The sequence below is a fragment of the Pygocentrus nattereri genome, chromosome 15, assembly GCF_015220715.1.
Source record: "Pygocentrus nattereri isolate fPygNat1 chromosome 15, fPygNat1.pri, whole genome shotgun sequence".
Classification (NCBI taxonomy): domain Eukaryota; kingdom Metazoa; phylum Chordata; class Actinopteri; order Characiformes; family Serrasalmidae; genus Pygocentrus; species Pygocentrus nattereri.
Window position 1 is genome coordinate 6,114,871 of NC_051225.1, and position 72,089 is coordinate 6,186,959.

General features: G+C 40.5%; 4 protein-coding genes across 9 annotated transcripts in view; 1 reads left to right on the forward strand and 3 right to left on the reverse strand.

Annotated features, from left to right (window-relative positions):
* The window catches only part of ankmy1 (ankyrin repeat and MYND domain containing 1), a 33,150-nt gene extending 32,426 nt beyond the window's left edge, over positions 1–724 (reverse strand). For 2 of the 3 annotated variants that reach the window (XM_017693334.2, XM_017693333.2), the window contains exon 1: positions 1–724. This exon is cut by the window's left edge and continues 359 nt beyond it. The gene's annotated coding sequence lies outside the window, so the exon portion shown is untranslated. The other variant, XM_017693332.2, reaches the window with a different exon arrangement.
* Positions 725–2,149: 1,425 nt separating this feature from the next.
* hsh2d (hematopoietic SH2 domain containing) lies at positions 2,150–13,445 on the reverse strand. Its single transcript, XM_017693335.2, has 7 exons — positions 13,315–13,445; positions 12,349–12,486; positions 9,496–9,585; positions 8,928–9,093; positions 7,431–7,688; positions 4,400–4,938; positions 2,150–3,369 (listed from the first exon to the last, which is right to left on the reverse strand). Exons 2-6 carry the CDS (start codon positions 12,471–12,473, stop codon positions 4,447–4,449), a joined length of 1,131 nt encoding a protein of 376 aa, XP_017548824.1. The 5' UTR covers positions 12,474–12,486; positions 13,315–13,445; the 3' UTR covers positions 2,150–3,369; positions 4,400–4,446.
* Positions 13,446–15,774: 2,329 nt separating this feature from the next.
* On the reverse strand, positions 15,775–41,900 carry tpm4a (tropomyosin 4a). 4 transcript variants are annotated; one of them, XM_017693338.2, is made up of 9 exons: positions 41,544–41,900; positions 38,463–38,588; positions 24,397–24,530; positions 22,365–22,482; positions 21,480–21,550; positions 21,067–21,142; positions 20,328–20,390; positions 20,151–20,220; positions 15,775–16,690 (listed from the first exon to the last, which is right to left on the reverse strand). In XM_017693338.2, the coding sequence occupies exons 1-9, from the start codon at positions 41,655–41,657 to the stop codon at positions 16,608–16,610; spliced, it is 855 nt and encodes a 284-aa protein (XP_017548827.1). In that variant the 5' UTR covers positions 41,658–41,900; the 3' UTR covers positions 15,775–16,607. The 4 variants fall into 4 exon arrangements, with proteins under 4 accessions (XP_017548827.1, XP_017548829.1, XP_017548826.1 ...); XM_017693337.2 differs by lacking the exon at positions 15,775–16,690 and adding an exon at positions 18,297–18,504 and having other exon boundaries at positions 41,544–41,898; XM_017693340.2 differs by lacking the exons at positions 38,463–38,588; positions 41,544–41,900 and adding an exon at positions 31,533–31,954.
* Positions 41,901–64,665: 22,765 nt separating this feature from the next.
* Positions 64,666–72,089, forward strand: part of lpl (lipoprotein lipase) — a 7,587-nt gene continuing 163 nt past the window's right edge. The window contains exons 1-10 of the mRNA XM_017693341.2: positions 64,666–64,895; positions 65,748–65,935; positions 66,052–66,231; positions 66,574–66,685; positions 66,876–67,109; positions 67,735–67,977; positions 68,594–68,714; positions 69,046–69,225; positions 69,419–69,526; positions 69,615–72,089. The exon at positions 69,615–72,089 is cut by the window's right edge and continues 163 nt beyond it. Of these exons, the coding sequence (XP_017548830.1) occupies positions 64,790–64,895; positions 65,748–65,935; positions 66,052–66,231; positions 66,574–66,685; positions 66,876–67,109; positions 67,735–67,977; positions 68,594–68,714; positions 69,046–69,225; positions 69,419–69,526; positions 69,615–69,666 (1,524 nt within the window). The 5' untranslated portion in view covers positions 64,666–64,789 and the 3' untranslated portion in view covers positions 69,667–72,089. The remainder of the gene's footprint in view (positions 64,896–65,747; positions 65,936–66,051; positions 66,232–66,573; positions 66,686–66,875; positions 67,110–67,734; positions 67,978–68,593; positions 68,715–69,045; positions 69,226–69,418; positions 69,527–69,614) is intronic.

Here is a 72,089-nt window from a genome sequence, read left to right on the forward strand (position 1 = left end):
AACGCGCTCTATAAGCGCTCGAGGCAGTTTGGTTACTTTGACAACGGCAGTTTTAATTAGTTCGCATTTAAAAAATAAAAACTTTAGCTTTTACCAAAACGTCCCAAAACACTGTGAGTGAAGAGCGCTGAGAATCGACCTGCTGCTCTTACAGGCGGCTATTTCCACTCAGACGGCCCGCTGTAATGAACTTGGTCGGAGTGCCTGTGCTGTGCGAGCCCAGTGGAGCCCAGAGGAGCCCAGAGGAACCCACCGTCACCGGGGAGCTGCGGACTCCACCGGAGAAAAGCGAACAGACCGAGTCATAACTCCAAAAAGACATTCGATACGCCCAGCCCAGCGTGTTTACATCGCCCTTTCTGTTCCCAAGTTACAGAGGGCATGCAGCTTAGCAACAGGGGCGTCCCGGGGTGTCTCGGTCTCTCGGTGTCTCTCTCTCTCTCTCTCTCTCTCTGGCTCCTAGTTGTTCAGTAACTCTGAGCTACTTATTCGGGTGAGCTACTCTCTCCACTGATCTGAGTAATTAGTAACTAGTCATTTTTCCCTTGTTTGTGCTGCACTGCCTGTTTCCAATGTATAGTTCCTCACTTTTGCACTTATTTTTGGCCAAAATGATCCAGAAAGAGAAAAACAGTGCCTAACTATCTTCCTGTGATAGCTGCTAGATATGACAGGAAGTTCCGCTGCGGTTCTGACGGCTTGTCAGAGCCGGTCTATAAGCACTCTGGCCTCCTCCGGTTTCCCCGTTATATCAACAACACGACCGCTAAACGCCAGATGGCGCCCGCGAGAGAGCCCTCATTGAATGGGAGCTAAATGGCTAAAAACAAAAGGTTAAAATAGTTTCTAATCATTTGCCCTGAACTTTCCTTTAACTTTAGAAAGCAGAAGGTTGTTTGTTTTACTAAAAAGCAAAGAAAACTTGCCTTCGTTTCGTTTTTTCCAACAGGAAACAGGTTTTTAGCAGCAGGACACTAGCATTACTGCTACTGAGTGCTAACTGGTTGGCGAGTGGAGCGGCTCATCTATTGTTTTGCTCAAATGCTCCACATTAACCTCTTCTTATAAACCTTGTCTCCAAAATGTTAACTTTACAGGAGAAGCAAAAAACCTACCTTACGTTTAATGCAAGTCAATGGAACCAGAATTTTATTCAAGTCATTTTGGGCCGTTTCTTTTAGTCCTTTCATCATGAAATTTACACACAATGTAAAGGACAACAGAATATATATTTATATACATACACACACACACACACATACAAAGTATATTCTCTATATATGCTCACTCACGTGGTGCAGCAGTAGCACTGTCACCCATAAAAGCAGCGGTTCGAACCCCGGGTGCTTCTTCAGTGGTGGTAGCTGCTGTGTTTGGGGGCAGTCATGGCCTGGAGGTTGGGGATCCAGCCTCATGACCGGAAGGTTGCCAGTTCGATCCCCAGAGCCGACAGCACATGACTGAGGTGTCCTTGAGCAAGACACCTAACTCTCAACTGCTCCCCGGGTGCTGCGGATTGGGCTGCCCACCACTCCGGGCAAGTGTGCTCACTGCCCCCTTGTGTGTGTGTGTGTGTGTGTGCTCACTAGAGTGTATGTGGTGTTTCACTTCACGGATGGGTTAAATGCAGAGGTGAAATTTCCCTGTTGTGGGACTAATAAGGGTCAATTACAATAACAACTCTCCTGAAGACTATATGTAGCCAAGTTTAAATATGTTATATTTTGATCATTTGTTGGTTTCTTCAGTCTTGACAAGGTTCATCAATCACATGTACATGCAAAACAGATAGAGAAAACATTTTTTAGGTGATTAACTGGTGAAAAACTGAGATCTAAACTCAATAACAGACTGTGTTGCCCATAGTTTAGCCTGTAGCATGATGGGTCTGTAATTCTCAGTGTTATTTGGCACAAATGACAAATATAGAAAAAGGGTCAGCGAGACAAAACCCTTAATGAGTCATTTGATAGCCATGGCGAGGCTTCCAGCTGAAAGAGCAACCCATGATCTTCTGTAACACAGCACCTCTACTTAAGCGCAGTTAATTAAGAGTGAATGATGGATGGATGCGTTGTTCTCATGCAGTCTGATGTTTTTGTTCACTTTCTGAGAAATCATTCCCCTAATCACTCACACACAGCCTGGATATAAATCACTGGTCACTTTATTAGAAATCCAGGAACTTCAGCAACACTGCTGTGCCTAGTACACCCATACCAGTGTCAGGCGACACCACTACAATGTCACTGCCCTGCTGAGAGTCCAGCTTTTGCTAGTAGCTGCTTTCAGACAGTCTAAGCTGGTCTACTTGGTTGACAAGCTGGACATCCAGCTGGAGTAGATGAAAACATACCCCTTGCTGGTTAAGCTGGTAGATCAACTTAGCTACATGGGCAGGCCAGCATAGGATGTTTTCATTTGAGTTTGATGGTTTCACTGGTCAACCAGAATAACCAGCTTGACCAAGCTGGTTATCCAGCATGTCTAACTTGACCATGCTGTCAACCAGCTTGGTCAAACTGGTCATGCTGATCGACCAGCTTGGTTCAAGATGGTCAACTAGCTAAACTATCAAATTCAAATGAAAACATACCCTATGCTGTTGATCAGGCCAAGCTGTTTTTTCAGCAAGGTGCTGGGTCAAGAATGGTCCACTACCAAATAATATCTGGTCCTATAGTCAGAGACTGACCACTGATTAATGAAGTAGAGGGAGGATGATTTGTGTAGCAACAGAAGGCCACAGTCTATAACTGTACACCTATAAAATTGACCTACAAAGTAGGTGGAGCTCAGAAAGTGAGTGGAAATACAAGCATCTAATACACTGGATGGTGTATGTATAACCTGTAAATATGAATCCTGCTTGTTTATTTGGTTCCCTCTCACCCACCATGTAAGCCATACAGCACATAAATGCAAGTCTGTGGTTACTATAGTTTATCACAGTGAATTATCAAACAGTCATCAGTTAAGTCCCTGTCAGTCAGGTTTCACTGCATTCCAGACAGATTATCACAGTGACCTCTGACATTCAAATTTTTTTCCATACATGGTAAACATTTTTGGTCACAGTACTGCATGTGGCTCTACACAGCTGTGGGCTAAATGTAACCCTTGTCATAGGCACAATTACTGTGCAACAAATAATTTCCTCCATGAAGTGACAGCATTGAGATTAAACATAAATAGACAGAATGGATAAAGGTTGTGCAGTGCAGTTATTATCTCACAATGGAGTATAAGCACAGAATACACAGAAACAGAATAAAATAATGTGCATAGCAACTGGTATCAGTCATATGTCCTCTGGCTGTGCTGAGAGTTTTTTCAGAGGTGTGACAGTCCCATCTGACAGTCCCATCCCTACAGTTAAAAAAATAGTAAAAACAGTCACTTTATGTTTTCCTACAGACAACAATAGCTGAATTCCAAATTCCCTCTGCTATAATGAGGGAAAACACCTTGTGTTTGCAATATGGAAAGCACAGGCACATGGCTATGGAAATCACATCACCTTCTGCAGTCCAATGTTGATGGGGCTGTGAGGAGGTACATTCGACAATCCCAATATTTTGTTTTAACCAGAAAATATTGCGCTAAGGTACATGTTTTCTTGATTTTCTAAGCGAAAATAAGTGAATAATCCTCTACAGAGAACACATTTCTCCAAATTTGAAAACAACTTTCCTGTTTATTTTCAGAATTTAACATTTAGCCTAAAAAATATAACAAATTGTGCAGTTATGACACATTTTGTGGTTTATATTTTTAAAAAAATGTGAAACTCATTGTGCACTAAAAGCAAAAACAAAGCCATATATAAGTTTGTTCTCGTTAAGTGTATTCTCTGCAGAGGAACATATTTATATGCACACACAGTCAGATCTGCCTTCACTTAAGCCCAGGCTGAATGTGGCCAAGAACCACCTACTTTGACAGGACAGGGCCGTCTAATTGACATGTAAAATACGCTGCTGTCGGGACAAAACCTTCTATCTCCATTTTTTGTTGTTTTGCAGTTCATGTAATTTGAAAGTGCCTGTTGCCCTTTACATTGTATGTAAACTTCATGCTGAATGGAAAAAAGTCTTGTAAAGTTATATTTTTGGGGATACAAGCTTTTGTTCCAACAACAGCGGTATATATACATATGGATATGCAACAGTCTGTCAGCGCATGAGCATGCGCAACTGCTATTACAGTAAACAACAATTTGCCAACAGCGTTACTGGCTAACCTGAAAAACATGAATATCGCGAATACAATAACAGTCTATGAGCACAGCAAAGCAAGAGAAGCACAGGAAACACACCCACACACACACACACACTGTATTAAGTGTAATATTCATTATATCATTTATATATTATATATAACTGTATATTTCACTTACAGTACAGCCTCATTGTGTTTCTCACTGACATTCAGTGCAGATATATTTCAGTTATATCCTGGAGCAAAAGGAGGTGGGTTGAGGTATTCTACTGGTAAAGCCCAATCTGCAGAATTGGCCCCAGCCTCCACAGAGGGTTCATTTTCAGCTTTTCGTTCATGGCTGTCTCCACCGAGCTCCTGGTGGTTGGGTGCTGTGGATGCAGGCTCCTTTGCGATTACATTTTGGTGGATTTCGATGTACGTATGCTCTTCGGAGTGGTGCTTCTTCTTCTGGAATATCTTCTTACACTGCGCCAGGCTTATACGTCCAGACTTTGCCTCTGCTTGGCTCTTCTGGTTGTTGTCTTTGTCGTCAGACTGTGGTGAAGGTAGTGGTCTTTCCACGTACGCTGCTGGTAACCCTTTCTTTTTGTCTGCTCCAGCTGTGCTTTGGGTCAGACTGTGCGGCGAGCTGCTTCTAGGGGGCGTCTGCGGTGGTGGTGGTGGTGGTGGTGTGTCCAGAAGCTTTGTTCTGGGCTTTGGAACAGGAGGAGAGGCCTGAAAATATATAAATGACACTTTGAAACTGTGTCATTGTATATCAGGACATAATTTAACATTTAAACTGTCAAATTCAAAATCAGTTCACTTGGATACAGCAAACGTAAAGTTCCATCTATCCCGACAGCTGTAAAATTCTATGATTTTCCTTTTATGATTTAAAGTATGGGAAATTGTAGGGGTGTTCTGATTTTTGATGAGATAGAGGGGGAGGGCAGAGTCATAGGGCTACATAGCCCTCTAAACCAATGTTTTTCAGTAGCACACTCCAAACAGAGTGTTATGAGAAAAAAAGAAAGACCGGCAAGATTTTGGTCCTTTTCTTCATAATAAGCATAAAAAAATCACTAGAAGTATGCTGATGTCTCGGTAGCTAGCTAGCAAATTTTCCCATTCCACCTTAAGCGGTCTTTTTCCTTTCACTCCACTACATTTTGAGAAATCTGTCGTTCCTTTTGGTTTCTGTGTGTATAAAAACGTAACATGTCAAAACAAAAGAAGCGCAAAGCCAGAGCACCAATCAGGGCCCAGCGGTCACTGTGCTCTGAGCTTGTTTTGACCTGTCATACCGACCCAGTGCAGCACGTGGTTCAACGTCAGTGCAGCAGCGTAAAACCTTGGGAGCACATACGTCGACCTACATGATGAACTAACCTAACTTTGTGTAAATAGACCACAATATAGAAATATGTCCACATATGCAGTCGTGACTGACGTGTTTCTTTTTTTCTGAATTCATACAAACACCAGTTCATTTTATAGTAAATTAGTTTCTGTTAGTTTATGTTTATGAACAGATGCCTACAGATCAACACAGTAAAGGAAAACTTATTTGTGAACCTGAGTTTAAAGTAATGTTCAAAGTAATCTTAAACTGAAACTTTGCTTGTGTGTAAAAAGTGATTTCAGAGCCACTCGGTTCTCCCTGATGGAAACTGTTTACCTTCAGTGTTTTGTGCTTCTGATCATTTTAATAGACGTCAGCGTCACTAATTAATGACGTTCTATTAAAAGACTGGTTTACCAAGAGAGACGCTGGAGGACTTTCACCTGAAATGAGTTCATGAAGCCAGTCTGGTTATAAAAATGATAACGGGACCAGATCAGAGCCAGAATTACTCTTTTAGTACTTTTACTTTATACTTAAGTACATTTGAAGGCAAATACTTTAGTACTTTTACTCAAGTGGAGGTCTAAAGGGAGGAACTTCTACTTTTACTGGAGTAATATTTTACCTTGGGTGTCTCTACTTTAACTCAAGGACATGATTTGAGTACTTCGTCCAGCTCTGGAAGCTGTATCAGCAGGTATCTATAATAGATGCTGTACTTAGCAATTCAAATGTTACAGAGTTTAAGCATTTTTAAGTGTTTTAATGGCTAAGGCTAACAGCTTTGTCCACCATTTCGTAGGGTTTGAAAAAGGGAAATCATGTCAGCTTGCAATGATTTCTAGGCAAGTTGACACTGATGTTCACTTGATCCCTTGATCTAACAAACTTCACTTGGACTAATGTAGTAATGGCACGACCCTTAAGATAGCATAACGGCAAGGCGAAGTCAACAAGAGCTTGTTAAAAACAGTATTAAAACAGGCAGCTAGCGTAATCGCTAATACTTGAAACTGTGAATGTGAAAAAGTATTTGAGTTGAAAAGTTTTATTTGCTGTCATGCCTGGGGAATTGTCTATAGTCATCATCAAGCTCATACATACACACACTCACCGGCCACTTTATTAGGTACACCTGTTCAGTTGCTTGTTAACACAAATCACATATAGCTAATCAGCCAATCACGTGGCTGCAACCCAGTGCATTTAGGCATGTAGAGGTGGTCAAGACAACTTGCTGAAGTGCAGACCGAGCATCAGAACGGGGAAGAAAGGGGATTTAAGGGGCTTTGAACGTCGTGTGGTTGTTGGTGCCAGACGGGCTGGTCTGAGTATTTCAGAAACTGCTGATCTGCTGGGATTTTCACACACAACCATCTCTAGGGTTTACAGAGAACGGTCCAAAAAAGAGGAAATATCCAGTGAGTGGCAGTTGTTGGACGAAAATGCCTTGTTGCTGTGAGAGGTCAGAGGAGAACGGGCAGACTGGTTCCAGATGATAGAAAGACAACAGGAACTCAAATAACCAACCAAAATCTCTGAGGAACGTTTCCAACACCTTGTTGAAAGTCTGCCACGAAGAATTAAGGCAGTTCTGAAGGCAAAAGGGGGTCCAGCATTTTACTAGCAAGGTGTACCTAATAAAGTGGCTGGTGAGTGTACATAGATACACACATATGTACCCAATAGGTACATTTACCCACTTAAAGGCCTTTTACTGTGCTTTTTTCAGCTTTTTTCATTCCATTCTTGCATTTTACATGTCAAACTGAGTCAAACTGAGAAACCTGCAGTATGATCAAAGTTTCAGAGTCTGAGGAACTGAATGATAGGTTTAAGGATACAGTCATTCTAAATTACTCATGTGTTGGCAGCTCACCGTTTTCTGTAGGCTCAGAGCAGAAAGCTCAGCGTCCAGGCAGGGATAAAGCCTTGGAGCATGTCCTGGAGCAGTGGTCAAGCTCTGGTTTGGAAATGGGGGACATGCTGGCAGGGCAGGACATGGGTCTTCGGGGACATTTGGCTGAGGCCTCGGGCCGGCCTGTGGAGGCGTGCTTGGCTGGACATCAGCCCCTGAGGGACAGATGTTCCTTTTGGGAAAAAACAGCTCAGCATAGTCTGTGTTGTCCTTGGAGGCCTGTGAATGAGTTGGTTCATGGTGTTGGTTAAAATAGAAGCACAGTGCAGGGGCCACATTTACTGAATACAAAAGCTGTTGTGATGTCACAAAATGCAGCTATGTAACAGCGTCAGATTGCTGGATAAACTTGGAAAAATAAGTTGTATAAAAAATGAAAGCACATATGTAACTACTATGTATGTTTTACACTGTTATGGGATAAAAGTGTAGAATGATTTTTTTCCCTATTTGAAAACACTGGCTGCTCTTTACATTACATGGACATTTCATAACCAATGGATCAGTAGAAATGGTCCCAAATTCCAGCAAGTCACCATTTTAGAGATACATCAGTGATGGTCTCATAAGCCAGATTCCTGACTCTTTTCTGTCATTTATTATTTTTTGTCCATTTTTTTTACGAGAACTGGGCCGGTCAGATGGTGAACAGGCTAATCAACTCCTCTATTAATATCTTACATGTTTCAAATGTCTGTGTATTAGTCAGATCTGCCTTCACTTCAAGCCCAGGCTGAATCTCAAGTGGTCAAGAACCACCTACTTTGACAGGAAAGGGCTGCCTGACTGACATGCAAAAGAATACGCTGCTGTCTCCATTTTTGACGTTTTTCAGTTCCTGACATAATTTGTTTTTCATCTTCTGACATAAAACACCTGTTGCCCTTTACATTGTATGCAAATTTAATAAAAAATGGACCAAAAAAAAGGGCCAAAAATGGCTTGGAAAAAAGTCAATTGACTTACATTAAAAGTTAGTTTGGAGATATGATGTTTTCTTCCAACAGTAGTGAATGCCTATTTTACTACCTACTAAATCCTTCAAAGAAAACTGTGGAGACTCTACAACAACTCTTGCTCCAACTGCTTGAAAACATGTCTCCCATTAGGCAAATTACAACCAATGCACGGAAGTGCACACACACGGATGTTCAGATAGTCAATCAGAACACAGCAGGCGAAATCTCGATAGTCGTGGATGGCTTAATGTACACGGAGCCGACAAGAACAGTTTTACATAACATTCACTGAAAAATACAAAGGAGTGACTGAATAATAAGTTTTAAGATTAATAACTGACAACCAGCCTACAGGTCAAAAGGTTAATTCACTCAGACAGAGTCTGCAATGTACATGCAACACACTGACATTGAACCAGATGTAATAGAATAGCATTCTGTCTCCTAACTCTGACTCTGACTGAGAGAAACAGTAAGACTCTGGGCTGAAGAGCCGCACCTGGCCACAGGCTATAGTGAGCACCTCGCTGTAGGGCAGAATGGGGGCTCTTCGGTGGAGCGCCACCAAGTCGTGGAGAGAACGATGTTGTGTCTTCTCACCTACAATCACATACTGGTTACCTGGCAGCATGTCGATCATGAAGTGTCTGCAGCGGTCCTCAGCTCTGGGCATGCAACCAAACACATTTGGGGGGATTAGTAGGCCTCAGTTCTTTCATTCCTTCATTTGTTCACTGAAATGTTATTAATTTGTGCAAGTATTTTGTAAGAAAGTGTATCGCTGCTCTCAGAAGAAAACCTTGTATCTTTAAAATGATCCATTTACAGGAGAAGGAAAAAACATACTTTGCTTTCAATGTAGGTCAATGGAACCAGACTTTTTTATAAGTCATATTGGGCCATTTCTTTTGATCCATTCATCGTGAAATGGGCATACAGTGTAAAGGGCACCAGGCCTTTCAAAGTATGTCAAAAACTGGAAAACAAAATTGGACATACGAGGTTTTGTGCCAACAGCAGCGATATGACAGCACAATAAAGCATAATACATTACATTACTGACTCACTTGTAAGACAGGGTGTATCCTATTCTGCTCTCACTCACTCGGATCAGGAAGTAGCCCGGTGGCTTGATCATCAGCATTTCCTCTGCCTCCCTGCAAAACATTTAAATCAGCTGAGATGAACTTTCCAAATGCATATCAGCACAGAGATAAACTTGATAGAGTTACACTTTCAGCCTATTGAATTATAGAACACAATATGTAAAGCCATGTTACGAATCTTAGTGGTTTTTCATCCTGACCTCAGATTTGACCCACCATATCAGCTCTGTAGACAAGAGTAGCTTTCATCTCCATATAGGTTCACAAATCAAACCCTCTCTTTCCCCCTCAAGACTTCATTTCATCACTTTTCATTATTAACGAGATTGCAGTTCTCTGTATGTAGGATAGGTTGCCAGTGACTCGCCTTCATTAGCACAGAATGCAGCTCCTAGATTGCTTATGAGCTCCACTTCCTTCCCATTACAGGATTTATGTTTTGTTTTTAAAGCTCTTAATGATCTGACCCCTTCCTCTATTGTGGACTTGCTCCACCCTGATTCTGCTCCTAGGTCTCTGAGGTCTTCATGGACTGACTGAAGGATGACCATGCCTTTGTGGTCACTGCTCTAAATGTTAGTGCCTGTTACTGTTTTCAAATTGACATAAAGCATTTTTTACGCAAATATTTTTGCCATCTTAGTGTTTTTTAATCATATTTTATTATGATTCATTTATACTTTATTTTATATTATAAAACTAAAACCTCCAGGCCAACGATTGGATTGGCTGAGCTGCTTTCAAAGCTGTGTAATGTCCTTCATATATGTGCTCCTACAACCTCCTCACAACTGCTGAATTCTGTATTACTGCCTCACGTCATGAAAAATCTGCTGTAAATGAATTAATCTTTGATGTAATGCTGCTCACATGGACCACCATGTGTACTGATGAGCCAGTCTGTTAATCTGAGGGGCTGAAAATTTATTTTTTTTACTAGAACTAGGCTGCTGAGCTAGCTAACAGGCTAAAAGAGAGCTAACAGGCTAAAGAACACCTCTATTAATATCTAACATACTTCAAATGTCCACGTTTTAGTCAGAACTGCCTTCAAACCCAGGCTGAATCTCAAGCGGCTCCTTTCTGGCTACTACACCCAAGCAATTGTGCACATGTGGTTGAACCCCAAATGACTATTTGTTCTATTAATATCTGTTACACACTTTTTGGATGCAGGAGTTGGTATTTAACTCCTACATAGTGCACTACATAGGGTATAGGGAGCTAGTTGATATTCAGCCCCTGTGTGGGAAAAGCGTCACCCAACACGGTTTGCTTGCCGTTAAATAAGATTGGAAACTGCATGGAAGTGTTGTTGAGGTGGTAATTTGGTAAGCAGACTACTTGTACAGTGAAGGTTTTTGCATCAAGCAATGCTATATCATCATATGCTCATTATTACAGGACAACGACCCCATTTACACCTGGTCATTTCATGCATCTTGAGCAGCAGGACTATATCTGGATAAGGCCAAGCCAAATGCAAGTGTACATGCACCCAAGATGCATTTGAAACAGATACAATTCTGATTACTCAAACTACTTCAAGAGGTGGTCTGAGATGCATTTAAGCCACGTTACATCAGCGTAAACACATTCATCTCTCCAAGATACAACCAAAACCCCTCCCAGTACAACCGAAACCCCTGCAGTACATCAATGGACACATGATGTCCATGAGGAAGATAATCATGGAGGACGCACATGGTTGGGGACAGGACAAAACGGAATGCTTAATAAGAACATGCAAGACAAACTGCAGATGAAGAGACTGAACAGATAAAGAACTGATTACTGTCTATTTCAGACTAACCCGGAGATGCATTTGACTACTGAGTGTAAATGCATGTTGCTAAAATCATATCAGAATACAATCCAGATACCAGTCACATTAAGTGACCAGGTGTAAACAGGGTCAAAAACGTTAAAGAGTTCATGAAATGACTGTAATATAGAATGATGGGTGAACGTTCTTGCTTGGTAATAATAGCGTACTATAAAGGAACGACATTCACTGGTGGAACATTTGTTTATCTTGACTGATTAATTATAAATGACTATTTATTGCAAATTGTGTATTTTATCATATTTTATGTCGGCCACTGTTTTACAATGAATTGCAGTTGACCAGCAGAGGCTGTAAGTGCTTTTATCAAGGGTAAGGTGTTGTGCCTAACAACACCCTTACCTGTGATACAATCACTGTAATGTGAAGGCGGGGCTCAATATTCCCTGCCAGACAGGAATCCAAGTTGGCTAAGATGGGTGAAAAGTCATATTAAGCTTATAGTCACATGTGGTAAAATGAATTTGTAAAACCTTAATAAACCAAAGAAGGTAGTTTTGCTTGTGTTATCGTTTTAAAAAGAACGCACCTTTGTTTGTGGTGGACTTTGCTGCTGTCCACCACCAAAAGGCAAAGAATCTCCAGAAGTGTCTTTTTATGGGACTATGTCTGGCCTTATGAGTGTGGCATTATTATTCTATTTGACGTCTACCAGTTTTCTGTTGCACAGGGTAACAGGAGGACATTACTGTCCAGAGGTGGCAGATTATTTTGGAAAAACCAGAAGCTCTCCTTTAAGACCATTTCAATCTTGCACTGCTTTATTGAGCCAGAAAGGAAAGGCCTGACTGTAATAACTGGAACATCAATATGGACTTTGTTCCCTCTTCCTCTAAACAAACTCCCCATAGAGGAAGTGAACGAGTAAACGTGCAAATTGTTTTCTCTCCAGCCATGTATGTAAAAGAAATTTGGAAGAGATATGATCTGTATCTCTGTCTGACGTTCGGAGCACATCTGAGCCTTACTTCCTGGAAATGATGCCGTGGAACCACTCAGGAACGATACCGTTCTTCACCACACTGTTCCGCTGAAACTCAGAGAACCAGGCCAGGACGGCCTCGCGGCTGGCCTGCGACACTGCTCCAGCCATCGTAGCCTGCGCGCTGATAACAGGAGGACAAAAAGGACGTTCAGTTCCTCGCTGTGTCACCTGTTCACCTGTAGAAATGCCACCTGCAGCAGTGCGGAAGAGCTGTTTGTTCACGACGACTGAAGTGACAAATCCTATTGTATTGCGATAAACAGCAGGAACCCGAGCTAGAGGTCCAGCAGATGACCTAGCATGTTTATAAATGACACAAAGGCGAATGCTGTTGGAAAGAAGGGGAAGTTGGACAGGTTGTCTTTGGTTTATTTGAATACATTTGCATATTAAAATCAACTGCCTGTAACATAAATATCCCATATAAATGACCCATATTAAAGTATGTAAAACAGGCTTTCATTAGAACATTTAATAAAGAAAAACAGTATAAAATTTTATAAGATACAGTATTTTCACACATATATAGATCTGATTCAGATATTTATTTAACTGAACGGACGTTTAATCACAATTTTCAGTCTAAATGAAATCGGTCACTGATTCATAACCCTGCTGAACAAAATACCAGTGAAACCATAAGGGTTAAAACAGATGGCTTTGCTTTCTAATGGGAACTGGATTAAGATTACCATTCGAGACCACTAGCATCCTACTAGTATCCACATTCAAATCCAATTAGGAGGCCATCAAATGGCTCTGGAATCAGCTGTTAAACCATTAGAATCCTTTACACTGTGGCATCAATACCATCACTGACCACTGGAAACCAGCAGTGGCTTTTAATGATGTCTATGCTGTTTTCAGCAGGGAACTGACTGACTCTGATGCCCCTACATTCCACCAGAGGAAGCGTTGGAGCTCAGAGAGCCCGGCTGGAGTTTCTTACCTGCTCTCAGGACACACTGAAGCGCTGGACTTCGCGGTGATCTACGTCATTCCTCTGACCTGCTGCGTGTGCAGAGCGGACTGTCAGTCTAACCGCCGTGTGTGGGTTAAAGTCGACCTGTGTGAGCGCTGGGAGTGGCAGCGCGGGCTCAGACAGCACCACGTGCTCTTACAAAAACAGGTCGCTTTGGTTTGACTGGACGGCGAGAAACATGTTATATTCGGTCGTATGAAGAAGTTTTGGCGCCCCTGGTCAAATTTCATGTTCTGATGAACTTTAAGTGAAAATAAGCTAATAATCCTTGTGTGTAATAAGTGTGTGTGTGTGTGTGTGTGTGTGTGTGTGTACACCAATCACAACATAACATTATGACCACTGTCCATCTTATCAGCTCCACTCACTGTATAGCTGCACTTTGTAGTTCTACAGTTTCAGACTGTAGTCCATCTGTTTCTCTGATACCATGTTCTTCAGTGGTCAGGACCCCCACAGGACCCTCACAGAGCAGGTACTATTTGGATGGTGGATCATTCTCAGCACTGCAGTAACACTGACGTGGTAGTGGTGTGTTGTGCTGGTACGGGTGGATCAGACACAGCAGTGCTGCTGGAGTTTTTAAACACTGTGTCCACTCACTGTCCACTCTATTAGACTCTCCTATCTCATCAGTCCACCTTGTAGGTGTAAAGTCAGAGGCGACAGCTCATCTGCTGCTGCACAGTATGTGTTGGTCATTCTCTAGTCCTGCATCAGTGGTCACAGGACGCTGTTGGATGGATATTTTTGGTTGATGGACTGTTCTCAGTCCAGCAGTGACACTGAGGTGTTTAAAAACTCCAGCAGCGCTGCTGCGTCTGATCCACTCAGACCAGCACAACGCACGCTAACACACCACCACCACGTCAGTGTTACTGCAGTGCTGAGAGTGAACCACCACCCAAATAGTACCTGCTCTGTGAGGGTCCATGGGGGTCCTGAGCACTGAAGAACAGGGTAAAAGGGGGCTAACAAAGTATCAGAGAAACAGATGGACTACAGTCTGTAACTGTAGAACTACAAAGTGCAGCTATATATATATATATATATATATATATATATATATATATATATATATATATATATATGTGTGTGTGTGTGTGTGTGTGTGTGTGTGTGTGTGTGTGTGTGTGTGTGTGTGTGTATACAAGAAAACAAAAGCAACAGCAATATTCCAGTAAAACCAAAGGAAACAGGAAAAGCAATGAAAGAGTTTTCCATAACTTTGGCAGCAGGCCACATTTTGTGCTTTTTTATTTTTTGTATCTTTCAGTATTCAGTATTAAAATGCCAAGTCACATAAGCACATTGTTTAAAAAACATTTTCTTCAGCAATGATTTGCCTCTAGAAACACTGTATAGCATTAGAATCAATAAAAATGAATATAAATACTGTAAAAAAGTAAATATTGAAAAAGTCTTATAGTCATATCTTGTGAGCTGCCAAGAAGGACAAAGTTTGGCTCCAGATTTCTCCTCAACATCGCCTGATTAATTTAACGAAGTACCGATCAGCCAAAGTAGACACTGGGTGATAACTTTCAAATAACACTGGTTTGTCACGAGGAGAGGTGTTATTGCTATTATTTATTCTAATATCAGAACTTTTCTGATCAAATAAACGCTGTATGTGTCTTGGGGTCTTTGGGCTTTTGCGTAGTACTGATTTTTTAACCCAGTTAACTTCTAACTTTACTTCACCTAGTGTTAACCCCCCCCACCCCACCCCCCTCCCCCATCTCTCTCTCTCACTCTCTCATGATCTGTGTCTCTGTGGGAAGTGTTGTTCACTCTTTAAAAAGATGCCTCTACAAGGGTTCTTTAGTAAAGACAATGAAAAGCAGTAGTTTGTCCACCACGATGCTTAACCCTTGTGTGGTGTTCGGGTCTGTGGGACCCATTTTCAATGTTTACAAAAAGAAAAAATGATGTGATTTAATATCATTCCAAGCTCAGATTCATCGGCCTTTGCTCATTTTCTGTGAAGAACATATAAAATAACCCATTTTCAGTCTTCACTCTGTTCACCCCCCACACATTTATATTACGCATGTAGTGTAATATATAGAAAGTGTGGAGGTGCTGTGTCCTTCACTGTTCTCCTCCTACATGGCCTGCTGTTAGTGTGTGTGTGTGTGTGTGAAGGTGCGAGGATGGACAACGTTGACAGGCTGCTGACTGGCTACAGCTGCTAAAGGAGAAGCCTACACTTGTGTAATATTTTAAACATCTGGTATTTTTTAACATAACTTGTTATGGCTGTAAATAAGAGGTGGTCATAATGTGATGCCTGATCGGTGTATGTGACTTTTCTGTAAAGGCGCAGTAACACAATAATACTAATAATGGACTGTATAATATCTGTGACTTAAAGTTCTTTATTCAAAATAAGCTTCATTTGCATGCAACAAACACATTCAGGCCTGGATTTTTATACAAATTTATTAAGTGGCAAGGAAAACAGAAACTCGTTTAAGAAAGGCACAGAGCAAGGCAGGTAATTAGAAGAACTGCGTTGTGGGTTTGGTCCGTATTACACGTGGAATGTTGGATGACATCATGCTCAGACGTCTCGTCTCTCTAGAGCTTTGCACTCATAGAGCTGCTTGGTTTACATACTTCCACACAGAGATGTACAGACAGTAGCAGGTAGAGGCATCGCCTCCAGTTCAAATCGGAATGTATGTGTATTTTGACCTTTTGGCACGTTTCACGATTTGGCATAATAAAAGTTTCTTTTTTGGTCCCTCAATCTTTTTTTTTTTTTTTTCCAAATGGAAAATGGAAGAAAAAGCCCCCCCTCCCTTCATAATTTTGAATAATGATAACAAAAACAAAATTCTTCAAATGTCACCTTCATTTAAAAAAAATAATAATCCAAGTGACCAGTAGATGGCAGACAATGTCCATTTTAAATCTGACCACACTATTCAGCTATAATATACCGCATGCAGGACATTTGGATGTTGGCATGAATGTGCGTCAAATACAATGTAAACAAATAAAAAAAAACAACGCTAACTGTGAAGATTAGCGGCGCTTAATGAGCACCTCAGCAACTGACCATCACCAGTCACCAAAGATTTTGGGATTTGTGTTGAGGGGGGGGTAAATGGGGATAAATTGACAAATGAAATATTGCGGATGCACAAATTAAATTAATCCTCTGTGAGGAAACAGGTTTGAATAGCTGCAGATATGGAATTAAGCTGGATGGTCACGGAATGCTGTAAGATGAAACTCCTCCCATCCCCCCTTCATATGCTGTTCAGCTCCTGGAGCGTCTGATCCAGAACTTGGTGCATTCCGAGGTTTTCTTCTTTGGCACTTGCTAATTTCTCTGCAAAAAGGAGGACAAAAAAAGAGCCATGAGCTGCTGGAACCGCTTTCCCTGGAACTCATGTTTAGTTGGTGGGTTCTGTTTAATGAACACAACTGCACACAAGAAAAACGACCGTAGAAAAATCTACGGCTATTAGTCTTCAATTCACAACGACAAAATGAAAGCTCCAGGTTTCATTTTTATGCATTCACTGACAAGAACATGCAGCTTCTTGTGCGTGTCCATTAGGAGCAGCATGCAGAGCTGTAGTTTGTAGTTTCTAATCCATGTCAAAACATTAACTGCACAAAAGACATGGGAGTCATGGGAAAAGGCACACAGCATGCAGAGGAAGCTGTCAGAAAGTAGATTTAAGAGTTAGGACCCAAAGTGGCAAATCAAGATGTAAACATGATCTCACCTTTGTTGACTTTCAAAAGGCAAATACTACACTTGAGCCAAATGTTAACTATTACCTAATGCACTACAATGTAATTACAGGTATCCAAATACAGTACCTATAAGCTGTAATTACAAACACACACACACACACACACACACACACACACATATATACACACACACACACACACACATATATACACACACACACACACACACATATATACACACACACACACACACACACACACACACACACACACACACACACACACACACACACACACACACACACACACACACACACACACACACACATCACTGTTGTCCAAAGGGGAAAAAAAATGTATCTCCATTTTTTTTCCTTCATCATTTAAGCACACCAGCTGTCCTTTATTTAGTGTGAAATTTCTGGATTAATGAGCCAATAGCAATGCTCCAAAATTGCCTGGTGTAAAATCTCTTTACATAAACTTCCGTTGAAAGTATCAGAGTGGTTTGATGTTATTACATGAAATGGTTATGAATATACCTCCGGATGCCTGAGGCAACTCTTCAGATAAGGTTTTCTTTGGCCTCAACACATACATGGTGGAGAGATACATGCAGGGTGATATGCGGCAAAATAGTCTCCCAGTGAAGGCACTTTTCAGGTTTTAACACATCAACATTACATCCAAAAACTCAGAAGACCCATGTAGGCTCACTAGTCATTCTAGGTGGTATAAACTATCCTGGGCTGGAGGTTAGGGAACCAGCATTGTGACCGGAAGGCTGTCGGTTCGATACCCTGAGCTGACGGTACATGACTGAAGTGCCCTTGAGCAAGACACCTAACCCCCAACTGCTCCTCGAGTGCTGTGGATAGGGCTGCCAAGCGTGCTCACTGCCCCCTAGTGTGTATGCATTCAGTAGTGTGTATGTGGTGTTTCACTGCACAGACTGGTTAAAAGCGGAGGTCAGTTTCCCTGTTGCAGGACTAATAAAGGCTAACTAAACTTAAAATGGCTACATTTGCACTGTACACAGTAGGACCCCTCGTTCCTATCACTCCCACTGTAAAGAAATCTGAGTTACTAAGTTTCTCCATTATGAACCATTTCGCATCAAACCACTCTGAATTACTTTATCTAAGTCTAAATCTAAACAACTGAATGTAGAAGTTTGGAAAAATTGTTGTAATTCTCCTTTAAAGCAGAATGAATGAGAGTGAGTGACAGAATAGGAAACGGAGCTTTTATTGAAACTAAAATTTCCATTGCATGAGACAGCAGTATTCAGGAAAAGAGTCAAAGTTATTGCAGCCAGCGTGAGAGACAGGAAGGCAGAGAGGAGACAGGGCAGGAGCTACAAGGAGGTCATATCGTTGAGGGCATGGTCCAGCTCCTCCGAGATGGCCTTATATTTCAGCTTCTGAGCGTACAATTCATCTGGAGATCAGCAGGAAAAAAAAAGCAATGAGAGGAGAAGCCAGAAGAAGCAATGGACAGAGCAAACGAAGAGAGGGAGAGAAGATGGGTTTAACAGATGAGACAGAACGTTCATGGAAAAATACAGCCCAGAACTACAGATGAACATGAAGAGGACGATATGAGGACTCATAGAGCTGCTGCTGTCCTCTTTAAGGACCTTAAGCAAATCACATGGGGACGAGTAAACTTTCCTGCCTGTTAAAATTTCCATCTGACCAATAGCAAACATGCTCTCAGGGTGCTTTAGCTAAGCATATATACTTTTATGCAGGCGATGCAAAGTAAATGAGCAGGAAGCTTCAACTGGCAGCGGACATTCCATAGTACTCTCGAGACTGGAGTGATGTAGAGCCTTTCTCGGCGGATTCCATATGCTCAGCAAAATATATTATCATGTTCACAGGAGAGCATCAGGTTTTAATGAGAAACGGTCCCAGCTGGTGAAATACAAAACTTTTAATAACTCCCAAACCAGTTTAAAACAACATAGATTGTGTTCATATTCCTCAGCATTGGTGTACAGCGAAAAATTGGCTGACCAGCTCTTGACCTATGAGACCATCTCCATGATTACATGGATATTTGAACGTAATTATTAACAGGAGGATTAGGCAAAAGTATATTCAATATGCATGTGGCCTTTCTACAACATGCAAATTTGAATGCGTTTTTCTGCAGAAGCCATATACGTTCCCGCTGAGGTCCAATTATAACATCTGTGTGTGTTTATGTACTTAAAAGAATAATAATTCAGTTCTGCATGGTCATTTTCCAACCTTTAGACTTCAAGACTGAGATATGTAAATAACCTCTGTTCTGACTGGCTGCCCTATGGTGTGCTTAACCCATGAAACGGCCGGTGGCTGGTGAGTTACTGTACTTACTGAATAATACATCTTAGTATATATCAAGCCCGGGATTGTAAGGGGTTAAAATCCCAGGCTTATTACATACTAAGGCTTATTATTCAGTAACTACAGGGACTTCAATGCAAGCTGGTTGAGCTATTCTTAGGTTCTAGACGTGTTTAACAAAACTTGGGGCCTAAGGGGTTAATATAAAGATATACAGAGCTCAGAAAGAAGAGAGGGGGGCAGTTGTGGGCTGGAGGTTAGGGAACTGGCCCTGTGACCGGAAGGTTGCCGGTTCGATCCCCAGAACCGACAGTCCATGACTGAAGTGTCCTTAAGCAAGACACCTAACCCCCAATTGCTCCCCGGACGCCGTGGATAGGGCTGCCCACCGCTCCGGGCAAGTGTGCTCACTGCCCCCTAGTGTGTGTGTGTGCGCTCACTAGTGTGTATGTGGTGTTTCACTTCACGGATGGGTTAAATGCGGAGGTGGAATTTCTCAAAAAAGTATCACTTAAATGCTATAGAAAAAAACACTTTGGTTCCTTAAAGAACCTGTGAAACCACTTTTGTAAAGTTTAAAGAACCACATAATGTAAAGGTTCTATAGCAGTTACAGTCTCTCAAACCATACATGCAAGCCAAGAACCATTTAGGAATCCTTATTTTTAAGAGTATAGTGCTCAATCTCTACATACACAGCATAGCATCTTCTTTTCAACAGTGCAGCTAAATAAATGAAGATGTTCATACCTTCCAGGTCATCGATGGATTTTTCCAGTTTGGCCACTGTTCTCTCTGCAAACTCGGCACGGGTCTCCGCCTGTTCAGACAAGATGGACAGGGAAGGGTCAGAATACAGTTATAACACAAATCTCATTCTGTGGGTCTGAGTATATTTTCCTTATTCATAAGTATAAAGAGCCTTACCTCCTTCAGCTTGTCACTAAGAACCTTGATCTCCTCCTCATACTTGTCTTCTTTTTCTGAGTACTGAAATAGAGGAAAATGCCATCTTCAGTTTATTGAACTTCAAACAATAAGTCAACACAAGACTGATTCTTTTTCACTCACAATTAACTCAAAATTTCAAAGTAGCCTGGTAAGTAAATGTAGTTATGTTATAACAGAAGTTTTGGGGAAGTATTCCTGAAACTCCGCCGTCTTCCAATCTAACGCCCTAGAAGTTCCTCAGTCCTACTACAGTTATGAGGGGGTCTGGCCTTCTAGCTACAGGCAGAAGCAGCCCAGAACTCCAGCCCCAGTTCTCAGAGTGTCCCCCCACCTCCCTCAGTCTTCCCTCATACTACCACCACCATGTTGAAGGCATGATCAGGTCTCACTGTTTAAGTTAAAACATCTGAACTGTTTCAGTTAAAACAGTCATTTTTACAGTGTATATGAACATGTAATAACCTGTTGTGCATCACTGTTTTACGTCTAGTATACTGTGTATAAGACTGACAGATACATATCATGACTGACATCAGTCACATGACTGAGTCCGTTTTTGAATACAGCCAGCAAAGCATATTTAATTCAATACTGAGAGGTTTGTAAGGTGTTTTCTGTTGATCCATCCATCGTAAAATGACGTCCAAAAATGAAAAATGTCCCAAAGTAACAATGTGAAAGTGATGATATGGTTGGCTCAACTTGGTTGTCTTACTTTCTCTGCCTGAGCTTCTAGAGACTTGAGGTTGTTGGTTACATTTTTCAGCTCCTCCTCCAGATCGCTGGCCTTGCTGTGAGCAAACAAAGAACAACAACAACATCTCAGCCAACAAAGGAATGAACTGTACTTGTATTGACATATTTAACCCCTTATACTGCAAGTTTATTTAGATATTAGTCTTAAGACTTGCTACGAATTATGTGGTAACTACTCTACAACTATCTATAAATAATGTAGTTATGAAAGTGAGGAACTGAAGTGTTGCTCCACGTATGGGTCCCTGAGAGTTTTGCTGCTTGACCGTCATTTAATAACAACAGCATACTGAATAGTTTTTCGTGCAGTTACTGAATAAATGACTAAATAGTTTTAAGGCTTAAAAAGGGGTTTAAAAAGGGTAAACTTGCCATTCAGACAGCTCGGCTCTCTCCTCTGCTCGTTCCAGTTCACCCTCGAGAATCACAAGCTTACGGGCCACCTGAGGCACAAACAGCAGGCTTCAGAACAGCAGCTTCAGTGCAGAACATCTCTGCAACCTCTAGCATTTGGAGCTAGTCTTAACAGAGCTCAGCCCTCATGATTTCTGCAGCGATGTCTGGATTTAGTGAACACCATGTGTACAACAAGAACGCAGTAAATTCTGCCTTGTCATGGCTCTGTAGTTAAAAGAAATGTGAAACATGTTCCTCTTCCCACAGTTTAGCTGGGTGGATGGATTTATCCAGAGGAAAACTGCAGAATCACAGCAGCAACACAAAAAAGTAGCAAAAATCATATCTGTCTGCCTGCCTGCCTGTCTGCCTGTCTGCCTGTCTGTCTGCCTGTCTGTCTGCCTGTCTGTCTGCCTGTCTGTCTGCCTGTCTGTCTGCCTGTCTGTCTGTCTGTCTGTCTGTCTGTCTGTCTGTCTGTCTGCCTGTCTGTTTTACTGCTGTTGGAAGAAAACCTCCATTTTTGTAATTTTTTCAGTTAACATATTTTAAAATCGCCTACTGCTCTTTATATTATGTATACATTTCATGACGAATGGACCAAAAGAAATGGCCCAAAAGTACTTGGAAAAAGTTTGGTTCCATTGACTTGCATTGAAAGTAAAGTAGGTTTTTTCCTTTTGCTGTAAAGTTACCATTTTGGAGATATGAGGTTTTCTTCTGACAACAGCTGTACATCTATCTAAAAATCAGTGTATGTGTGTATTTTGATAGATAGACTACCTGTGGTAGTCATTATTTACTGTTTTAAACATGGTGGGGCTGCCTCCATCACATATCATCCAAATGACCAAATAAAAATACCTCCTCATATTTTCGGTCGGCCTCTTCGGCGATGTGCTTGGCCTCCTTTAGCTGCATCTCCTGGATCTCCATTTTCTCCTCGTCCTTCATGGCACGGTTCTCGATCACCTTCATACCTCTGGAGGACGCATGATGTCAAAGTTCAATACAGCCATCATAGCTAGTCTTCAAAAAGAAGAGCTGAACCCCATTTAGAACGTGCAGCTCGAATCAGATTTGTCAGGAGGAAAACCTCCTCAACCTCTGGGTTACTTTGGGTTAAGCTGGCCTGTTTTGATAGGGTCATATGTTTGAAACACATCATTAGGGAAGCTTAGGTCAGAGCCCTGGGCTTCTTCAAAGAACCAGCACAATAATGACGTTCTACAAGCTAATGGGATTACAGCGTCTGGCTAGACCTCTACCAAAAACCCTATTAGGATGACTTGAATTTGAATCAACATTAGTGCACTAGAGGCATTTAACATGTAATCATTCAACCCTCTAAGTTTATTGTTGACTTATTAACCTTGACAAGGAATAATTTCCAAATAATTAAATGATTAAGATATAAACAAGTCATTCAGAGTGGTTTGATGTGAAACAGCCTGTTCTAGAGAAACTTACCAAGTCAGAAATGTTCACAGTGGTGGTGATAGGAACCAGACGTCTTTTAACGAGTTTAATGCCTCTAAAAGCTCCCTCATAGAACATTATTATGAATGGTTTAAAACACATTTATGGTGAAGGGGCACACACAAGGTGCTGTAAGGCAAAATATTACCCAAAGATAACATTTTTAGATTTACTTATTTTATCATCATCAACATCACATATAAAACCCCAAAAGACGTGTGTAGGTTCACTGGAGGTTTTGGTCAGTTAATAAAATTTAGAAAAAATGTATTTGTGATGTAGATGTTGTGACCCCTGGTTCCTATCATCACCACTATAAAGAAACCTGAGCCCGTACGTTTCTCTACACCTAGCCATTTTACACCAAACCACTCTGAATGACTTTATTTCCATCTTGACGACTGAATTGTAAAAGTTAAATTAAACTTTTAGAAATGTTCTTTTTTTCCTGTTCAATGAATAAAAATTATTTTACCATTAATTTTATATTCATTTTTGGGGGTGAATAGAGCTGTGGGTGGGCGGGTCTGGACGTGGAGCTTCTGAAAGATGGAGGGGCCCTTGAATTCTAACTTTTGAAACACGATTTTACAAATTCTCCGTCGCGCTGTAGGATCGGTAACATATACACTCGGGTTGTAACTTCAAGTTCACCTTCAGGTTGTGTCACATTAGGTGCTTTGGGAGCTGTAGGAGCTTTCTTTGGGCATAGGTAGGGGGGGGGGGGGTTGGTGCATCCATGACAATAGGCGTTAATCACTTCACAGCAGGGGAGTGGGCTACATGGGTGCTTTCAGAAAAATCCGAACAAGAAGCTGGAGAACAAGAAGCGACTTCAGCCTCGTAAATCAGCCGAACGATGAGAGACATTTTACAATAAGCTGCTCTACTTCTGAGGAAAAGTGTTCTGGCGGAGTCGGGAGGAAAGCGGCTACAGCTGAGCTAAAGCTTAAAGCAGAGCAAAGTAAGTCCGTGTTTTCGTTTATATTGTTTATCCTATACTAGGACGTCAGCACACACTTAGACATACTGGACATTAAATGTTGTGACTCCCAAGGTGGTCTGATTTTTGTTGAAAGGACAAAATGGCTCTTAACATTTGGGTTGTGACTCCTGACCTAACCTGGCTTTAATACAGAGCCGGTCAGATTTCTCGCTCATCCAGTGGTGTTTTTGTTACGTGCCGCCACAGACTGTCCGGGCGATGCACTTACCCACTTCCAAGTTCTGCCCTTTGCTTTCCGTCAACATTACGCTCTAAATTAAAATTTAGAAAATGGATTTTTAAACATTTGTGAATGGATTCAGAATCGTTCACATCCGCATTGCGATGCATCCAGGAATCGATTTTTTCCCGCACCCCTATATGAAGCGGTGATCATTGTAGCATCAGTGACCAGTGTGCGCTTCTACAGACCTCTCGCTCTCGTCTGCTGCTTTCTCCGCCTCCTCCAGTTTCTGCAGGGCAGTGCCCAGCCTCTCCTGGGCTCGGTCCAGCTCCTCCTCCACCAGCTGGATCCTGCGGTTCAGCGCTGCCACTTCACCTTCAGCCTGAATGCAAATGGCACAAGGTCAGGGGTCAAAGGTTTACAATGTGGGAAGAAAGAAACAGACAACAGTGAACTGACCTGAGAAAACAAAGGCAGGTTTGCTCTGCCCAGTTTACTGACCACGAGAAACTGATACAATGGAGTAGAATAGACAGCGTTAACCTCTTAACCTGCAGACTTCCTATTTACTTATTAGTCTTAAAGAGCCCATATCATGAAAACTTTTATTCACTTCCCCGTCCTTATAGTCTATAAAGGAGGCACAATGCAGGACAGCCAATCAGAACAGAGCTCTTGTACATATATTAGTTTTAAAGGTACAGTTAGGAAAACAGCCCTAATCGTAAAAGAGGTTGGAAAACGTTCACGTAAAAACTAACAGTGTCTGTTTTTGGTACATAAAACTACACAAACATCATTAGCACACCTCAAGGTAAAGAAATAGAATGTAAAGCTGGCCTTTACACTGCAAGTAATGGCATCTTTTTAAGTAAAATGGGCTTTAATATAGTCAATAAATCTAATATTTCTCTTGCTGAGATTGTTGTAAGCTTTTTAAGATTATTTTCCTTTTTACTAGACATTATTTGTTTTGCATAACTAAGTAAAATGATCTCACTCTATTGGCAGATAATGTTGCTTGTTTTAAGAAATGTGCTTGAAATCAGCAGGACTATAAAATTGATAAAATTACCTAAAAGTAAAAAATGTCTAGAAATCAGCTACATAATCTGAAATGAAGCTCACAACAATCTCAACACAAGGATTTATTGAGTATATTTAAATTCATTTTACTTGAAAAGATGCCATTTCTTTGCAGTGTATTATTCAGTAAATACTGCAACGGATTCAGAAACTATGAAACTAACATGGAAGTCATGTTTTAAGAGGTGCAGGTCTGTTTACAGGCCCATGCACTTTAAGGGATTCACTGAATCAATAAAAATATTTACCGCTATATTTGTGTAAACCTTCTCTTACCAAATTAATAGTAAGCCAAGGTCCTTCACAATGTACTGAGGGTGATATCAGAGTGTTATAAAGAACGAGAAAAACAAGGTCGACCTCACGCAAAGCTCAATCGGCAGCAGACAAAAAAGCAAATGTTTACACTCGTAACTGTGCCTCCCTTCGAAATGCTGGCAAACAAAGCTTTGTCTCAGAACAGACACAAGGGAGCCTCTATAGTGGTTTGCTGTCCACAGGGAGCGACAAGCAAGCCTGAACAATTAGACACTTACCGCATTACTACATTACAGTGAATATCACCACGGTTTAATCAAGCAGACGGTCTGTTCCATCAGAAAGTTATAAAAATCTGTCTGCCGGATTATGAAGAGCTCTGGGAAGAGGCATCAAGTACATTGAGAAAGCAGGGCTCATGGGAAAACTAGAGCAGACTCATTTTTCCTGAGCGCCATTCTCTCATGGGCTAGCTATTTGAGCTTTGGGTGAGAAATGCCAGCACGCTGCACAATCTTTGTGGATTCCTGTGGTACAGGCTGAGTGCACACGTCCCAAAAAACGAGCTTTGCTGAACGCTGCACATATAGTGGGTTCAAAATAAGCCAGATAAAAGGCCCAAGGTTGGGAAGCGGGACCGAATCTGAACACTGAACATTCTTTGGTGCAAAAGTTAATCCAATTCGAAAAACGTCACTGTAGCCACATTAACCCCCCCCCCCCCCCCCCCACAGACTGGGGAATCCACAGACTGAGTAAATAGAGAGGATAATATATCTGGTCAATGACCGCGTTGTTGTGCGCCACACAAATAACTCCATACTGCTCTGAGATATATACGTCCCCCGATACTATACAGACTGTCATTTACACAGTCTTGAGCAATATGATGGGTTTTCCCTCTGGAAGAGACGCATCCATCAAGCCAGAGTGTATAATTACCCCATTCATCACTTTTCATACTGGTTTCTCAAGCTATCCATAAAGGGACAAAGTAGACTTATATACTGTGCAAAAGTCCCAGAGTTAAACATGAAACGTGTTTATATGATACTAAACTTATATTAAACGTCTGGAAAGCTTGAATGAAAATATCACTGCTGTCGGAACAAAACCTTGTATCTCCTTTTTTTAGTTATTATCATAATTTGGAAAGGCCTGTTACCTTTTCCATTGTGTGTAAATTTCATGATGAATGGACCAAAAGACGCGGCCCAAAAAGCCTGGTCACAGATGAACAGACGGATAGACAGACAGGCGAACAAACGAATGGACGAAGCAACATGAATGAAGGAACGGATGCATGAACAATGCTCATGTATGGATAAAGGAATGAAGGGGCGACAGGCAGCTACACACAGGTGGTCTAGCTTGCCAGCTCTTGGTTACGCTGGGTTTGGCCAAGTCTCTCTCAGTCTAAAACTGTTTTGTATGGGCGGAGCAAGAGACATCAGCCGGGATTGTGATTGGTCAGGGGAAAGCTCACGGAAGCGTTACCCACGATTAGGACCTCCCAGTTTACATTGAGGAGAGAGGAATATGGAGAAATGGTGGTCATTTATTGGTCATTGTAACGCTATTCAAAGGGGAAACTTAAAAAGTACAGCTTTACTGTCTGCCTGTAGGAACAGGACTAACCTAATTAGAAAGTCCTGAGTCTTTCATTTCCGTACACAATCAGTACTAAGTGCAAGTTATTTATTTTTCCGGAGAACCATACAAGGCCTGGTAGACACCAAAACTGCCCCCATCAGATGAACAGCACAGATAAACAGGAGAGAGAGGAGAAAATCAAGCTTCAGAGCTGAAAACATCCAGGTGTTTCTGTCCATCCTTCCACCGTGAGAAGACGACTCAGCAAAGTGGGTCTGAAAAGATGTGTAGCTGCCAAATAGCCAGACTAAGAAAAGGAGACGGACATATCAAACAAAGATGCTGGACAATGGACTGACCACCCCAGAGTCCAGACTTCAGTATCAGAGACTATGTACCTGGACTATGGGAAGCAGAAACTGCAACCAACTTCTAAGACTGAACTTCGGAGGTGTGGCTGCAGATTTCTTTGAAAAACTGGAAGTGAGTCTGTACTTTTGACTGGAAACAAATAAATCAGCAAAAGGGTGGTCTCTAACTGCACAGCACTAATACAGACCCTTAGACTTTAAAAGGGTAAAATTACATTTTGGACCTTTTTAAAAACTGGCCTGAACACACGAGCCTGAAAGAAACACATGCTGCTTATTAACCAAATATGAGGAAGACAATGACAAAGAAAGGGGGGAACACACAGGAAATAGACACACTCTACATCCTGTGCCCTCCCTGTTACTCGCTCAGTTCAGGGTCAGAACACTCCCTCCCCAGCCATGGCCCTTCCTTAGTCATCACGTTCCCTTGGTTCCCTGGGAATGCATGCCATATAAGGTAAAACACACTGCTGAATGACTGTGCTGGAGTGCCAGGAAGATGTAAGAGTAATCAGTCCAGAAAAAAGGCCTAAATGGAGCCATGTGCATCCTACAGGATACCGGCAAGAGAGGCGCATCAAGCCTGCAGGGAACAATGATCATTTGCCATAGAGAACAAAACAGAAGGTATTATGTTGCTTTTTAAAGGTAGAATTTTAAGCATTTCTTTCCAATGAATCCACGAAACTTCTATTCCCTTTCAGCACAGTTAACGGTTCTTTGGAGCGGTGCTAGATCACTGCTAGAAGATCCACTTTTGGTTCCCTAAAGAACCCTTCAGAGGAAAATTTAGTTGAAGCTACAAAACAAAGAACCATTTTTGGCATCTTTATTTTTAGGTTTCAGTGAAATAGCAGTCCACTTCAAACTTAAAGCAGTTTAAACCTCATAACTTATGCAACTAACACAAATACGTGATTTTTTTAAAAAAGTTTATAGCAACTATTTCCAATCAATTTACACGTTTTCTAACAGCATTCTCTGTTCAGAACAACAGCAGCACCAGAACTGTGCTTGTGAGTAAAGGAGATCCAACTCGGTTTCTTTAAAGAGCCCATATCCAACATAATGCTCTCTTTTTTTCATTTTTCTGCTTTTCTTAAGGTCCACCTATAATGTTCAAGTGGATTTTGTACTAAATAGGCCAGCCTGAAACACTCCTTATAACTTCAGCGTGAATGGGCGGAGCTAAACTGCTGTAGGATGAATAGGGGGATATATGTAAAGGAGTCGGATTTTATGACATCACAAAAACAGTGGATTCCAAATCAGATGTTTTTGCAGGCGACATATGTTTGTTAGGGTACATCAAATGTTTTTATATGAAACAATGGTTCTCTATGATATGGGCTCTTTAAAACGAAGTGCAAATACTTCTGACTGGACACGACTTTGCCGACTACTCCCTCAAAATGGACCGACCTAAAGGAAGGAACATATGCAGAAGAATGATTAGAGCACTCAAACAGTCCTAAGCACCCAAGACCGGGATGTTTAGTCCCTCTCTTAACACTTCCGTGCTATCCTTGACAAGAGCACAACAAACTTCAGGCACTGTTGAGTGCTGGTACAGGCTACCATGAACCTTGGAGTGGTCAGGTATGTAGCAGACAAAATACCGAGAGATATCCTATCGCCTCGGCTACTTTATGAACCGCTATTATGAAAATGGAAGCATATCAGTTGCAGAGGCAGGTTAAACAGCTAATAGGTCCATACAGGCTCTGTAAGAACTACTGAATTAAAATTCTTAAAATTGACTTTGCACGTATTTTTTGTGTCCAATTCAAATTTAAATCTAAAAACAACCAGCCCAATAGTGAAAGAGATGCTCCATGCGCTTAAAAGGTGTGAACCGTACTTTAATGAAAACCAGAAGGCTGTCAACAAAGTGGACATGGTTTAGCCTGGGCATTATGAACAGGCCTCTCCAGTGATGTGATATGACCTAACATGTGAGGAAGTCTTGTTAACACATTTGACAGGAAAATGAATGTAAACCCCCCCCCCAAATAACTCCCCCTGCCTCATTTTTCAAACACTAAGTCATTGTCGGCTGAAATGGGATGAACACCCACTGAGGGTTCTAGCTAGGATTCATTGGGACATACCTGCATTTCACATAGCTCAGGACTGACGTCTTGGAGGACATTTGATTTTTTAAGCAACAAGGATTCTTGGAAACTCTGGCCAGAACATACGAGCTCCAAAAATGTGACTGCACATCAAAAAATAGCAAAGATTAGCCAATAACAGTTCGTTTAATTGGCCCATTTCCTAGAAAACATGTCCCAGTCCATACAATCTATATATGAACCAAGGCCTCTTCAGCCTACAGCAGTCTAGCCCACCCACTCAAGTTGAAGTTATAAGGAGTGTTTTTCAAAAATACAGGACAGCTGATCAGAACAGGGATCATTTACATATGTCAGTCTTAAAGGCACAGTACCCAAAACAGCCTCTTTAACTGTGAAGAATAAAGAGAGGTTGGAAAATGGTCATGTAGAAATACATCAACCTCCAAAAAGCACCATCATAAGCAGATTTAAGAGGACTAGAAAAATGCACGAATTATAACAGCCTCAGTTTCATAATGACTGCCTATGTTATCATTACGGTGATAGTCAAGAGTCGAGAACAGTGCTTTACTAAAGTAACACAAACTGGACCCATGGACAAAAACAGGCCTTTAGACTACTTTCAATATCACATTCATCTGAACGGACCCTCATTTAAGCCCATGCCAACTTCCTGCCTATCTCTGTGGCCATCTCAGTACGAACGGGGTCCACAGGAAGCGCAGATGTGGAGCAGGAACGACATCCTGATTCAGCTCCTTAGGGAACACCACAGTTCAGGAAGAGCCAAAAGCAGCTAGTGGTGTGATATTCTTCCCCGTCTCCAAGAGCCCGTAAGCGTACAGTAAAACTCAGTCCTATCACTACAGATCTCAGGTTTAGGGCAGTGATGAGAGCAGAATCCGATAACGGAAAATGGCCTTGCATAAATGGATTATGATTGGTTTTGGTACATAAACCCACACAAAGGTTATAAGTGGACCTCAGAGGACTGGACTGGAAATGGTTCTTGCGCATACAAAACCACGCAAATCATCAAAGGGGGCAGAACAGAATACCAGAAAAATGCATGATATGGACCCTTTGAACTTCAATAGTGGCTCCAGAAGAGTCATCCAGTGATAAAGGCTGAAGGGAAGAAGGGGGGAGGGGACTTTGAACTTCTTTGAAAGTTGGAAATTGTCATGAGAAAGTATTTCTGAGCTCCCAAATAGTCTAAAGACGGACATTTCAGGGCGGCTGGTCTCAGCTTAGCATTAATGTCCAAATTAAAGGACATTACTGGACTTTTTCAGAGGAATAAATCCACTGCTCACTGTTCAAAACGAAACCTAGCAAACTGGATTCTGACCAGTATCTAGATGAAAACAGCCCCTGTTTGTCAGTAGGCCTATCATATAGGAATGGAGATATGAGGGGTGGGGAACTGTCCTCACATCTGGCCTGCTCTCCTCACTGTGCCATATCGCCACACTTTTCTTAAGCAAACAGGCAGCTAAAGAGCATCTATCTAGAGCGTAGGAAGGGAACCAGTCTGTTCTGGGAAACCTCACTTTGTCAATACTGAGTTACAGTAATGTGAATAAATGTATGATGCTCGAGTGCAGAGACAATGAAAAGTTGCTTTCTTGGGACCTGCACTATATGGGAGGGTTTAAGACCAACGCCTAGCTTCGTACACCCAGCACTCCACGTTTGCTCTTTTTTTTTTCAACGAGGCTGGAGTCTTGTTCGAATTTTCACGTTCCACCTTAAACGGTGCAGCAGTTACATACTGATGCCTGAGACGCCAGAGTGTAACTGCTGCACCATTTAAGGTGGAACGGGAAAATTCGAAGAAGGCTACCCAATTGCCTCCAGCTTCGTTTTTTTTCCATTGAGTTTTGCAACCATTTCTAACTAACATCGGCAGGATGCTACAAGCTAACAAAACGAGCTGGAAAAGAAGAAGAAGGCAGAGAGGAAAAAAAAGGAAAGGAAGCAGACGTGGCTCACTTTCTCCCGCAGCTCCCTCTCATTGTCCAGCTCTCTTTGTAAAATTAGGGCTCGGTCCTCTGCGTCGTCCGCCTGCTGCTGCAAACTCTGGATCTTTCTCTTAACGGCGTCCAAAGAAGTCACACCTGCCATTTTTTTTACTGTTTTGCTTAGTTTTTATGAAACGAGCTTTAAAAGAACACCCTGCGTGCAAATGAAATGGATGGCCAAAATAAATAAAAGGCACAGTCTGTAAAAAAAAATCACAAATATAGTCCTTAAAAAAATCAGGAAAAAAAACTTTAGAGGAGTGCAAATAAATGTAAACCAGGCACTTATTTCCCACTTAAAATAAGCTCCAGCTCAACGGAGAAAGTACTAAAAAAAGTTAAAGTTTGTGGAAATGCGCGAAGTGGAGTCTCATTGAGCCGTTGGGGCTGGTGTGTGTGTGTGTATGTGTGAGAGTGTGTAAGGGCGCTCAGAGGAGGCAGAATCGCTGGATTACTTCATACCGAAACCGACCAATGGCGTGGCAGCATGGCGAGTGGGCGGGGCGGTGTGGCTGGGCGTGGCCTTAGAGATTCAACTTGCTTGAGATTCTTTTTCAATATATTTTTAATAAAAAAACCCCCAAAGCTCTAAAACATGCACAACTGTTCCCACATTGTCACAAATTTCCATTTCAAATAAACGTAAATTGAAAATATTTATTATTTAGCGTGGTGCTGATCTGGAACCACACAGCTGCAGTTCGACCTATTGTGAGTAACCTTAAAGGGAAATTCCTGGTCAGTTCAGTCATTGGGACGTAGACAGAGTGATTCAGGGCGGTTTGACTGACTAAGATTTCTTTACAGTGGTGGTGATAGGAACCAGGGGTCACGGTGTGTACAATGCAAATACAGACATTTTATTTACTATTAAAAAACACACGTCTTATGAGTGTTTTTTATCTGCTGTTGATAATTCAGGCTATTTTGGCTTACAACACCCTGCATGTACTTCTCTGTGAAAGAACTTTTAAAAGTTGGCCAAAAGCTTTTCTCAAAACTGTCTGTCTCAGACATCAGGCAGCATATTCACAACCATTGTATATCATAGCTTTCAGCTTTTGGAGGCATTAGACTCTTTAGACGTCTGGTTCCAATCACTGCCAGTGGTGGACAGTAACTAAGTAAATGTAATTAGTTTCTGTACTTAAGTAGTTTTTTTCGTGTGTCTGTACTTTTTTTTTCTTTCCTTTCACTCCACTACATTTCAGAAATCTGTCGTTCCTTTTGGTTTTTGTGTGTATAAAAACGTAACATGTCAAAACAAAAGAAGCGCAAAGTAAGACCACCAATGACGGAACTAACCTAACCTGTAAAAAGACCACAATATAGAAATATGTCCACATATGCAGTCGTGACTGGCGTGTTTCTTTTTTTCTGAATTTCTACAAACAAACACTTTCATTTTATAATAAATGAGTTTGGGCTGGTTTATGTTTATGAACAGACGCCTACAGATCAACATAGTAAAGGAGCTCATCTGTGATCCTGAGTTTAAAGCCAGTTTTTATTCAACTTAAACTTGGAACTAAGTTGTAAATAAATCTGAAACTGAAACTTTGCTTGTGTGTAAAAAGTGATTTCAGAGCCACTCGGTTCTCCCTGATGGAAACTGTTTACCTTCAGTGTTTTGTGCTTCTGATCATTTTAATAGACGTCAGCGTCACTAATTAATGACGTTCTATTAAAAGACTGGTTTACCAAGAGAGACGCTGGAGGACTTTCACCTGAAATGAGTTCATGAAGCCAGTCTGGTTATAAAAATGATAACAGGGCCAGATCAGAGCCAGAATGACTCTTTTAGTACTTTTACTTTCGATACTTAAGTACATTTGAAGGCAAATACTTTGGTACTTTTACTCAAGTGGAGGCCTAGATTAAAGAACTTCTACTTTTACTGGAGTAATATTTTACCTTGGGTGTACACATGATTTGTGTACTTCACCCACCTCTGGTCACTGCCACTGTAAACTCTGTTTCTCTAGAACGAAACCTTTCACATCAAACCATGCAGAAATTTTGTAAAATCAGTGAAATTCCCCTTTAAATATCCAGTGACATATATATAATTTTAACCCTATTTCTGCTTTCAATCTATACATTTCAGTACATCTTTGCTTTCGGAACACATTCTCTGTTTTTGTGTTTTATATGTGTTATTTTGTTTTATGTTGTTTTTTTTTAAGTGTGTCTTTTTTACATTTAGTTTTTAACATTCATTTGCTAGACTAGCCTTTCAGGTCTATTATATATGGCTAACTTTGCTGCAAAGTGTTTGAGTCCATTTCAGATACTACTCATAATATAAAAGTGTAATAACAAGGTGGGTGAACAGAGCAGAGAAATGAATGATTGTTTGATTTGGTTCCTAGAAGACTGACAAATTCGGAGAGTTTCTGGGAGCTATATAACGCTTTCACTCCATCTAACCAAATCCTGAGGACACAATAATCGAGTGATGTGACTCAACACAAGCCTCAGATGCTAAATTTAATTCTCTGTCACATTGCAGGCCATGAGAGTTAACTTGGAGACGTGCACCTCCATGATAAAGAGCCGCTGCAGGCAGAGGGAGCATTGATTTCATTAGACATAGGAGTGTGGCCTTTTTTCGTTTGCTTTCGCCGCATTCCTAGCATTCCAGGGCTGCTGCGCAGCAGTTGGAGCCAAGACTCCCCCATTGCTCCATAGGCTTATCAGTAACAGGCATGCGAAAAAAAAAGCCCTTGTTCATCCCCCAACCAGGATCTGTTGAAAAGTCCTGTTTGCTGCTGAGTACTCCTTCCTCCTTCCCTCCTTTTTTGCAGTTGAGAATTCAGAAGTATAATTAGTTTATGGTCTCTCCTAATGCATGACATGTGGCAGGGTAGTCTAGAACAGATTTCCAGGGCACAAGTCCAGAGAGAAAGCTCTGCAGACGGCAGGCCTGCCTCACGTTTCAGGCCTCCCAGAACCCTAGAAAAGAACTGAGGGACCTGAAAGTATGTAGGCCGCAAATGTTTTTCTAATTGGGTTGTTTACCAGTGTAATTTCTGCACATGCCTAAATGCTGTCATAGCACAATCTCAACATTTTTTGTTTTTATTTTTATTTTCCAATCGAAAAATCCAGCTGTCCATTACACATGTGAGGACTTCATGGTGAATAGATAGAAATGCTCCAAGATTATTTGGAGTAAAATCTTCCTACATTAGCATAAAGTTAAAGAGGAGTTCCACTAATTGGTCAAAACTTCCGCTAATAAATTGGTTAAGGTGTATACAAAGTCATTCAGAGTGGTTTGGTGTGAAACGCTCCGTTCTAATGAAAATTAGGAGTCCAAATTGTTCCCATTGATGGTGATAGGAACCAGACGTCTAAAGAGTATCATAACTATAAGAGCTCCGTCACAGAAAGCTACTACATAAAATGATTTTGAAGATGTTGCCTCATGACTGAGACATTGTTTTATGATAGTTTTTTGTGATAAGGTTTTGTGCTAAACATACTTTTAAAACAGAGGTGCAAACAAGGTGTTATATGACAAAATAGTCCCTAAAGAAAAAGTATTTTTCAGGTTTTCCACTATTTTAACATCATTTGGCTGACGCTCTTATCCTGAGCGACTTTTATTTGATCATTTTTTTACACAGTTAGGCAAAGGTGGTGTTAGGAGTCTTGCCCAAGGACTCTTATTGCTATATTTGTGTTTTACACATTGTGACCCCTGGTTCCTCTGGTTCTCATCAGCACCAGTGTAAAGGTAATTAGGGTAAATAAGTGTCTTTACAATGAGACACTTCACATTAAACCACTCTGAATAACTTTATAATAAAATTATAAAGACATTTTGAAAAATCTGTGGAATTTCATTTTAAAAATGTGTCTTTCAATCAATAAAGTTACCATTTATACACATTTTTGTTATGGTAGTGACAATATGTTCAGGTATAACAGAAAGTCTGGGCTATTTTTGTTCCTAATTTTGTACACTCTGGAGGCATTGAGTAAATATAATTATGACACTGTCTTATTGGTTTCTCATGACCTTTGGTCACTTTACTCTTGTCCACATCAGTGGTCAATGAGGACCAACAATTGAGCCATTCAGTTGCTGCCTTTGGCAGAGCAGCAGAAACAATCCAAACGGAATGAAATCAGAATCAGAATTATGTAAATTGTTGACGCTTCGCTTAAGATGTGCTGCACGTACAGTCGTATGCAAAGGTTTTAGCGCCCCAGGTTACATTTAGTTGATTTTCTGAGTCAAAATAAGTGAAAATAACCTTTAACACAAATTATTGCACATGTTTATGTGCTGAATTAAACATAGTGGAAAAAATATAGCATAAAATGTCGCCTGTGCAAAAGTTATGACACTTTTTATCATTTATGTTTATGTTTTTTCCCCCAATATGTTAAACATAACAAATAAACAGAAATTGTGCAGTAAAATTTGCAGAGAAATTTCGTATTTATGTGAGCTCTCTGTAGAGGATCTGTCATCTCATCTCCACTTAGAAAAAAAGCAAAACATCATTCGTTGGGGTGTTTAAACTTTTGTTTGTCTCTGTATATCATGTACATCACTGTGAGACTCCTAGAAGAAGGATAATTACTGTCTCCAGCTCTGCCTGCCAGTGAGAGCAAGCAGAAATAAGCAGATGTACACTACCACTCAAAAGTTTAGAAACACTTGTCACATTAAGACATTTTGCAATTACATATAAACAATAGTAATAGCAATACAGCTTATTGCTGTAAAAAATATGTAAAAAAAAAAACCTGCATCTTGTTTTTTGTTGTAAACCTCATGGTGAATGGATCAGAAGAAACCTCCCAAAAGGACTTGGAAAGACGTCTGGTTCCATTGACTTACATTAAAAGTAAAGTATGTTTTTTCCTCCTCCTGTAAAGTTGCCATTTTGGAGATACAAGGTTTTGTTCCGACAGCAGCGATAAATAAATTAAACAATTCAACAGAAGTTGTTTTATATGTTTTGCACAGTATTACAAGAATTCAGTGAAGTTATCAAGTCATTCCTAATAATGAATAATTCTCTTTTTCCATTTTTTTTTTGTTAGGTTGAATTCTGGATTCATCTTCATTTTATTAAAACATCATTCTCACAGCTTTCTCCATCATTTTAGAATCATCCACAGCTCTGTTCATCATTCTGGACACATCGAAGATTTGTTCATTTGTATTCACAGCTTCTTAACGTACTGCTGATTATTTAAAGTTGTGAAGTTGCACAGGAAACACATATCGGAAGCATTTGATATGTTTATCTATCTTATTTATTAACTAATGAATTTACCTGATCCAGATGTGGATTTCCAGATTAATGAACTTTATTACACCTACACAATTACTGGCAAAGGTAACTGAACTAAAAGGCCATGTATATAAGCAATGTAACTCCTTAAAATCCCAGGCTTTTTACATACTAAGGCTTATTATCCAGTAACTAAAGGAGCTTCAATGCAAACCGGTTGAGCTATTCTGAGGTTATAGAAGGGTATATGCCGGTGGGCCCTGGTCATATAACGGGTTAATGTGGAAATGGTGTATCTGAATCATATACACTCAAAACACCTCTTAAGTGTACCATAAGGCACATACAGTACATCTCTGACTGTCCAACACTGCCCAGCCAAAAACCCAACAAAACCACTCATACCTTCATACCTAAGGCCCATGATAAGCTAGTTTAATGTATAGTTGAGTGACTCCACTGTCCTCAGGAAATACCTTATCATTCTCCCTCAGTCCAACAGTTTTGTAAACATAAAGGCACCTTCTGTAAACTCCACTCTGTCGATTGCCAAGTCTGATCTGATGACAGTCAGGCAGGCTTATCAGGAACACTGCTGGACTTGTTGTGAGCTCATCCTTAAAGAGTGGCGGACAGGAATGCAGCAAGCTCGCTGCTTCGCACGATAAGATGGACCTGATCAAAGCTCGATCACAGCTGGTAGCGCAAAAGCCCTCCATGATTCACTCATTCAGTGCAGAAACAGGTGGAAGCCATTTACTTTAACCTGCATCTGAGATGGTTTCCATTCACCTACCTACACGCTCACAGTCGAGACTTGGTTGATGAGTGGTGCACAACGAATATAGACTTTAATACTCTGACAGTGAGGCTTACAAAGCAACTTATGGAAAATGGTCAGCTTTTATGAGCTTTCAAAGCTTACAGCATTTCGGTGCTGTATTGGGGCTGCACGATATGAATACTGAAACACTGCACTGCAAAAAAAACCCCAACATGTTGGCAGTAAGTGAAATACTTAACATATTCTTATAGAACTAGATATTGTTGCTTATTTCAAGAAATGGTAAGATTTTGCTTCAGTCACTGTCGTATATTTAGCTTAATGCAACTATTTACATCTCATTGCTAATGCATTTTCTCTAGTGTTTATAAGTGCCTTTTCTGCGGTGAAGTATCGTGATTATACGGCAACATATTACAATTGGTGACTCAATAATGTGCATAACCTGCATTATTTTTCCAAAACTAATTGACTTTTGTTGGGTGAATTGAATACCTTGATTCCTCAAAACACCTAAGAATGCTGGCCTGGAATATCAAGATGTTCACAGCACATCGTGATTGGTTAGAAAGTTCATTTGCATATCAGTATCGGAAAAAGCCAATATTGCAACAATGTTTAACAAATTATATACTGTGTTGCCTTTCTGTATTTATCAGTGTTATGAGTGTTATATAATTAGTATGTTACTAATTATATTACTGAACAGATCATTTTCCATAAACCCGTAGAATAAACTCTCCTAATGAGGATTTGCAGTGTGGTTGAAGGGGAAAGATGCTTTGACCAAGACGCCAAACACGGAACTTTCTGTTTTCAAGTTGTTTTGCGCCCTAGTTTAACAGGATATCTCACTTACGTCAGCGGCTTTCTTCTCAGAAAGTTCCAGTTTCTCCTGGGCATCTTTCAGGGCCTCAGAGTACTTGTCCAGTTCATCCTCAGTCTGCTTCAGCTTCTTCTGCAGGCCAGCTAGCTCATCGTCCAGCTGTAAGACAAAAACACATTAGAGCAGATGGAAGCGCTCAAGAGGACACTGCCGGGTGTACCTGCTCTCCTACCACAAAGGAATAGCATGACAAAACAACTTACTGTACAGCTTTGTATCAGTGTAGTATACAGTAATCCTCAGCTGAAGATGGTGCAGAACCTTGTCGTAAAACAATCTAAGATAAGTGTGACTGACAGATGTAAGAAGAACCCATTAAGGCTTAAGACTGTCAGGAGGAAGACAAAGACCAGGTCTAGCATTCCCAAGCCTGGGAGCTGATATCCTGGTTTATTTTTAGCCCGAGTGAACAGCCCTCCTGGTATGCAGTGGACCGAGCTTTCACAAACACTCTTTGCTAATCTTTGTCTAATCAGTTTCTCCATTTTCCTGCAGCTCTTCAGAAGAACCTGATAATCTTCTGACAAAGGCCTGAGTGCTCCACAGTGGTCTACAGCAGTCAGCTGTTTATGTTCATCAGTTTACGTTGAAATCTCAGCAGCACAGTGTTGTGTACTTTAGCCGTGCTCTTTAAAGTGGTCCACTCTTAAAAAAACAAAGGTTCCCAAAATGTTCTTGGCTTGGATCGTATGGTTCTAGGAGAAACGTTTAAATGGCACAGAGCTTTTACATTACATGAAGGTTCTTTAAACTGTAAAACAGTTCTCTAAACTTGCACGTGTCATTTACAAAAATGGAACCAGCCACTGAAAGGTTCCTCACACTCTTTCAGGGTGCAAACGTCACTTGGGTGCTATCTCCAAGGGTACGTCTTCATTAGCTTCAGCTATGGGACATAACTGAGACAGTGGTTTCTCTATGGAATCGCTCCAGAAGAACCTATTTTGGCAGCATTACTTGTGAGATAGAGTTCATCCAGTTCTTGATGTGGGTGGATTAACTTTTCTGAGTGTATTCCAGAGAAGCAGAGCCTGATTTATGCAGCTGAAAGATATTAGCAACCTAGAAAAGTTCACTTCTTATCAGTGTCCATGCTTAATTTTGGAACTCACCCGTGAAAGAAGCTAACATTAGGTTGCTACATTCACTTTTACATTCACACACTTGGTTCTTATCCACAGGTACAAATAAATCATGTTACCGTTGTAGGCGAGTGTAACATTAGGAGCCTTATGCAAGGACTCTTATTAGTATAGCATGGCATGTTTACCTGGGAAGCACAAATTTAATCTAATCCTACGTCTAATGCCACATCTAAGCCAAAGCAACATAATCCAATGGTAGACAGTTAATTACTGCCAGGATTTCACGCTATTTAACACTATTTTTACAGTAAATATTGATTTCTTGATGATATTGATTCATGCCTTAATGTGAAATCCAGTTATTTTCATATATATTTTCTGTAACAAAACAGCAAATTACTATGAGGTTACATTGAGCTGTACCGCACAACATTACAGGATATGAAAGCAGTTGATTTATATTTATATAAAAATCTTTTAACACTGACATGTCTGCAAAAAATATATATTGTTTCTTGGTTTTATTGATTTTGTGTATTTGCAGTGCAGACCATAGTGAATAAATATGTGCATTGAGGTTCTGATCTGATCTGATAATGAATTTTATTTTACATTCTTTTACTTTATTTACATCTTTATTTACATCCTTTTAACATATTTCTATATACAGACAAATTTACATATTTGTCTATAAAAGTTTTTTTTTCATATATACAGTACTGTGCGAAAGTCTTAGGCACCCAAGACACATTTTCAAAATCTAATTATTTGTGCAGTTTGTGTTCATTTGCTGAGAAAAGTGTTAATATTAGAATAAACAAAACTGATAGAATATTAATTAATAATGATTTTGTTAAGTGATACTTTTTTGATCCCACAACTGGGGAAATTCCACCTCTGCATTTAACCCATCTGTGAAGTGAAACACCACATACACACTAGGGGGCAGTGAGCACACTTGCCCAGAGCGGTGGGCAGCCCTATCCACGGCGCCCAGGGAGCAGTTGGGGGTTAGGTGTCTTGCTCAAGGATACCTCAGTCATGGACTGTCAGCCCTGGGGTTCGAACCGGCAACCTTCTGGTCACAGGGCCAGTTCCCTAACCTCCAGCCCACGACTGCCCCCATTTTCTGGATGTTGGTGTGTTTGTTTACCCATCTCCAAGCTTCTCCTCGAGGAAGTCCAGTATTATATGTAGTTAAAAAGCAGCTCCTGGTTTGACCAATCAGTGCTTCAGTAAATTGAGCTCATGATGTCATTGATGATATTAACGAGTCTCTGTGGCGGCTGTGAAGGTGTCAAGGAAAAATATGGACCCAAGAAATTCTTGTTCCTTTTGATTGTTTTGAATTATGAATATGACTTTATTTGTTATATGTATATTGTGATAAACTCACTGCTGAGGTAAACTGTACATTAAAATACAGGAAATTTCTGTATTTTAATTACAATGTATTATTGTAAGTGTACAGCAGAAGGCAACTAGTGGCGCAGGTGACTTTGGAGTCACAGTATAAAGTTGATAGTTTACTGTTAATTACTGTTAATAGCAAAAATAATAAAAAATATAATAACAACAAAGTCACTGTAAAATTACAGTAAATTACTAGTTACTAGTACTAATTGTACAGTAATTTAGTTTTTTACAGTACACATCTAATTGTATTCCTACTGCCACACACCACCACCATGTCAGCTCGGTCTCCATCCAAATAATTTGTGGTCAGCGGTGGTCACTCTCCACTGATGGATGGGGTAGAGGGGGGCTGAAAAATTGTACAGCTGCAGCTGATCTGGAGTCTGTAACTTTCACTCCTAAGACAAGTGTTTCTGACGAAATGGAGAGTGAGCGTATAAATTAGGTACCTGATCAGTGTATGTTGCTGCTAACTGTGTAAAACCCCCCTTGCATAATATCTAACATTGACACATAGTCTTAAAAATAACCCATCCCTTCTTGTTTTCCCTACCTGCTTGCATCTTTCTTCAGCCGCTTTCTGCTCCGTCTCAGCCTGCTCCGCCCTGTCGATGGCGTTCTCCTTGTCCAGCTTCAGCATCTGCATCTTTTTCTTGATGGCCTCCATTTTGATGATTTGAGTTTTAAGAACTAAATCAAGAACTTTCAGAAATTTAACTCAGGCTTTCTTCTTCTTAAGGGTCGATGGAAAAAGAGAAAGCCACGGAAAGAGAGAGAGGAGAGGTGAGGAGGAGAGTGCAGCTGATGTGAACTCAAACCCGAAGCTGACCACAATGCTGGATCTGGCTGTGCCCTACTAGAGTCAGTAGTCAGCTCCCTCCCTCTGCTCGCTCACTTTCTGCTATCCCCAACTCCCTATCAGCCCACTTGTGAAGGAATGACTTGGACCAGAAACTCTCGCAGCAGCTCGAGGCCCTTCTCCTTATTTGGAGCTGCTGCTTTTTGTTTAACTAGAAAAAAAGAAGTGATAGAGGCCCACAAGGAGCTGGGACCTGCTTCCAAATTTAACCCCATCATTGAACACTTGGTGCCGATATAGGTCACAAAACACGCAATGATTGTTCACTTTTTTATGTGTTTTAAAGTGATGGATGACCAGAAATCAAATTCACTCAATTTTCCCTCTTACCGTACATTCCTAGTGGTATTTAGCTGCAATTTAATACTGTGCAAAAGTCAGAGACCACCCTTCATTTATTTAATTTCCTGTAACATCTTTCAAATACTAATTACTCATTTTTCCAGAGATATTTCTGAGCAGATTAGGTATAGATATAATTAGATATATTAGATATAAGACAACCCACTGGCACAAAGAAGGAGAAAGTCAAAGGAATCTAAGTGAAAAATCAGTTCTTTCCAAATTTGGAGTTCAAAAACTGATTATAAGCTACAGAGAAAAGGAGCTCCCAATAGTGGTAGGCCTGGTAGACCACCAGCACTGTCCCTGTTAGATAAACAGAACAGAGAGAGGAGAAAATCGAGCTCCACTCTTGATTCGGATCAGAAAAAAAAAAATCCACGTTCGTCCTTCAACCGTGAGAAGATGACTCAGCGCTATGGGTCTGAAAGGGTGTGTAGCTGTTCAAGAAGAACCTCACTGAGAAAAGGAGATGGGCACAACAAAGAAAGAAGCTGCTGGTGTTCTCACAACAATAGACTGACCGCCTCAGAGTCCAGACCTCAACAAATGAGTCACTGGGGTCACGCGGGTTGTGAGAAGCAGAAAATGCAACCGAGTTCTACGACTGAACTATGGAAGTGTGGAAAAATTGAACTGAAAGCTGAAAGTGAGTCTCCTGAAAAGAATAGATGCTGTAATAAAGGTAAAGAGAGACACACTAAACGCTGTAAATGTTGATATTATATTTAGTTATTGAGTAATTTTCCATTAAATATAAGTTTTCTTCTTTTTGGTGACATAAGTACAGGTTGTTCATATTCATTTCAAAGTACACTCTTAAAAAGGTGGTTCTTCAAGGGTTCCTTAGTAGCCAGTGGTTCTATATAAAAACATTTGCCTGCTCAAAGGGCTCTTTGCATTTTAGAATGGTTCAGACTGATGGTGCTGTATAGCATATTTTTAAAAATGGGTCTATATAGCACCAAAATGGACACATTCTCCACATTCACTTTCAGTCTGAAGAATGATTTCACCATGCAGAGAGCATTTTACATATGTGAGTGGCTCTTGGGGTTTGCATGGTTCTATATAGAACCATTGTCTTTGCCAAATAACTCTTGACGAACCATCTTTTTAAAGAATGCAGTGACTAAATAATTCATGGTAGTTACCAGAGGTGGATAGTAACTAGTTACACATACTAAGGTAGATGTACTCTGAGTGTGTTTGAAGGCATCATTTTAATAATACTATTGTATATATAAGAGGAAAGTAATCTACTTTGTCCTCCTGAATAGAACGGACGCTGTAATAAAGGCACAGAGTGAACACTTAAAAAAATAATACATTCAGTTGTTGAGGCTTCTTAACTTGTACTTTATGCCTGTTTTGACTAGAAATCACACATACTGACTGTTGCATGGTGTCGTATGCACTTTATAGATAACAATGTGTCATACAGTGTCAGAAACCACATAAACAAGACTATTTGAGATCACTTAACAACTCGCCATGGTGATAATTTAGATATTTATGTTGCACACATGTAAAATTCTGAGGCCGCATTATCCTCATGGTGAAGTTCAGACATCAAACATGTGTTGGCTTGGATTGCATTTGTGATAAAAGGTAAACTATTGCTTTAAAGTGGGAGCCCCAAATGAGGGAGCGTCTGGAAGGCCAAAGTGGTGTTACTCTGTAATATTTATAACATTTTTAATGAATGTGTAATGAGGCTGTTCCTCACAGTAGGCCTGTGCACTGAAGCATTCAACTTATCTTTTAAAAAGACAGATTCATAAGAGAATCATTTCACTTTTTTGACCTGGTGGGTGGTCTTCCGCATAGTAATTCCATATACACCATGGACGAGCATGAGCTGAGATTGGCTGGAGTCTGTGTGCAGCCTGACAGCGAGCTGTGGGAGGGGAAGTTGGCACTGAAAGCTGGGGCTGAAGTGCAGAATGTCACACCATTCACTGTTTGGCTGCCGGTCAAGTCTTGTAAGTGCCACTGAGAAAAGAACACACATTAAGTCATAGTTAGCTGAGAGTTACCATAAGCAAATGAATATTCAATACTAAATTCAAGTGAAATACTAAAAAGTATGTAAGGGAGCACTTGACCATCTTCATCTTTGAAATGTAATGCCCTAGGAAACTCATCTGATGATGCAAGGTTAAATATAAAATCAATAAAGTAAATACAATGATAGTTTATTATTTTCCCTGCTTCACATTTCCTTCCGTTTCCAGTACACGCCCTCATTCCGGCCCTTTCACTCACAAACAAAAGCAGGCATGTACACTCAGAGGCTGTACTGGCTTTTAACCTCTCAACTGAAAGCTTATTATTTCGTTATTAATCCTAGGGTTTATTATTAACCTCCAGAGGTGGGTAGCATAGATTCAACTCATGCTCAAGTAAAAGTCTGGTTTCTTCACTGAGACGGTGATTCAAAAGTAGCAACTGGAGTAAAAAAGTAACAGGCCCAGAAAGACCTGCAGAACGTCTTAGTCCATCCAGAATCTATTAGCATATGAACTGAAGGCTGGATTCTTTTGGTGTGCAGTAAAATGCTAAAGCTCCAGAGTAAGAGGTGTGAGCTACAGTAAAGCAGCCCAGGAATGGAGAAAAAAAGTAGATTATGGCCCAACACATTATCACATTTCTTATTTTTACCCCTACCCCTTGCATTTGAATGACATCCTGACCCTTGAGTTACAGGGAGTAGTGGTTGAAATCTTCCCCTGCAAAATGGGATCCTTGAGTAAAGAGAACATTACTTCATTAACAGCATTATATGCGATTTATAATCGCCCACCCCTAATTCTTCAGTGGTATGAAGCTGAAGTCAGACATTCGCCAGATGCTTGTCCACATTTTTCGTTCCACCTTTAATGGGGCAGCAGTTCTGATGCCTGAGGCAGCAGATTGTATCTACTGCACCATTTAAGGTGGAACAAGAAATTGAACGAGCTAGCTACCAAGACATCAGTATAATACTAGAGATTTTTTACACTTGTTATGAAGAAAAGGACCATAATACATTGAAATGACTATAAAACTAAGACAATACAGTGGATATTGTAATTTTTTAACAGAAAAAATTCTCACATTGGTGGGTTTCTTTGGTTGTTTTGTGTAGCTGTAAGGGGGAGCGAGGAGGCGGATGCATACGCTGAGATAAGCGAGATTTATTAGGGGCAAATCCAGGGTCGTGGTCAAAGCAGTCCAGGGTCAATGAGCCAACACGGATAGTATCTCTCAAAAGTTAGTACCCCCCTCACATTTCTGCAAATATTTTATTCTATTTTTTCATGGGACGACACTATAGAAATGAAACTTGGATATAACTTAAAGTGGTCAGTGTGCAGCTTGTATAGCAGTGCAGATTTACTGTCCTCTGAAAAGAACTCAACACAGCCATTAATGTCTAAATAGCTCACAATATAAGTGAGTCCACCTCATAGTGAACATGTCCAAATTGTGCTCAAAGTGTCAATATTTAGTGTGACCACCATTATTATCTAGCACTGCCTGAACCCTCTTGGGCATGGAATTCACCAGAGCTGCACAGGTTGCTACTGGAATCCTCTTTTTCATGATGACATCACGGAGCTGGTGGTGTTCCTTGCTCCTTCCGCTTGAAGATGCCCCACAGGTGCTCAATTGGGTTTAGATTTGGAGACATACTTGGCCAGTCCATCACCTTTACCTTCAGCAAGGCAGCTGTCATCTTGGAGGTGTGTTTGGCGACGTTATCGAGTGGAAAACTGCCATGCAGTGCAGTTTCGGAGGCACGGGATCATGCTCTGCTTCAGAAGGTCACAGTACATGTTGGAATTCATGTTTCCCTCAATGAGCCGCAGCTCCCCAGTGCCGGCAGCACTCATGCAGCTCCAGACCATGATGCTACCACCACCATGCTTGACTCTAAACAAGAGACAGTTGTCTTGGTCCTCCTCACCAGGGCGCCACCACACATGCTGGACACCATCTGAGCTGAACAAGTTTATCTTGGTCTCATCAGACCACAGGACGTGGTTCCAGTAATCCTTCCTTGGCCAACGTGCTATAACTCAGTTTCAGGGTGTTAGCAGTCTTCTTATAGCCTAGGCGTCTTTGTTGAGAGCAACAATTCTATGTCTCACATCCTCAGAGAGTTCTTTGCCATGAGGTGCCATGTTGAATATCCAGTGGCCAGTATGAGTGAATTGTACACAAAACACCAAATTTAACAGCCCTGCTCCACATTCACACCTGGGACCTTGTAACTCTAACGAGTCACATGACACCAGGGAGGGACAACGACACAATTGGGCACAATTTGGACAGGTTCACTGTGAGGTGGACTCACTTGTGTTGCCAGCCATTTAGACATTAATGGCTGTGTGTTGAGTTATTTTCAGAAGACAGTAAATCTAAACTGCTGTACAAGCTGCACACTGACCACTTTAAGTTATATGCAAGTTTCATTTCTATAGTGTCGTCCCATGAAAAGAAACAATGAAATATTTGCAGAAATGTGAGGAGTGTACTCACCTTTGAGAGATACTGTACATACAACTATTGTACAACTATTTACTAAAGAACCTTTAAAGAACCATCTTTTCTAAGAGCGTACTATGAAATGAACATATACAACCTGCAATTACAGTATTGGAGTGCCACCAAAAAGAAGAAAGAATATAATTCATGGAAAATTACTCAGTAACTAAATATAATAGCAGCATTTTCAGTGTTTACTGTGTCCATTCTTTACCTTTATTATACTCTTGAAGTATAATATATACTCTTATACTATTATACTCTTGATTTATTATACTACTGAAGACTCACTTTCAGGTTTCAGGTCAATTTTTCCACACCTCCAAAGTTCAGTTTAAGAAGTTGGTTGAATTTTCTGCTTCTTACAATTCAAGTAGTCAAACACATTCAATGATATTGAGGTCTGGACTCTAGGGTGGTCAGTCCATTGTTCAGCCTTTGTTTGATATGTCCGTCTCCTTTTCTCAGTGAGGTTCTTCTTGAACAGCTACACATCCTTTCACACCCACGGCGCTGAGTGGTCTTCTCACAGTGGAAGGATGGACAGAAACACCTGTGGATGTTTTCAGGTCTGAAGCAGCTTGATCTTCTCCTCTGTCTCAGAGAGCAAAGCTTTCAGTGCTGTTTATCTGATGGGGACAGTTTTGGTGTCTACCAGGTCTTGCGTAGTTGGTTTCTCTGTAGCTGTTAGTCTTTTTTTTCTTTTTTGGACACATTTTCCCTGATTTTCCTTTGACTTTCTCCTTCCTGATCCAAGTAGATTATTTTATATCTGATCTCCTGTAATGTTAAGCCTTAATGGCTGTTTTGATTGGAAATGAAGTCAATGAAGGGCGGACTCTGACTTTTGCACAGTGCTGTTTGAAAGTGAAAAGTAAAATGAGGATCTACACACAAGGCCTTAGGGGTTTGAGGGGTTATTACCAGGGCTAATTCACTCTCAGTGACTTAACAGCAGCCATGAGAATCGAACCTTAGCCATCAGTCATTGCCTGTCTGCTGGAAATGGTGAATCACCTCACATAGCACCTGGGTGAAGGAAGCTCATGACGTCATCCCAGACACCTGTGCTTCCAGTTCTGCCTCCACATGCCTCCACTTCAGCTTCAGACATGACGTACAAGTGCCCCCCAGGCATGCACAGGTGTTTAGAACCTGTTGCTCCTATTGGAAAGGGTCTGTACCGTCAACCTCCCTGGCAGGGAAATGCTCAAACAGCTTATGGTTCCTGACCTGCCTCGCCTGAAAGCTGACCTCATGTGTGAACAGCAGTGAGTCATTCTCTCACAGAGTGACTTTAGAGTTCTTTAAGCTGGAATTTTTTCAGCCTGGGTCTGTCTCAGGTTAGTGAAAAGGGGAAATCGAAAAGGATCGAAAATGGTCTTTAACCATACGTTCACATTATCACGCCATCAAGATTGTCCCATTTGGGTTCGTTTGAGGCCACTTTTGTTGTGTGGACACATACACTGTCCAGTTTTTGACGAAAAATCTAATACAAATATGATGTAATACACAAAATACACAGCATAAAATATTTACCATATATGCATCATTGTTTTGTTTAAAATGTGAACAGTGGTTATATATTTACAGGTTTGTACACACTTAAAAACATGGTTCTTTCAGGGTTCTTAAAGAAAATGGTTTTATGTAGATTGAGGGAAAATATATATGGTTCTATATAGAACCTTTTTGAAAAGGGCTCTATATAGCACCAAAAAGGGTTACAAGCTTGACATTGTAATAACAAAAGAACCCTTTGGTACTATTTAGAACCCTTTTTCAAAAAGACTCTACACAGAACCATTTTCTTTACTAAAGAACCTTTGAAGAACCATCCATTTTAGGAGTGTTTCATGGATTATTCAGTAACTACACTCTGTAAAACAAATGGTTCATCAAAGGTTCTTTAGTAAAGACAAGGGTTCTCTATTGAACTACAAACACTCAAAGAACCTTTTTAAGTCTTTTTGAGAGTGTACATTTGACTGGTCATCTGTAATTCTGTCTCATACTAATGTGGACAGATGTCAGAGAGATTGGACTTGTAATTTGCAATATAAGCTTGTAAATGATACACACTAACTTTATGGCAAACTAACTCTACACCCTTCAAAAAAGGGGGTTCTTCAAGGGTTCTGTACTAAAGGTAACTGCTAGTATAGGACCAGGACAACAAGTATTTGAATGCTTACATGGTTATTTGCATTGGTAAATTGTTCTTCTCTATAATGGAGAACATGTTGTGTCCTGTTCTTTACAGAAGAATATGGTTCTATATGGCACCAACAAGGAGACACAGTGTCACCGATGCGAAGCACAGCTCTTATGAAGCAGCAAAAGCTGGTAGTGCTAAAAGCTCCCCTGGTGGAGAACATGCAGCCTGCTAAACATGTGTGAGTGAGTGAGTTAGTGAGTGAGTGAATGACTTACAGGGGTTACTCAACTTATTAGGTGGTCTCCTCAAAGGGGGGGCAGATGAAAAAGTGAACTGCCCATATTTTAAGTGTGAATTTTAATTACAAATTTTTTTTTGGTCTAATGTTTACCTGATGTGTTCTAAGGTGTCCAAAGTTTCTTCCAAGTTTGACTTTGAGTTACATAATGTATACACCCATTTAAGCACATCTTAGCCAGTGTTGGACCAGACATAAATATTAAACCACAGAACAACGAATTCATTTTTTTAAGATTTAAGGACAAATTGTAAATAAGTGAATATGACAGGTCTTATTAGGTTGCAGGCTGATATTTTGAGATATGCTTACATGCTCATTAACTCACTCACATTTAGCAGGTTGCAGATTCTCCACCAGGGGGAGCTAACAGCATTTCATTAGACTTTGGTGCTTCATTAAAGCACTGTTTCAGCTTAATGACGCTGTGTGTTTGTGTTTGTGATTAAACATGTGTGGCAGACTTTCAATAAACTGGCCTTGAAGAAAGGATCCTACATGGTTCCTGACTTAGAAGAGTCACTCATCACTGGCGCAGGACCTTTAGATTATGTAAACTTTTCCATTTTTAATAAGATTTAAATTAGGCAAATGCTTATTTATAAGAATCATCCATTGAACGGTTCTTTTGGGACCCAAAAGTGCTCAAAAAACTCAACAAATTACACTCACAACAAGCATATTAACACTGAATGTTATGATATAAGAAATTATACATGGAGTTCTTTCTAAGTGTTCAAATGGAAGCTTATGACTAAGAGGGATCACATAGTTCTGCTGGAGTGAGAGAGGTGGTTTGAGGGAAGCAGGGAATTGCAGCTGGCGATAAGACAACAGAGAGAGAGAGAGAGAGAGAGAGAGAGAGAGAGAGCTATTCCAGCTCAGTCAAACTGAGGTTCCTCCCACAGGAAACCGTAGCTGGTTCAGTGTTCAGCATGGCCTTTTATGGTAAAAATTCCCCCAAATGCTGGCTGGAAGGCTCGGGCCTAGTGGTTAAGATATAACCGGATTTAAAGCAACAACAGCATGGGCAACACAGCAAAACTGATCAGCCTGAAGAGATGCAGCAGTGCAGAGAGAGATACAGTCACAGAGAACATGCAGAGACAATAGCAGCTCTGAAGTGGACACTTGGAAAAACTTTTACTGAACTACTCAAAATAACAGTTGTAATTCTCTGTTCAACATAGTTCTGCTGCTTTTGGTTGGTGTGGAAGCACACAGTAGAAGTGATGTATTGTTTTGAGCACTTTGAGACACCACTGCTCCCCCTTGTGGCAATAAAGGAAAAAGGGAAAGCATCATAAATTGCTGATGGTATAAAACAGGTCTCCATGCTTCATTAAATGCTACATTTTTTCAATGCAGTCTTTACACCGTGCAGCCTTCATACAGCAAAGGCAAAGTCAAACACTACCTGAAGTAATATCAAGTTTGAAAACCAAAGCCAAATAATATAACAGACTAAAATAGACTGCTGACTTTCGAAGTTGCTGGTCCCACATATTGCCTGACAAGTCTGACAACCCTGAAGGCATATAAAGACAGATTTAATAATATAGTCCATAACAGTGGCTACATGTGAGCAGGAAAGTAATTAGGCTGTTAAAAATGCCAGTGGACAGGCCTATAAAAAAAAAACTACACATATAACTGGAAATATAATATAATATGCAAGAAATAATTTTCCTTTAAACCTAGGCGTAGTCGACCAGCGGATACATGTTTGGTGTCCACATTTCGCTTCTTCAGTTTAGTGCTGGAGCGATGAGGCTAATGTTGATAACAAACGCTATAATTCAACGGTCACCCAAATCTTTTCTCTAAATACATCCTCAAAACTTTTCTTAACTCACTCATACCACATCCAGGTGTTCGTTAAGGTGGTGCAGACCTGCCGAAGCAGTTTATGACACGTATGATGAAACTTCACCTCGTAGAAGAACACTGCGGTCAGTCATTTTAGACAACAGGATGTGGCTGCCCACAGCATCTGGTGGAGTTTTGCTCAGTTTCATAGTTCACAGTAAGCCAGACTGTCTCCCCAACCACAAATCACAAGTCAACACAACCTGCTGACTGTATACAGTGAACTCTCATTGTAATTTGCCTGCAACATAATTTCCCTGCAACTTGGAAGCTGGACAAAGCAATTCAAAAAACAAAGCTGCATGCAACACATTGCATTACGCCAGCAGTAGTTAGCCAATTAGTATTTTTTGGCATCCATGAGGTGTAATTCACATATTTGCAGCTTTTTTATCATGTTCATACGGTTTGTATATATTTACCATTTAATATCAAGCAAATACAGTTGTTTGAAAATTTCACTGTGTAAAGCCAGCCTTATGATTTAAAACACAATTGTTAATAAATGCATATCCTTGATTTATATCTGACTTGCATGAGTTGATGCAAAGTGTTTATTCTGTAAAATTCACATGACAAATTGGTGTAACATTCGATAGGGAGGGAATCTGACCCAGTGTTTTGTCCCAATAGAGGGGCAAAATGTCACTTTTCAAGATGTCCTTTTTTGCGCTATAAAAATGATATTTACTGCCATTCCAGGTTATTTTTCCTAAAATTTGATGTAGGTTTTTTATTTAGCACTGACAGTGCAGAGAAAGAAGAAATGAATAGCAAAAATGACAAAAGTTGTAATTTTTTATTGTAGCCAGAGTGACTCAGAGATGCAGATACTGATTAACAGCCCATTCTGTTAAAGCAGTACAAGGAGACCAACTGACTCATACGAGGGGCAGTTGGTGGCTAGAGGTTAGGGAACCAGCCTTGTGACCGGAAGGTTGCCGGTTCGATCCCCTCAGCCGTCAATGCGTGACTGAAGTGCCCTTGACCAAGGCACCTAACCCCGAATTGCTCCCCAGATAGGGCTGCCCACCGCTCTGGGCAAGTGTGCATGTATGTGGGTGTTTCACTGCCTGGATGTGTTAAATGCAGAGGTCTAATTCCTCTGAGGCTGATGGTTCTGAATACAAACTCAGTTCAAGTCAACTGTCTTGCAGGGCCTGAGATCAGAACAGAGATCATTTATGTCAGTCTGAAAGGGACAAATTGTAAGGGATGAAGAGAGGCTGGTAAATGGTCAAGTAGAAATGAATTGTGGCTATTTTTGGCACATAAAACGTAAAAAGTAGCATGCATGTCGAGGTTTTAAGTTTAAAAAGTTACTGTCTGGGTTGCTTTAAAAGTTTATTTGAACTTCAAATATCTGCCCTGTGATGGACATGCAGGGCATTTCCTGCCTTCCGCCTAATGCCCGCTCTGGGATAGTCTCCAGCACCCCTCGCAAGCACAGGAGGATAAGCAGCTTAGATAATAAGCGTGTATGTGTGTGTGTGCGTGTGTGTGTGTGTGTGTGTGTGTGTGTGTGTGAACTGGGTGTAAAACGCAGTTTACTATTTGAAATAAAAAACAAACAAAAAAAACCTCACCATTTTAAGGCAGCCTGAACACTTTTTGAAGTTAAAAGAACATTTTACAGTGTATCTCAGTATTAGAATTGACATCATTTTGTCCCAAAAAAGAGCTTTTGTGTTAGTGTTAATAAAATGTATAGAAGGTAAAATATAGTGTTAAGACAGCATAAACGTACAAAATAACAATAACGTGAATAAAGGCCAAAAATATAGTTTTAGATATTTATACAGAGAACAATAAAACTCAATGGAAGTCTTTTTATATGATATTATAATAGAGAATTTTTCACTTTCGATTTTGATTGATTGTCCTTCTCTTGTTTCAGGGTATGTGTCAGACTCCAGTCCTGGCGGGCCAGAACACTGCAGAATTCAGGACACTGCCTCATTAAACACACCTGACTCAGCTCATTAGCTAATGAAGCCCTTCGTTAACTGAATTCAGAGCATTAAATGAGGGTAAACGCTAATAATGCACGTTAGCCCGGAAGATCCCCACTTCGACATGCCTGTTTTAGAATCTTTGTAGTTCAGGATCACAGGGTGAGTGAGCTACCTTTGGCATTAATGTAAGGTCTAGGGTTAACCAGCAGAGGGAGCTGTGATATTGAAAATAACATGTTTAGAAACAGGGTCTGAACTTTGCCATCATCTTGAGTAGATGAACACAAGTGACTCAGAATAAGCCTCTGATGATCCGTTCACTGTATAGTGTAGGGTGAGATAGGGTGAGTGAGACTGATTCAGTGAATCCCTGAATCCATGGATAAGTTATGGCTGCACAGACTTGTGAAACACACCAACCCTGGCTTACATGTGTTTTACATTTGTCTGGAATGAAACGGAATCTCAGTGATTACAGAAACACAGCTGCTCTGCTGGTCTTTGTTTTTTCTAAGGTAACCAGCTTTTCTTTAAGCCAGTTCCAAAAGCTGGTTTCGGCCTAAACCATGAAAGAAGATGGGCATTTGGAGCAAAAACCTCAAAGAACTTTCTTAGTGTTTCTCGCAGTTATAAGTTAAATCCAGGATTCTCCATCATCTCAGAGCATGAGTCCACCTTCAGTGCCTGCTTGCAAAGTGATCCGCACTAACTAGCACACCACAACTGACTTCAGCAGTCAGAGAATAAGGAGAGCAACGTTAGGTGGAAGAACTCAGGCTGACCTCTCCATAGCACACCATAAGAAGGGAAAGTGGCATACTGAGGGCACTTCTCTGCATTACAGTGACCTAAAGAAGACTAGGATGGACTGTAAACAGCTCTGGCTCTCTTTCTGCAGTCCCACAGCGGTGGATTGAAGGCAGCACCACACCTCCAGAAATGGAATATCAGCTCTAGTCCCAGGGTGCCAGTATTAAGGCAACAAAAGCTGTGAAAACATCCTGATTGTGTTTCCAAGGAATCTGTCCTTGAGGAAAGCTTGGTGTAGGTTATGGGATAACAATGCAGCGGCTTTAGAGCAGATCGAGCTGGGCAGTGATATGGGGGGATATTTGTAAAACGGGCGGTCTGCCAGCAACAATAAGAAGTAAGAATAGTGTGTTGGGTTTGTATTGTGAAAGAGAAGGAGCGGAGAGTTGCCTCAGGCTCCCCTGTGAGTTGCGGCTGAGTAGGATGGAGTTGGGAAATGCCGTGCACAGTAGTGGACGGAGTGGAGCCTGCTGTGGGGAATGTGATTCCAAAGGGTTTCACGCCTTCATGTGATGCTTCAGGGGCAGAACATTCTTGATAAAGGACATAAACAGAGATACACACATGCACAAACATTCACATGAGTTTGTGTTTATACAGTGGTATGCATAGTGTGTCATACAGTACTGTGTGAAAGTTTTAGGCATCTAAACAAATTTTTAAACAATTTTCCTCAGCAGTGAGTTTATCACAATATGCATTAGAATAAAGTCACATTCATAATTCAAATCAACATAAAAACAATAAAAAGGAACAAGAATTTCTTGGGTCCATATTTTTCCTTGAAACCATCACAGCCGCCACAGAGACTCGTTAATATCATCAATGACATTATGAGCTCAATTTACTGAGCACTGATTGGTCAAACCAGGAGCTGCTTTTTAACTACATATAATACTGGACTTCCTCGAGGAGAAGCTTGGAGATGGGTAAACAAACACACCAACATCCAGAAAATCACTGTTATATATATATATATATATATATATATATATATATATATATATATATATATATATATATATATATATATATATAAACATTATTAATTAATTTTATATTAATAGAATTAATATTCTATAAACTTTGTTTATTCAAATATTAACACTTGCCCTGCGATGGACTGGCGGCCTGTCCAGGGTGTATCCTGCCTTCTGCCCAATGACTGCTGGGATAGAAAATGAATAAATGAGAAATATTAACACTTTTCTCAGCAAATAAACACAAACTACACAAATAAATAGATTTTGAAAATGTGTCTTGGGTGCCTAAGACTTTCACACAGTACTGTACATATGTATCATATTGATATACATATGTAATTTAAAATGGGCCATCTGTATTATACACTGACTGGCCTCCTGGTATCTGAACTCACGGTCCATTTTATCAGCTCTATTTACCATGTAGTTGTACGTTGTGGTTCTACAATTACAGACGGTAGTCCATCTGTTTCTCTGCATTGTAAACTGAAATGAGCTGATTTTACTAAAATAAAATGCAAATTTATTGCTTTGAAAAATTAAGGAAAGTTACTTAACAGGTTCAAGCTTCATATATGAGTTGCATGATTAAAGGGTTCTTTGCATCGTAAAAGGGTTCTGCAGATTGATGGGCAATGTGTTGTGTGTGGTTATATATGGAGCCTTTTTGAAAAGGGTTCTATATAGCACCAAAAAAGAGTTCTGCTATTGTTATGATGCTGAGCTTGTAACCACAGAAGACCCCTTTTTGGCTCAAAGATCAAACCACTTGTATGATTAAAAGGTTCTTTGCACCGTGAAAGTGTTCTTCAGAATGATGGAAAAATGGAAAACGTGATGTATATGGACCTATATAGAACTTTGAATAACTACCTTTTTTAACCTCTTATTCTCCAGGGTATATTTTGGTTTGTCTATCTGAATTTCTGTGACCAAATCGTAAGGAAAATTATTCAGTAACTGCATGAAATGAATGCATTTTTTGATTTTATTTATCTATTTATTTATTTTTTTGTAAAAGCTCCCCTCAGATGAACAAAAAATGTGTTTTATGATCACATATATCGCTCTATGCTTAAAATTTACTGCTGAAAACCAAAATTCTTAAGATGCTCTTTGTGTTATTTTATAAAAGTGATGTTTCCAGAGCAGATCACTGAAGAGACGCCGTCTGTTTATAGTTTAGAGCCCAGATTTGGGGGAAAAACGGGTCGACTTTCAGTAGAAAAACAAAGTTCAGCTTCTTTTATTATAAGGGTTTAAAATGACATCACCGTCTATTAGACTGGAGAGAAGAGCTACAGCCTCACACGACGCCCAGCTTCTGAATGGAGCTTATGGAATATGAACGTTATGAAGACCATGACGAAGTGCGTTTGGAACCACCGGTGGTCCCGAGGTGTTTAAGAGGCTACGAGAGTAAATACATGTATACACAAGTATATTCATAGCTTTCCTCTATATGAATCACTTTTTTCTAAGCACTTATTCTTTATTTAGTGTTTGTGTAGTGATTTGTAGTGCAGTAAGCTCAGTGTGCAGTGTTACTGTCTGTTTCTCTGTGCATATGACGAACTTTTAAATCTTAGGTGTTGGTTTTCATACAAAAGCTTCCATGTTTGCACTGAGAACTTACAAAAACAAACCCAACACACACACACACACACACACACACAAACACACACCTACACATAAGCGCACACACACATCATGACTTCATCAAGCCTGATCTCGACACAGTCTCACGCACATGCATACGTACAAACATGGAAAACACATGTTCAAATTCTAGCATGACGGAGGGGGCTGGTTCCATAAGATTCATAACATGATTTCAAAAGTCTACATGTGGACCAAACAAACTGTATTGCGTTTTGCTCTTTGGTCACATACTTACTGTGGTCTTTCTGGCCAGTGTAGGAAAAAAAAGTATTCTCCTGTGTCTTTATTTCTCACATATTCATTCAAATGCACTCATTTTCACAAACATTTCCATTTTGCATAGTTTCCAAAAGATGTTCTACTTTACCACCAGAATAAAAGCAGCTGAGGGAGCTGGGCTTGCATGAAGCCGCTCTTTGTGTGCTCCGCATAGAGGTATGTGCCATAAGCCGTGAGAAACATGTTGTAGAACAGATGTGGCATTTTTAACAGAGGGGGTTCTGCTCTGGAGAAGACAGAGAGAGAGAGGGGGCACGGCCACAGTATCATACATAACTCACAGCCCCCTACTGACAGGCGTTTGCATTGGAGCCTCACCCAGGCCTGTTTGTCTCAGGCTCTCTGCAGCCCAGCTCACTGTGTGACCCAGCGCTCGCTATGAAACTATGCACATCTCAAGGCATTGGATGGGGCTCAATCACTCCAGAGAACCCAGTGCTGGGGGGCTTTATGTTCCTCTAATGTTTGGTATGGTGACCAGGCTGCTCTATTCTATTCTATTCTATTCTATTCTATTCTATATGATTAAAATGCCTTCTCAAAGGAACTCTTGAGAACAAACAGTTAAGCAGTTTCTGCACAATTAAACTCTTCAGATGTGAAAAATGTAATTCAGGTTGTTTTGATGTGAAATTATATTTTTGAAAAAACGAACTTATCTATTCATAAGTTATGGTGGTCGGTATAGTGTAGTGCGTAACATCCCTGCCTTCTACGCTGTAGACTGGGGTTCAATCCCCACCTTAGCAAACACATTATAATATACCAATGAGAGTCCTTGGGCAAGACTCCTAACACCACCTCTGCCTACCTGTGTAAAAATAATCAAATTGTAAGTCGCTCTGGATAAGAGCGTCAGCCAAATACTGTAAATGTAAATATTCAGTCTACAGCAGTTTGGCGCCACCCATTCACACTGAAGTTATAATTTCAGCCCGGATTCCTTCTTGAATGAATTGGCTAAAGCACAGCCAATCAGACCAGAGATCATTTACATGTATCTTACTTACTTATCTTGAAGGTATAGGTCTTAAGGAATAAAGAGAGGTTGGTAAATGGTCATGTAGAAATGAATCATGACTGTTTTTGCCACATAAAATTCCAAAAATAGCACGCATGGAATGCAAAATGTAGATTATGGACGCTTTCATGTGTACATCAGAGTTTTTTTTCTTTTTTCAGAATAATCACACCATCAAAATGCAAACAAAGTAGCATCATTAATTTGATGTGAAACAATCAGTTCTAGAGAACCGAGTAAGAATTATTCACAGTGGTGGTGATAGGAACCAGGCGTTTGAAGAGTTTAATAGCCCTGAAAGCTCCCTCACAGGAAATTATTACATTAAACAGTTACACATACACTGTCTGATACCTGAGACTTTGTTTTACAACACTTTTGAGATACATTTGGCCTAAAATAGAATTTTTAATGGTGGATAGGTGCATGCATGGCCTAAGGCAAAATTGTTCCCTAAGAGAACTTATTTCTTTAGATCCACTGCTATTTTATACTCATCCATGTCAAATATAAACCCTCAGTAGATAGATGCACAGTCAATGTTCATTTTGGAGATCTGTAAATAAACTGTTTATATTTGTATTGCATACATCATGTAACGTTGGGCAGTGATGATGAGGCGGATGCACACGTTGACAGAAGAAAGACAGTCCAGACAGTCCAGGCTCAGAGAGCCAACATGGATAGAACAAGGGATAGACATATCCAAAAGCAACAAAGACTAAACACAATAACAGAGATTATGAACTATAACGGAGACCAGAAGAACAAACACCAAACAATACCATGCAAAGACCAAACAAAGACCAGCAAACTAACAGGGGAAAACACAGGGCTTAAATACCAGGAAACAATGAGGGTTAACAAGACACAGGTGGATAACACAGGTGAGAACAATCAAGGGCGGAGTCAAGAAACAAGGGGGCAGGACAGGGAAGAATCAAAACAAAGGAAGCACATGGACAAGACCAAAACAAAACAAAAGCACATGGAGGACTGGAAGGGGCCAATCGTGGCACATCATGACCTCTGGTTCCTATCACCACTACTCCGAAGAAATCAGAGTCAGTCAGTTTCTCTACAATGAACCATCTAACACCAAACCACTCCGAATGACTTTGTTGACATCTGAATGACTTTATGAATTAATGCTGATAAATAAGTGTGTTACACTTGAACTAATAACAGGTAACTGGAGAGTTCATAGAGCATCATCATGAGTGCATCCTCCTGAATTAGCTTAGCAGGTACAGGTTCGCAAGTCCCTCTTGCGCTGGTGTCATATGAGAAAGCAGAGAACTGGAGGAATTGCACAACTGCTTTTCATTAGACACCAGCTGTCTAGGAACTCCGAAATCCTCCCAGCTTTCCCCAGGCATGAGAGATGAGTAGGCTGCCTTCAAAGTTAACCAGCTGTTCCTTAAAGTGACACCATATAGTTTGGACCTGTACAGCCCAAAACAGACCCGTTTGCCAATCATGGACTGTTAGAGCAATGATGCCTGGTTGAGAGTTTCTCGAGCTTTTTAGGTCACTTCTCTGTAAACCGCGCAGGAGTCTAATCAAAACAGTGAAGCTGATGTTTTCTCAGAGTGTGGTTCTGCCAGCATGTGATGGAATTCCTCTGTGATTAGTGTGAGAGCGCCTCACTGAGCGAGTTTCATAAGGTTTAAAAATTATAATAGTATTATTTAATTCCCCACCGAGAACGTGTGTTAAATGTAGCTTGTTTCTGCAATAACATTTACAGTCTGAGTCATGTGTTGGTGTTTCATGGGCTGTTATTAAAAGAGCATAAAGCTTTAGCACACGGACATGAACAGCCTGGCTAGTAGACCGTATTCATTAATTATGTGACTTGGTTTTTACATTTACATATTTACTTATTCTGCGATGGACTGGTGACCTGTCCAGGGTGTATCCTGCCTTCCGCCCGAAGACTGCTGGGATAGGCTCCAGCATCCCCCGCGACCCTGACGGAGAAGCGGCTTAGAAAATGGATGGATGGATGGATATTTACTTATTTAAATGCATTTCTCTTTGAATATCTTGGCTGCCATAAACCCTTTTTTATTTGATTCTATTTGATAACACCAGCTACCCTTTATACTGCATAGACATTTTTTTAAATTCCCATCATATTTACTTTTTTTATGCTTTTATCCTCAACATATATTTGCTCTGATAACACCATCTTCCCTTTACATTCAACAAAAATCTATCTGCCTTGGGAGCCACAACAACTTTTATCCATTTATTAAATAAATGTTTCACCATACCTGTCCAGGGTGTATCCTGCCTTCCGCCCGATGACCACTGGGATAGGCTCCAGCACTTCCCCGTGATCCTGAGGGAGAAGCGGCTTAGAAAATGGATGGATGGATGGATGTTTTACTATCTTGGTTGTAAATCAATGTCTCAGTATGTTCTAATATAAGCTAAAAATGCAATATAAACAAGAATACAGACTTACTTTGCTCTGCTTTAAGCTTTAGCTCAGCCATAGCTGCTTTTCTCGCATCTCTGACAGGAAACTTTTCAGCAAAAGTGGAATAGTTTCTTGTAAAAGTGTCTCTCAACGTTCGATTGTTTACAAGTCTGAACTGAGCTTTTCATTCGCCAGCTTTATGTTCGAATTTTCCCATTCCACCTTAAATGGTGTCTGGGGCACCAAAATGTAACTGTACTATTCAAGGTGGAACGGGAAAATTCAGGCTGGTGAATGAGAAACTAACTTCAGCTTGTGACTTTTCACTGTTTATCAGTTTCTCATTGCAGATTAAATGTATCAGGAAACCAGCTCATGTGAATATGAACCCAAATAAGTCCATTCATCTCCAAATTATCAATATTCATCTTACATCTTTCTCTTTGCCGTTTCATAGCTACTAGCTAGGCGAGACTGATGTCTGCATTGCTATGGTGACCAGCAGCCTGAACGGCAACCTTCAGGGTTAAAGGGTGAATTAGCAGTTCTACATTAACTCCAGCGTTTAAGGCCATTTGTTGTTAAACTGTGTTGAACGACCAGCAGAGCTTCATTTTATTGTATTTTACTGTACTGTACATTTTGTTTTGACCTAAAATCTAATTCTACTGGTCTAATTCTACCACCCCCTGGTCTAGGCCCTTTAATGGAGCTGTTACATTGCCCTACAATAAGTATCAGCAGTTTTCTGTGGCACAAAACGAGACGAGAGTTCCTGCGCTGAGTGAGCACTCTGTAATAACGGCCCTCAGAGCAGACATGGGCTCCCTCAGGGCCGGCTCCAGGGGGTTGCAGTTGCAGGCAGACGCACTTGCACCATCCATAGCTGCAAATGGCATTAGAGCCTGTGTCCACAGGGAAAGGAGCCTTGCAATGCTAACGTTTCAACATGGAAGTGACCTGATGTCACCTCTGCCACCTTTCCAGGCCTTCAGCTTTGGGGTCCTCAGTGTAATCGAACACCTCGAACACGCAGAACGGCTTGAGAAACTGTCCTGCTTCAGCTGCAGGGCCTGCAAGCCTCCAACCTTCAAACAACCAAGGCTTCCAGCAGATGGCTTCAATTTGTTTCATCTCACAAATATTTGTGATTAGCATTGACAGCTTTCCTGTACATAAAGCTTTTATAACCATGCTGAGGCTGGTGTTTGTGGAATATCACATTGTTTAGATCAGTAGCATTAATCTGCTATGAACTTTGACTGGGACTGTTTACAACCAATAAAAAACTCCATAAAACAGAGTAAATGCATTCAGCCTCAGATGAAAGTGATGTCACATGATTACAAGAGACCTTACTCTTATTGTTAATTACACAGCAGCTGAGTCTTCAACATTAGAGAGTAAGGGTTTAGGCGGTGCCCACCCGGAAACCGCTGGAGTGGGTTCTGTGGTTGTGCCCCACCAAAGCGGCTGAAAGGTCTTCATTATCAAACACGACGTGTCACATTAAGATTAAAAGCAGACTCAGTTGTTAAGCCCTACTCAGACAGCATTAACGGTACTGCTATTCTCTGTAAATATTACACTGAGAAATGCAAGGCATTGAGTTTAATTGATTCAGATGTGTACAGTATGTTCACACACACACGCACACGCACGCACACACACGCACACACACACACACACACACACAAACACACACACACACACGCACGCACACACACACACACACACACACACACACACACACACACACACACACACACACACACACACAGTGTGAAGTCCAACTGGCATTTTCAACAAATGCAAATAAGTGCTGGATGTGTTTATAGCAGAGACCACCCTCTATTTATGTGATTACCAAACTAAACACCCATCAGTTATTCTTTTGCAGTATCGGAAAGCACATATTTAACCGAAAATTACACTGACACCTCAACAACTAAATATAATATTGCATTTTTTAGTATTTAGTGTGTACAGCGTCCATTCTTTTCAGAGAAATGTGCAGGGATATTTTTCCACCTCTAAAGTTCACTCTTTGTATAGTTGCATTTTCTGCTTCTTGCAAGCCCAGTTACGCATTTTTGTGTCTAATGAAAATTAGTAATTTATGGCTTTGACTGCAAATTAATATATGGTCATGTGCAAAAGTTTGGGCGCCCCCAGTCAAATGATGTTTTGTTTTGTTTTTTTTTTTCAGGTGAAAATACGTTCCTCTACAGAGAACACATTTCTTTGATGCACAATTGATATTTATTTCTATTTAGTTTTTTCTGCTATGTTAAAACTAAAATCAAATAAACAGAAATTGTGAACTATGAAATATTAAATTAGCGCAGTAATGTCATTTTTGACTGCTTAGAAAATCTACAGAACGTGTCATTTGACCAAGTGTGTTCAAACTTTTGCATAGGACTGTACACCAGCTGCCCTGTACATTGTTTGAAAAGTTGGATGGACCAATAGAAATGCTCCAGGATGACTAGAAGGAAAATCTTTTTACATTGCAAATTATGAATGTTTTTCAATTTCCTGTAAATTTACCATTTTGGCTATACATACACATATATGTAAAAAAAATACATATATGTATATATATATATATATATATATATATATATATATATATATATATATATACATATATATACATATATATGTGTGTGTGTATATATATATATATATATATAATTATTGCCAAGTTGTTTTGATGTGATATATATGTGTGTATATATATATATATATATATATATATATAATCTCTCCTCTGTCTCAGCCTTGTTCTCTGCGCCCGCATTAAACTTCTTAATATTATGTAATTATTAGTTTACTCAGGCATGGGGGGGCTTTATATTTTTAACATAAAAATATAACCTACTTTCTGAATTTGCTGTGATCTCCTTTTCACCACACTGTACCCTCTGGATATTTACTCTGCTTACTTATTTACTTGCTTTGAGGTCAGTGATCAAGAGGTAAATTACTACACTTCCTCTGAAAGGAGACTTTCATTTAGAATAAATATATACCAAACTTTGCTTTTGTAACAGAACTGTTTACAAAACTTCTTATTTGTCTTCAAAGACTGTACAGTACAATACAAAACAGGCCAGCATGTTGGGCCTTCTCTTCTCCGTCTCAGCCTCCGCTCTCGCTCTCTGCATCAACAGCATTAAGCTTCTTAGCGCATATTTCAGCGGTTGTATGGAGCATACTGTGAGGTCATGATATATTACCTGACACAATTGTATGTGGAGGCCATCTGAACATGTGGCTCCAATGAAAGTTAATGCTGTCCCAGTACTGTAGCACTCAGGAGCCACTCTCTCTGTATGTGTACGTGCACTCGGAAGGTATCAGTGCACGGTTTCGTAATCCTTCTGTTGTGTGAAGTCAAAATGTTGAACTAAATGATAAGTTACAGTAGAACCCCCCATGCACACACACACACACACACACACACACACACACACACACACACACACACACACACATATAGTCTATATGCCAGAAAACAGACATATATACACTAGTATAGGTTTAAAATAACTGTCTGCCTATGCTCTGCTCACTGTTCACTGGCCAATAGCAGGCAAGACTTCCTCACACACCCATTGACCGTCTCCCCAAATTAAAATAATGTTCTTTGTGACATTCTCTCACTCTGTGGAGCAGACTGAGCCGGTCAGCGGGGACCTGCTTGCTCCCAGCTGCTGCTGGAAGGCCTTGGCTTCAGCGCCGGCAGTGTTCCTTTGGACAGGGCAGAGATCAATTAAATAAACACTGACTGTGTATTTATGAATGAGATCAAAAAAACATCAGTGGGTGGCTGTAAGCAGGTATGCAGGACAGTGGAGGGGTAAACAGTGTCCTATGCTGAGTCTGTCACTTGTGTGGGTGTCACTTTTTAAATGATTTTTAATAAAATTTTTAAAAATTCAATTCTAAAGGCTCTCTATGGCCTTTGACAGCACCTATATGTGGGCTGGAACCATACAGGCAACGATTAACACGGTACCTTCAAGTCTTTACTGTGAAAAAATTGCATTTTAATTAAATTTTAATTGTAAAATAAGAGTCTTCCATTGATTTGAAGTGCTTTCCTATTTGCTCTACTGGATCTGAAAGTGGACCGTTAATGAATATGTGGATTTTGATTGATTAGTTATTGATTAGTTCCCGTTTCAGGAGGGGGCAAAAGACGAAGCCGTATCAGTGGGGATGAGGGGTAAATAAGAGTTATTAACAGTAATAACAGTTAAATAACACGATGTTCGCATTCCCCGGTTCACGGTGCTCATCGTTTTTATCGTCAGGGTTAGACGCGTTTTTGTCGGACTATAAATAAGAGGGGGCTGTGTAAGCCCCGCCCAGCTCTGCCGCAGCTGGCCAATGAGACGCGAGAAATTTGCACGCGGTTCTACTTGGAGCATAAAGCCACGCGGCTCGGAGCTGCGGACCGCTACAAACCGCTCCGCACTGATACCTGCTGGATCCCCCGGGCTGCACGCTGACCACTGGACTTAAAAAACTTCCCAACCGCCACCGAGCCGCTAAAAAACAACCGCTAAGCACTTAAAGCAGGAGAACATGGGGAAGGAAAGCGCTGTTTTGCTCGTTATCTGGATGCATTTTGCAAGCACCTTCTCCAGCTATGCAACTACAGCTGAACCAGCCGTTGAGACAGACACTTTCAGTAAGTATTCACTTTCCCATTGTTTTCATTCTCCTCAGGCTGCTCTGTGCGGCTGGATCACTCTCTGATTCACTCTCTGAGCCAAGCCGAGGATTCAGACTGCAGCTCAAAGCTGAGTCACCACTCTGAGACTGGCCCTGGCTCAACATGTGTGCCTCAGCTGTACGACTTTTCTAACTCGAACGAGTCTCAAGTGGCTTTCCAAGTCTTTTTTACTTGTGCATTCAGTGAAGATTTGCAGTAGCAGAGATCCAGATCTGAAATAAGCAGGAAAAAACGGAGCGACTCTTTTAGAGAGAATTCAACGTGGTGCTCTGGTGCATGCAAACCCCTTCACTGGCTTGTCTTTTTGGGAAAGCATGCTATATATAAGGAATAGATGCATGAGGATGGCTGTTTTGTGCACAGTGAACATCACTATAATCCTACAAATGCAGAAAAAGCTGACCTAATTTGGGCCTTTTTTACATCTGTGAGTGTATAAGTAACTTAAAAGTTCAATGCCAAATAAACTTAGCTTGGCCTTAATGCTTAGCATCTTATTTTGGTAGTGTTTACAAAAAAGCAAAAAAAAAAAAGAAATAAAAAGTGTAGTAACCTGCTTACAATTTTTGAGGTCATTGAACTGCAAATAATATGCTAACAGAATGTAAAAGTGATGGTTGATATGTTAACTTACTTTGTTAACTAAGTTTTATGCACTGAAAAGTTTGCACACTTTTTGACGTTAAAATATTGGATCATTTTTTACAGTTTGGGCGTTTAAAGGACTAAAATTGCTAATCAGGGCTTAAATACTGACTTGAAAAAATTAAGAAGCTTTAAATCTTTGCCTGTAATTCATTCGCACAGGCAACATCACAGCAAACTCCACAGACTGGATGGTGGACTTTAGTGACATCGAGTCCAAGTTTGCGCTAAGAACCAGCGATGAACCCGAAGATGACCTGTGCTACATAGTCCCAGGACAGCGGGAAACTATTAAAGAGTGTAATTTCAATCCGGACACCAAAACTTTCATAGTCATTCATGGATGGACGGTGAGTGTTAATTACAAAAGATCATATATGCCTGTTCCTAAATTGTTACATACTAAGCATATGTCACTGTACATGAGGGAGATTACCAAACGCTGACCGCCCTGCCCTGTGTTTAGGTCACTGGAATGTACGAGAGCTGGGTTCCTAAGCTGGTGACGGCCTTGTATGAACGCGAGCCAACAGCCAATGTCATTGTGGTAGACTGGCTCATCCGGGCCCAGCAACACTATCCAACCTCAGCCGCGTACACCAAACTGGTGGGCAGAGATGTGGCCAAGTTCGTCAACTGGTTACAGGTCAGTTGGAAATGTTAATAACACATGTGGTTGTAGTTCTATAGGCATAATTAACTTTAGTGCAGCTGCTGTAACCAAACCTCATGTTTCAGAAATGGTAACTGAAATTTAATTACTTTAATGTGAAGGAGATTATTTCGAACCGCTTCTTCTGGCTCACTGGTCATTAAGAGCTGCTGTAGTTTCAAATAGTGTAAGAACAATTATAACTGAAAATATATGCTATATTTTGATATGACTAATGCTGTGTTATATATATGAATATGTGCACATGCAAAGGGGTATTTATGTATATATGTGGATAAACTATTATTAATCTAAAATATTGTTTGCTCCCTAAAGGCTGAACTTGAGTACCCATGGGAGAAGCTCCATATCCTGGGCTACAGTCTTGGTGCTCACGTAGCTGGGATTGCAGGACTCCTCATGAGAAACAAAGTCAACAGGATCACAGGTGAACAGACATATATTCATATATTGTTGGTCTAAATTGGCTTGTTTAATCTTTTGGTGTTATAATTGTAACTCTCAAGCTATTGTGAACTACAGTGAGCTGGTGCATCAGTAGCTATTCAGCTATTACATTAGTTAGTGTCCCTCTTATTTGCAGTGACATGTCCTTCTTTGTTTTTGACTTGGTCCAGGTTTAGATCCAGCCGGCCCAACCTTTGAATATGCTGATGCCCAAAGCACGCTTTCCCCCGACGATGCCCTGTTTGTGGACGTGCTTCACACCAACACGCGTGGCTCTCCTGACCGCAGCATCGGCATCCAGAGACCTGTGGGGCATGTGGACATCTACCCCAATGGAGGAACTTTCCAGCCTGGGTGCGATCTGCAGAACACCATGATGATGGTGGCTACCACTGGCTTGAGAAGTGAGTTCTTGCCTTTCTTTGTAGCTTTCATTACAAGCACTCTGACCACAGCTAGCTGAAGATCTCACAATCCTAATGCAGAGGATACAGAAGGAAAGGCCTGAGTAGTTGCATAGCAAGACAGAAAATGCTATGATGACTGTCGGTGAAGGGAAGCTAACAGACAGCTTTGCCACTCTTAGTACTTTTTTCTACTCCATTAATACCACACCTGTCTTAAAGGGCCCATAGAGTGGATAAACAAAATTTCCATAGTCAGGTTCTCCTCCCAGTCAATACAGTATATACATGCAAACCAAACAGCATGAACACAGCAATTGATAGAGACACAGAAAAAAACAGTTAATTCTAAGAGAAGTAAATCTTTTGTAAAATGAGCATAAAAATAAATTACGGCTGTTTTCTTGTGCATAAAATGCCAATATCCTTTAAGCAGAGGTCCACGTATAAGTGCCTTTTCCTGCTAGTTGAGGAACAATCCAAATGTATAGAGGACAAACACTGAAAGGCAAAGAAAATCTATCAAAGAGCGGAAGATACCTTGCCTCCTCATATAATAACAACAATGTAGTTTAACCGTATATTAGTAATGAATTCTTTCTTGTTTTTCTCATTTTTATCTCAGACATGGACCAGATTGTGAAGTGTTCCCATGAGCGCTCCATCCATCTTTTTATTGACTCGCTAATCAACATGGAGCAGCAAAGCATGGCCTACCGCTGCAGCTCCAAGGAAACCTTCAACAAGGGGGTTTGCCTCAGCTGCCGGAAGAACCGCTGCAACAAGGTGGGCTACGACGTGACCAAGGTGCGCAGCCGCAGGAACAGCAAGATGTACATGAAGACCAGAGACATGATGCCATACAAAGGTAGGGAAAAAAATACCGGTTTTCTATAATCCTTCAGATTCCGTGTCTGATTCTTGCTAAAAATTGCATTGTAACGGTTTTGTTACCAAAACACCATGCATGCAAATCTGTACCCAACGTGCCACCTAAGTAATAGCTCATCACAGTGATGGTGATAGTGGTGCATGTTTTCCGTGCTGTACTGGTGTAGGTTCAGGACGGTTTGTTTGTAAAATCAGACATGGGAATGGTCTGGGTTAGGGGGTCGGAAAGCGAAGATTTGTTTTGAAAGCAGACACTGTTGCATGTGACTACCTGTGAAAAAATTAACTTCATAACAAATAAATCTGGCACGTCAGGTTCAAAGTTCTGTAGCGACATGAGGTCAGGATAGGGTTCGTCACGTCTAGGGGTTTTTGGCTGTAATGGGGCAGCACTGCACTGAAAGGCGTCTTTGGAAACAGAAGCATTTGTGCTACATCTGCTGCACAATAAAGGCTGTGTGTCTGAAGGAGTTTCCTTTCAAGTTCCTCTGCAAGTTTTTGCTTAATGGACGTTGCAGGTGTTTCCCTCTCAGTTTCTCACACTGGCCATTCAACAAAAACTCTTTGTAAGTAGAACATTTTCCTTCCTGCAGTTTACCACTACCAAGTAAAGGTCCACTTCTTCAGCCAGAGTAAGATAAGCTACACTGACCAGCCCATGAAGATTTCCCTGTACGGCTACGCTGGAGAGAAAGAAAACATCCCCTATGTTATGTAAGTTTCAAGTTATGTACATTTAAGTCTTCAGGATAAGATAAACATCACCAATTGTTGCTAACAATGGCACACAAAAAAGAAGCTTCCGGAGTGTTTCTGAGAATAAGGTGTTTGAGCGGCGGTGTTATGCCACGTCTCCTTTCAGTCACATAGAGACTTATGACAGACTTTGTTACCTCATAACATAGTTAATTAATATTGATGTATGTTGTTGTATTATCAGTTTAATATTAGCATATTTTGATTCTTCCTGGGTTCCTTATTTTGAGGATAGTGGTGATAACGGTAGGTTTGGTTGTACTAATGGTGGGTTTTTATCGTTATTTAGGCCTGCTATGAAAACCAACACCACTGTGTCGTTCTTGCTGACCACGGATGTGGACATTGGAGAGCTGATGATGGTGAAGCTGGTTTGGGAGAAGGATACAATCATCGGCTGGCCTTGGTGGAATCCCGACACCTTCCACGTACGCAAACTACGCGTCAAATCTGGAGAGAGACAGTCCAGGTAATCATTTATTTAGCTAATTTATGTGTCTGCTGAAGATTGAACACCCCCTGTCGAATTAAAGGTTTAAAGTAAAATATACAAGCTACACTCCCCTTGGTTAATTTTCATGGTACTCAGTAGCATATCTTGGAGTTAATAACTGAATAATAAGCCTAGTTTCCAAGGCATTAATGGGAGTTTCCTATTTCAGAGTGATCTTCGTTGCTAAAGACGGTGAGTTTTCCTACCTTGCCCGTGGAGGGGATGCTGCTGTGTTTGTGAAAGACAAGGAAGCCCAGTCAAGCAAGAAAAATGAAAGGTAATGCCACATTTCCATTTTGATTGGCCTCTTAATCTAAAAAGACATATGCATTTGTTTGACTGTTTGCTTACACTGCTGCTGGCAGGTTGCACAAGCTGAAGATGCAAGGCAGTTCCTTCAAGAAGACCACAGAATAGAGCGGTACTTGCAGAGTCATCCTTTTGCCAGAGCCCGAGATGAGCCTGCTGGGAACTGGACTGGTAGAGACGGCGGTTTCTGTATGTTCCGATTGCAAGCCTTTCATTGAATAGTAGCAATTAACACAAAAGATCCTCATCCATAAGCACATCCTGCAAGGAACTGTACTCTTTTAACTTTTAACTGCTGAGCAGTTTCCAAATCAAAAAGCCTAATAAATCTAATACCGCTCAGTATTTTTTTTCCTTTCCTCAAAAATGTGATAATCAAAGGTCACTGAAGCCTAAAGCACAGCAAGAAGGTGATCTGGAAAAATTGTAATGCTGTTGCACCTTCTTCCATGGCAATTCAGTGGCTGAACCATGGAAGGATGCGATCCTGATCACGTCTCTTTGGCTATGAAATATTTTTTCAAATGAAAGATAGAAGTCTTATTGTTATGCAATACATATGTACTTATATGTAAGTAAACTCTTACACTGTTATAACGTGTGTACTGAATCTCTTCTGCCTTGGTCAAACCAAAGCACGGTTAATAAACAATGCGCCGCTTTGAGTGAAGGATATATAGAAGGGTCTATATATTCTGTCAATAAGTATCACACGAGACCTACCTGAATAGTTAGAAAAGTCAAATGCTGAGTGTTCTCCAAGCACATTGAAGCAGTTGACAGTGCTAAGTAAAGATTGCGTATAAAAGAGAGTGGTCATATTGATGTGCTATAGGGGCAAGACCTACTGTTACACTGGGTATTGTTTCACAAAAAACTGGGAGAAAAAGGGGAAAGCATTTAAAACTCAGATTATTCAAGGTTCCTTTGTGTTTTCTTTTGGAATTTACCCCCTTACACTCCAGGCTTATTATGCAGTTCTTAACATTTCTGCATAAGAAGACTGTTAAGATGTAAAGACTTCAAAATTCAGAGTTTGTATTTTAGAAAACTAGGAAATATTTGGCTGAAACAAATTCAGATTTTTCTAACTAATATTGCAACTATCATTTGAATTGCGATTATTTTTGATAATTTAGGCCTGCTTTTTTGACCAAGAAGACCAGAATGTCCACCTTTTCTGGCTTGATGCTTGACCTCTGAATGTAGTTTAAGAGACACAACACATGCAGGTTTGGTTAGATTTGTTTGGTCTACATTATCTACAGGCAGTTCCCAAGCTCTGTGTTATTAGGTAAATTGTGATTCAATGTAAAAATGATTAATCATTCAGCCCTATTACCTCTCAGTAACTGGTGATAAGATATGTGGCATCTACCAGACTTATATATACAGTTTATTTACTATGAAAATGAACCTGCACGTCTTTTTAATACGTTTTTAAATGTAGTGCAGATGATGGTAAAATAGCACTTAATATGAAAAAATACATTATTTTGCTTTACAATGTCCCACAAATGCATAAATTCCTCTTTTAAGACTTCAGTAACTACTATAAATTCTTAAGTAACTACACTGAAACTGATATGTAGGTCATGTAATTATGAGCGTGAGAAAAGTAAGTTGGGAAACATCTTCAACCCTGTGGAGTTTAAGGGGCTAAACTATTTAAACTAAATTTTTCTTTATTTGTGCTGTTTGGTGACACTGTGATCCATCTTTTCCACCAAAACCTGCCAACTAACTAACACTAATGTTCTTTGCATAGTTCACCACAGACAGCTCAAACTTGATTCTACCCACAGGAGAATGTTGACCACTGATGGACCAACTACTCTCTCAGCCAAATCTATGTCTGGAATTGATTCTTGTAAATACTTTTTAATTGCTATATATCCTAAAATGTCAATTCTATATCTCGAAATGTCTACCTTTTCACTTTATTTTGTCTGTGTTTGGTTATTGTGTTTGGCACAGGTCACTTTATAGATTCAGACCCCTTAAGTCATCATTTAAAGCCACAATCAGAAGCCAGTTTGCTCTTGTCAGGTGCATGCGTTTCCAATAGAACGTCGGAGAGTTCACCTTATAGATGCCTAATTTCTCAAATACTGTGAACCAAAAAAAACAAGTTTGGACTGATTTTGTGCGAAACTATGCAAATAATATACAAAGTGTTTGTAGCATTGAATTGTGTTGAAATCCTTTAATATGAACTGTGGGAAGTCGTCAATACTCTGCATTTTGATTATTAGTGAACAGTATCCCAAATCTCCGAATTTTTTAGAGACAGTCTGCACAATTGTGTACATTCAGATTGCCCGTTTAGTTGTGACAATCCCTGATAGGTCAGTTGCCTCTTAGAGTAGCCATAAGCACCATTTTCAAGCAAAGATCAGAAATTAACAAGGCAGTTGGAATGGATTGCCCCACATAATAGCCATTAACACCACAAGATTATTTATTGAATGTATATATTTGTACATTGGGCTTGTATGATGCCATGTTTATGTTTCTCTCTATCTATTTCT

Coding starts and splice junctions, on each gene's coding strand:
- hsh2d (XM_017693335.2), bottom strand. CDS start 12,473: ATGGCTGGAGCAGTGTCGCAGGCCAGCCGCGAGGCCGTCCTGGCCTGG. Junction 9,094..9,495: donor GGATACACCCTGTCTTACAA/GTGAGTCAGTAA, acceptor TTGCATGCCCAG/AGCTGAGGACCGCTGCAGAC. Junction 4,939..7,430: donor CTCTGAGCCTACAGAAAACG/GTGAGCTGCCAA, acceptor ATATATTTTCAG/GCCTCTCCTCCTGTTCCAAA.
- tpm4a (XM_017693338.2), bottom strand. CDS start 41,657: ATGGAGGCCATCAAGAAAAAGATGCAGATGCTGAAGCTGGACAAGGAG. Junction 24,531..38,462: donor CTGAGAAGAAAGCCGCTGAC/GTAAGTGAGATA, acceptor ATTTGCATTCAG/GCTGAAGGTGAAGTGGCAGC. Junction 21,143..21,479: donor AGAGCCGAGCTGTCTGAATG/GCAAGTTTACCC, acceptor GTTTGCTCACAG/CAAGGCCAGCGATCTGGAGG.